At 33.8% G+C, this 69572-nt stretch overlaps 2 protein-coding genes across 7 annotated transcripts; both read left to right on the top strand.

The window, feature by feature from the left end:
- The first annotated feature begins 9136 nt into the window (after positions 1 to 9136).
- Positions 9137 to 13000, top strand: LOC105135116 (uncharacterized). 6 transcript variants are annotated; one of them, XM_011039830.1, is made up of 6 exons: positions 9137 to 9520; positions 9869 to 10206; positions 10341 to 10408; positions 10574 to 10690; positions 12075 to 12163; positions 12807 to 13000. In XM_011039830.1, exons 1-4 carry the CDS (start codon positions 9317 to 9319, stop codon positions 10612 to 10614), a joined length of 651 nt encoding a protein of 216 aa, XP_011038132.1. In that variant the 5' UTR covers positions 9137 to 9316; the 3' UTR covers positions 10615 to 10690; positions 12075 to 12163; positions 12807 to 13000. The 6 variants fall into 6 exon arrangements, 4 of the variants coding, with proteins under 4 accessions (XP_011038132.1, XP_011038133.1, XP_011038134.1 ...); XM_011039831.1 differs by lacking the exon at positions 12075 to 12163; XR_844126.1 differs by having other exon boundaries at positions 10062 to 10690.
- A 10489-nt stretch (positions 13001 to 23489) lies between these two features.
- Positions 23490 to 27306, top strand: VND7 (vascular related NAC-domain protein 7). Its single transcript, XM_011039829.1, has 4 exons — positions 23490 to 23784; positions 25029 to 25208; positions 25761 to 26032; positions 26456 to 27306. The coding sequence occupies exons 2-4, from the start codon at positions 25049 to 25051 to the stop codon at positions 26987 to 26989; spliced, it is 966 nt and encodes a 321-aa protein (XP_011038131.1). The 5' UTR covers positions 23490 to 23784; positions 25029 to 25048; the 3' UTR covers positions 26990 to 27306.
- The last annotated feature ends 42266 nt before the right edge of the window (positions 27307 to 69572 follow it).

The raw sequence follows: 69572 nt of genomic DNA, 5'->3' as shown, positions 1-69572 counted from the left end.
CTTGATTTTTTTTATAAAAATATATATATATATATATATATATTGACGTGGTATATTAAAAATAAATTTTAAAAATTAAAAAATATTATTTTTATATATTTCAAAGCAAAAAATACTAGGTAAAGAATCTCAATTATAATTCTAAACTGGTTATTATTTGAAAGACAAAGACACAGTGCTCCTGATATGTAAACAATGTCCGGGAAAAACATGTTGAAATATTTATCTGCAAGCTTATTCTTGGAGACGAATGTTAATATGAACATCTAGCGGATGGTAAAATAGAAAAACGAGAACCGGTCACAAGGAGAGGTAGGAAACCGAGTGAAATTCAATTGCTTGTCTGCTCCCCGGCCCTGGTTTTTTCACGTCGGCAGCAAGGAATTGAACCGGAGTTCTATGCCGTCCTTTTCTGCCATTCCTTCTGCGTTGCCCATTCAATCTTTCTTTTTTCTCTCATTAAATTCTTTGTTATGAATTTATTTAAGAAACAGATCCACCCAAAAGCATCCCAATTTAATGGAGGTGATATGAGGGAAGTGGTGGCAATTTAAACGGCCAAGAAACACATGAGATCCCTCTACTGTTTAGAGTTTTTCAAATCAAATTTTCTATTTTAATATTGTCTCTGGAATCGCAGTATGATGTTTTAAAAAGTTATTTTAACTTTTAAAAGGTTTCAGGTTAATGTTTTTTTTATATAATTTTAATATATTAATAAAAAATTAATTTAATATATTTTTAAATAAAAATACTTTTAAAAAATTAATTTAATGCATCTTGGTAAAAAAATTTGCAATCTACAATATGCAAGAAAGAAGGAACAAAAGGCAAAATAATGGTGTCGTGTTTAAGATGATAACGAATAAGATGACAATTAATCTCAATATACTTAGTTAGCTCATGAAAAATCGAGTTGTGAGCAATCTGAATAAAACTCTGATTGCCACAATACAAAGGAGTAGGATAAGAAAAGGAAACTCCTATATCAACAAGTAACTAACATAATCAAACAATCTCTTTAGTAGTAGATGTCATAGCACAATATTTTACTTCGATGGATAATTGAGAAACAATAGATTGTTTCTTGCTCTTCCAAGAAATAAAAGAATCACCTAAAAAGATACAGAACCTGGTATTAGACTTACGATATATGGCATCACTACAATAATCAACATCAGAGTATGCACACAACTTCAAGAAAGAGATGGATAAAAGTAAAAGACTTAAAAAAACTATACTTTGAAGATATTGCAAAATATAAAGAATAACTGTCTAGTAAATAGTAGTTGGAGAAGCAACAAACTGATTACCAACATGACCAGCATATACAATATCTAGACAAGTAATGGTGAGATATATCAAGCTTCCAATAATAGTACAGTATAAAGAAGAATTTATCAAAGGTAAACAATCATAAGAAAAGTACCTTACATTAACCTTAATAGGAGTATCTACAATCTTGTTATCAATAAGTTTAGCCTGCTTAAGAATATCTGTAACATATCTTGATTGAGAAAGAAGATAACCTCTAGGTGAGTATACTACCTCAATACCCAGGGAATATCGAAGATAACCCAAATCTTTCATTTCAAATTGTCCAGCCAACTTTTTCTTCAAAACTGAAATACCATCAATGTCATCACTACTAATAATCATGTCATCAACATATAAAGACAGAATAATACAACCTGCATCAGTGCACTTAACAAAAAAAAAACATAATCATGACTATTAGAAACAAAGTCAAGAGACGAGATCATAATAAAGAATTTCTCAAACCAAGCACGGAGTGCTTATTTGAGACCATGTAATGCTTTCTTAAGCTTACAAACATAGTTAGAGTCATGTACTAGGAGAGGGTGTCATATAAACTTCTTCTTGAAGATCTCCATTCAAGAAGATATTTTTAACATTAAGCTGAGAAATATGTCACTAATAAATCGAAGCTACGATAATAAAAGTACAAATAGTAGTCATTTTTACAACAAGGGTAAATGTCTCCTCATAGTCCATATCATACTGTTAAGAGAATTCTTTTGCAACCAGCCTACTTTGTATCACTCAATAGACCCATCATAATTAGTCTTGATCTTATACACCCAACGACAACCAACAACACTCTTAATAGAAGGTACAAGAACTAAATCTTAAGTATTTGTATTATGCAAAGCATAAAGTTCCTCATCTATAACTTATTGTCAAAGCGAATCAAGAATTGTCTCTTTATTTATAGAAAGAGGCTTCAAAGAGACAATGAATAGAAACTAAAAAGAAAGTAAATGATGAAGAATAACAAGAATAAGCAATATCTAGTAATTTTATGGACTTATGAATGCTAATGGATTGACGTAGAGGTAGATCCATAATCTTAGATGAAACTTGAGGGGCTATAGATGAGAATGGAGCTTCAAGCGTGCCAGATAGTAAAGTATCATTACTTGCAGAGTTACGAGTACCAATTGATCAAACATAGGGAGAGATATCACTATCATAATACTCAGAAAATGGATCTATACAAATAAGATCAGGTTTGGTCAGGCTATAAGTAGTGGATGTAATAGCAAAAAAAATATATGCTCAAGAAAGACAACATGATGAGACATATAAAGTTTATGAGTTATTGGATCAAAATAACGATATCCCTTTTTACCTTTACCATAACCTAGAAAGATGCAAATAGTGGATCGAGAGGATAACTTATTGTATTTTACATGAGGACAAAGAACAAAACAAGTACAACGAAAAACTCTAAATGAGGCATAATTAGGGACTACCCATATAACTTTTCAAAAGAAGATAGACCCGAACTATAAGAAGATGAAATTATATTAATCAAACTTACAGCAATAGGAACAACTTCTCCCTCAAACTCATTAAGAACAAAATCAGACAACAAGAGAGAACGAGCAATTTCGACAATGTGGCTATATTTTTTTTCAACAACATCATTTTACTCAAGAATATTTGTACATGAAGTTTGGTGGATAGTTTCATTTAAGGTAAGCAATTGACAAAATTTATTAAAGGTGTATTCCCTACCCAAATCACACCTAAAGCATTTGATCACAATAGAATGTTAAGTTTTGATAAAAACTCAAAAAGCTATATATATCTCAAAGAATTCAAAATGGTGTTTCATTAAATAAACCCAACAATAACAAGTATGATCATCAATAAAAGAGACATAATATCGAGACCCTTCTTTTATGGCAATAAGAGAAGGTCCTCATACATCAGAATGAATCAAGTCAAATGGTGAAAGAGAAACAAAAATATTTCGATTAAAAGGTAAAGTAGAAAATTTTGTTAGTTTATATCGACTATAATTAGAAATATCACAAGTTTTCAAAATTTCTAAAGCTTATGTGGATGCCAAAAATATCAAGAAGAAGAAGAAACATGTCATAGACAAGAATATCATAAATAAAAAATAAAAGATAAAGGACTCAAATGAAAACAAGACAAATCAACAGTAATAATAGTAGTAGCGGGAATTGACACTTTTATCTCATCCAAAATGTGTAGTCCATTCTCCTTGCGACTTGTCCTAATCAGCTTCTGAGATTGCAGTTCTTGTACACAATAAAAAAAAGAAAAGAAAAGAAAAAAAGGACTAACTAATCACCAGAATCACATAATTAACCAATAGAAGTAAGATTTAATTTAAGGTTCGGAATAAGATAAACATTAGAAAGAGACAAGTGAGGTGTGACAATAGAATCAACACCTGCTAAGGGCATGGGAGTGTTATTAGTAGTCATAATAGGAATAGAGAGGGAAGGGAAAAGAGTGGTAAAAGATGAAGAATCTAGAAACATGATGTGAAGCACCAGAATCTAAAACTCATTCAGAATGTGACATGCTTGAGGAACTATAAGGCAACTGACCTATGAAAAAAGAGGATACTACTTGTGGTTACAATAAGAAAAACTTCTAAAATTGCTCAGCCAAAGTACTAGAATTAGTTATAGAGCACGAGGAAGCTACTGTCACGATATTATGGTATGATAGTTTATAACCTTGAGGTGGTCTATGAGCATTAGATTGTGACTGGCAGTCAGGCTTCTGAGCTTGATTATGATGTCTCAACTTAGGATACTGAGCCTTCCAATGACCTTTATACTTTCAGAAACTACACTCATCAAAGACAACCCTTATGTAAGGCTTATGTTGGTGATTGAAGAATTTCTTAGAGGGCACTACTAGTATAAAAGGATTTGAAACAGATAAAATACCCTTTTTAGAATACAATTGAAAACATGTTTATTTAGCTAATGACTCACTAACAACCGAGTCAACAGAAGGCAGTGGAGAGCGATGTAGTATTGAACCTCTAAGTCTTTCAAAATCACTGCGAAGTGTTGTTAAAAACTATACCAATTGTTATTGCTCTCTACGCTCAATATAAGTATCACATGCCTTTAATTCTACCAATTCTGTAAGAGCTAACTAATCCCAAAGATCTATCATGGCATAATAGAACTCTCAAATACTTATATTTTTTTGGTGAAAAGCTTGTATGTCATTCTCTAACTGATATTGTTTTGTAAAATTTGATTGCGTGCATAATCTTTGCAAATGATCCCAAATCTCTTTTGTTGTCTCATACTTTACCATCTACGTACCTATAGAATGCTCAACAGAGTTGTTGATCTAAGTAATGATCTTTGCATTATTTGCTTCTCATGCATCTATCAAAGTTGCATCCCTTTCCGTTATATTTTTAGGTACCATATAGGTTCCACTGACATATCTCCACATCTTTTTATCCTTAAAAAAATTTCTCATTACATAGCTCTAATATGAATAGTTTTTCCTATCTAACCTCACACTCATAGACTAAAGTGAATCATCTATTTCACTAGCTATAATCAACAATTGCAAAGAACTAGAATGTAAAAGCAGTGAAAAATAAAATATCAAATTACGGAAACTGAACAAAGATTATAGAAACTAAACAAATATCTTCTTGAAAATATACGACTCAAATACCATATTGTAAAAACTGAAAGGAAGATGAAATATCAAAACAATTGTAAAAATTGAATGCAAATATCAAATTGTAAAAGCTGAAGACAAAATATCACTCTAAATTTTTTTGTTTTTAAGGATTCGTTAAAACTTTGTTTGGGACTAAGTCTCGTTTTATAAAACCAGCTCTAATACCGTGTTAAAATAATTAAGATCAAATACAAAAAAAAGAGGCTAGAATTTTCAATAATCTCTTTATTATCATTGTTTAGGGTTAACCTAAATACAAAGAAAATATATATAAATTAAATTAAAAATACTATTATATCCTTAATAAATAAAACTACATAAATATTATTTAACATCTCCATGAAACATTAGATTGTGAGAAATTGTTATGGCTACTTGATTGTATACTGAGACCTCTATAATTTCCTTTTACTCCATATGCAAATCACATAGAATCTTTTGAAGCTACAATGCTTGATTCACTATTGTTATTGCTACAATAAATTTAGCTTCAGCAATGAATTATGCGATAATGTCCTACATTTTGGATGACCATAAAAACATTCATGATCCTTGGTTGAAATGAAATCCAGAAGTGCTTTCATGTCATTAATAAATCCTCTTCAATCACTATAAAAGATACCATGTATATTTAAGTTTTGACTCCTCTAAAACTGAAAACCAAAGCTAATAATTTCTTTGATGTATCTTAAAATTAATTTGGTTGTTCTTAAATGAATTTCACTTGGAAAATACATGAAACAAGATAGAAGACTTGTTGCGTAGATTATATCAAGTCTAGTTGTTGTTTGATGCATCAAACAACCATTTAAGCATCTGATTTTTTCTTCATCAACTCTATTAATTCCATCTTCTTTGCTGATTTTTTCCTTTTCATTCATTAGAGTGGTTGTTTGGTTTGCAATTCTTTATATGAAACTTCTTCAGAATTCTCTTTGCATACTTCTTCTAAAAGATGAATATTTCATTCTTGTTTTGCTTGATTTACATTCTTAGAAAATACGTTAGAAGGCCAAGATTAGTCATTTCAAAAGCTTATATCATCTTCTATTTATATTCTTCAATTTGATGTACATTGTTTCCCATCATTATAAGGTCATCAACATAGAGTGATGTTATGAAAATATCATTGTTATTCTTCTTTACATGGAGAATTGCCTCAGATAAGCTTTTCTAGAAAGGTAAAGCTTATCAAATAATTATTAATTCTATTATACTAGGTTTTTGGTGCTTGTTTTAATCCATAAAAAACTTTCTTTAGCAAGTGGACTTCATCTTCTTTTACTTGAATTACAAACCGAACTAGATGTTGAACATAAATCTTCTCCTGCAAAATACCATTTAAATGTTTAACTAGAATACCTTCTAGTTTTAGTGTGTAGCAATAGCATAGTGTCCATTCTTGCAACATGAGCAATAGTTTATAATATATAGTGTTTTTGATTTAATGACCTGGTCACGGGTTTAAGAAATTAATGGGAATTGACATTTTTTTTATAGCTTATTTTCTTTCTAATTTTACTATTCAATATTGGTTTTTTATATAAAAACATAGCTTTGTAATTTTTTTAATTTTTTTATAGAGTTCTGATAACATAGGATGTGATTATAATGGGTTAACCCGAGCTTACTCATCTTTTATTGTCCAAGTTACATATCTATCATGATATCTTGGATTAATTCACACTTGTTTTTTATTCTTTATTTTTATCCAATTTCATATTTTTATATTTAATTAGCTAAAAGTTAAATAATATTGTTTTTTGGCTTTTGAAAAAAGATTTTTTTCTCAAGTTCTATATAGATCATAATTTTTTTTAATTTTTAGTTCTTTACTAGATTGTTTATTGTTTTATTTAATTAAAAAAATAATTTATTTAGGCACCATTTGATTAAAGGAATGTAGTTTCCTTTTGGAAAGTGGGTTCTTTGAAAAGTAAATTTCAAGAAAGTAAATTATTTTTTAATGTTTGGTTATATCATATAAAGTAAGTTGGAAAACACTTTTCAATGTTTGGTTATGTTATGGAAAATGAGCTGTAAAATTGCTTATTAATGTTTTATTTTTTTTTAAGTTTATTAAAATAATAAAAAATAAATCTTACAAATTAAAAAGTTGAATGAGAATGAAATTGAAAAATAGCTATTTTCATATATTATCTCAAATAAAATAAATAATAATTAAAATAATAAAGATCAAATCTAACAGATAAAAAATTAAAAGATGATAAAATTAAAATAATAATAATTACAATTCCATAAATTATTTTAAATAAAATAAGTAACAATCAAAAGAATGAAAAAAAATTTAATAAATAAAAATTTTCAATTTAAAAAATGATAAGAGAAATGTAAATAATAATCATAAAAATAAGGATCAAAGTTAATATAAAAACCAAATTAAATCAAATTTTAAGGGATGAATTTGAAAAAAAAAATTCAAACAAAATATATAGCAATCAAAAGTTTGAAAATCAAATTTGACGTAATCAACAAATAATATGATATTTTTAAATTTTTCACAACTTCTATAAAGTATTTTTCGTTAAAAATAAAAGAAAAACACTTTCCTTAAAATCAAGTCAAATTTTCCTTTAACAAGAAATTATTTGTCATTAACCATAAAGTTTTTTCAATTAATCAAAATTTTTAATAATAAATAAAATTTAAAAGATAAAAAAATTATTAAAAATAACTTTTTAAAAAAACAAACACATTTAAGACTACTCAAAGTGGTAAAATTTTGAACCATCTAGGTGGTAGCCAAGTGGTAAGGATTTGGGATCAAGGGGTTTGCTCCCTCTGTGGTCTCAGGTTCGAGTCCTTGGTTGCTCATATGATGGCCACTGGAGGCTTACATGGTCGTTAACTTCAGGGCCCGTGGGATTAGTCGTGGTGCGCGCAAGCTGGCTCGGACACCCACGTTAATCTAAAAAAAAAAAAATGGTAAATTTTTTTTTTCTTTAAAACATGATTGCCAATTGCAACACCTGATAAGTGCCCGTTTGGTAATATAGCTGCGGGTGAGGTTCACTCGCAGCCACACATAATACCGTTTGGTTGAGAAGAAAAAAATGTTTTATGCTGATAGGACCCACTAAAAACAAAGATTGTGCCGCAGATTTTAAGAAGTAGTATTTTATTGCTTCTTGTGGGGGAGGAACCATAAGAGTGGAGCCATGCTCCACTATCTCACTATTCACTAAAGTGAACAGTTTTTTATTTTGAAAAATTAGTGTGAGCGAATTAATTCACTTCAAGTGAAAAGTGTAGTTTTTTTTTTCTAAAAAAGTACAGTTAATTGATTTTACTCATCCTGTTAACATGAAAGTCAATAATAATTTTTTTTATTTTTTTAAAAATTAGTTTAAGATGAATTAAACTTACTTATACTGGAATCTCAATTTTATTCCTCATACTATTTTACCTAATTTTATTGCACGCTTAAAAAATCATGGAAATTGTAGTTCGTGTCAAATGAATTTTGTATATAATGAAATTATAATTTTTTTTTAAAAAATAAGTTTTACTCGAAACTAGTATTTAATATTATTTAATAAAACTATATAAATTAGAAATATATCGCATGATGACGTAGCATTTGTGGAATTTGATCGCAATTCCAATTATGTTCTTGCCGAGTCTGACCCAATTAAAAAAACTTAGTTTTTATTTTTATTTTAATTATGCTTTATTTGAAAAATTAGAAGGAGATCGTTTGATGACATCACAAAAAATTCAGTTTTTATTATTGCGTACTTAAAAAAACCATGAAAAATATAATTCTTATTAGATAGATTTCGTATGTGATGACATTGCATATAATTTAATGGAATAATAAAAAATATTTGATATTAATATTATTAATTTCATGATATAATAACAATAGTTAAACCTACAATATTTAATTAAAAATTATTAATATTAATATATATATTTTTTAATTATGATATAACCTCAATTTAAAAAGTATTTTTTAATTAAATATATTAAACTATTTTTTATTCAACCTTTATTTCAATTATAATTTTAATTAAATATATATTTTTTAAAATTAACTTTAATTAAAAATATTTTTTATAAAATAATTTTTTCAAAACATAATCCCAATAGTATCAATCACATTAAAACTGCGGTGCATATAACAAAACTACTCTCTTTTAACTTTTTTGATTGTAAAAAATGAAAAAAGGACGCAAAATGAAGAGGAAGCACAGAGAAGACACCCCCGATCCCCATCAAGCTGCTCCTCCTTCGACGAAGAAACCCACTCTACCAGTGAGTTGGCGGCGCCGCCACCGTCGGAGAAGTGATGGGAGTTCGAGGAGTGAGAAGGAGAGGAAAAGAGAAAAAGAAGAGGAGAGAAGGAGAAAAGACAAACATAGAGAGAGGAAGAGAAGAGATTATAAGCCCGGATCATCAGCATCCGGTTCCGAGGAGAGGGAGATTGAGAGAGTTCGGATTAGCCCAGGAGATGTTGAGTGCATTTCATAATGTTGGCGGTGACATGAAGCAGGTAAGTCTGATATTTTCTTTGTAAATTCTCTCTGTTTTTTGAGTTATCGCTTGTGTTTTAATTATGGGGTTAGTTTATATGGTTTATGATGTGAGCTTTTTGTTTATATGGGGTTAATTATATATATAAAAAGCTTTTATCACCGAATTATGTTCTAAGACAGAAAATGTAGCGTTATATGTAAAGTAAATTGTAGGTTGATTATAGTGACTAGTAGCGAAGAATGGTTTTTGTTCTGAAATTATGAGTTAGGGAACTTCTTAATGAAATTTTTTTTAGAAGATATGAAACTCTTCAGTTTGGACTGATTTTGTTTTTTATTTTGGGAAATCTTTGTTTATATTATAGCTTCTCCAAATAATTGATGGTGGACAAGTTGTTGACTTAAAAGGGATATTTGAAAGGTCCTTGATCAAGCATTTGAATAAACTTTTTATTTCGTTAAATATCAAGGAAAATGGGGATAGGGTTTTTTTGCTTCCTCCAAATGTTCGTCCTAGTTTGGATGTTGTTGGACCCCTGATGATTCAAGCTTGTGCAGAGCCCAAAGATCAGCAGCGTGACCATTCTATTCTGTCTAATGATATGGATTCTATAACATCAGACACCGAACATAAACAAGAAACTAATGAAAATAATGTGGCAATGCCATCTTCAAGAAATGATGCTTCTGCTCCTAGGAGAAGGTGATCAACTTTCTATCTCTCACTCTTAGGTCCAAAATTTTGCTGTCTATTTCATTTTTATACTAATGAAAGAGTTCAATGATCCTAATCAAAGCGATTAGTTATTTTTTCATTTCCTTATTTGGCTGGAATAGATTCCCTCTAGTCTTGTTTTGCAGAGGGAGGCTTTTAAGAGGCCTAGGGGTTGCAAGCTGGTATTATGGTATCTGAAAATCCTCTTTAGCAAAAATCTTGAAACTAGTGGCTTTAATGACGGCAAAGGAAAAATGTTTTTGTTGTTTCGAAGTAGTCACAGTTATTTTTCGTGCCTTTCATATGATTTCTCTGTTTGAATGTAAGTTGATGTGCTGTCTGTATGGTGTTTATGATGTAAAATTCCAAAGAAGAAGAGTTGGAGGAAGATACTGAACTATTTATAGGACCTGCCCCACCTGCTATTGTTACCGAAGCTGCATCTGCAAATGAAGCAGAGTGATTTGAATAGGTGCTTGATTTTACCTATATTGCAATCTTTATTGAATTTTAGCTGATTTTCCACTTATGTTCAAAGCCATTCGGTTTACGTGGAGTCAAGTTTGACAACTTACTTTTATTATTCATGGTTGTTTTTTTTTTTTTTACTGTTTTAAACGTTATGTGTATTTATCTTTTAAAGTCTTCATTTTCAGCTGTCTTTCCCATGGCACAAGCATGGGTAAGGTAATTCAGAGAATTGTGGGTTTTGCAGTTTGGATGTACAGTTAACATTTCTGCCTTGCACTTTTGCCAGTCTTTTTTTTTTTTTTTTGTTAGAATCTATCCTAGTGCTTGGATAACAGGTAATGTGTCAAGAGCTGGAAGTTGCATTTAAGTAACTTTTATGGCAGCATTCATGTTTCCTGTCTTGTGAGTTGATGAAGTTTCATCATTGAAACCAAGGACTTTCATTCTCTCATTCACTTTTTATCACGTGGTTTTCATGACCATAAGCACAAGAGATGTGTTCAGTGGATTTGATATCCGATTTGGTTTCACAAAATAGTTGCAACTTGGTTTCATGGGAAATCTTATTGCTAGATCAGAAGGTTAAGAATCTGTTAATGACCTCGAGCCATGCTTGTGAATGTGGTGCTGAACTTTGATCTCATGTACCCAACTCCTTAACAAAGTGGGGATGGCAAGATGTTGTCTATCTTCATGTAATTGTTCCTACTTTCTGCCCAGAGATTAGCTCTATTTGACTGGACTAAACAAATGATACATGTGCTCACCTTGCTACTGGCAAACTCATAGTTGTCATGTACCTTTTTGGCAGAAGAAGGTGATCAGCCTGATATTCTCTTGAAGTTGTAGTTACATGGATTAGTTTTGGCAAATGTGTGTTGGGACAGAGAAAACCTTTGCAAGTGTAAAAGTGTAATGTTGATTCTATATTCACCATGCTTTTGGACTAGTTGTATTGTTTAGAACTAAGTCAATAGAGGAGGAGGAATATTTGTACATATTCTTCTTCATCTTGAGTGCTCCTTGTCTGTTACTTTTAATTGTTTTTTGAGAGGTTCATTATCTAAGAAAGTGAAAGTTTTTTGCAATATCTTTTGAAGTCTAGGGAGTGTTTGATCTTTGGGGAGGCCCTTATCCCTGCCTTGGATATTGTTGATATTGCCTTTTTTTTTCTTCTTGTTCAATTTAACAATCTCTGGGTATGTCTATTTTCAAGAAATAAACCTATAAAAAGTTGATATTAGGTCCTAGGTTATAGTGCTGGTTATGAAAATATTAGAAAAGAAGTTTTCTTCTCTGTGACATAATTTTTGGTATTACCATGAGTTTATGTATGTATTGTTAGTAATTGTTTCACTAATTAACGTTCACATTCACCTGATTAGGTCACCAGAATTATGGATGCTGTGGGCGACCCTCCATATGATGCTGTAGGAGTGACTTCAAACATGCCTGCCGATAACATAAAGAAAAGGTAATGTTCTTGATTATATTTGTATGGAATTCAAAGTGAGATATCCATAAGCTAATATGTTAATATAATGTCCGGTTTTGCATGATATTTGTATGTACATGTTTACTTGCATTACCATCCTAGGTAGTTGACTTGTGATTTTATGTCACTAAACACCTCTGCTCAAATAAACTAGGATGTGAGAGTTACATAATCATGATTTGAAACCCATAATGTGAAAGGCAGACCACAACTTTTGATATGGTTTGTCCTTCTGCTGAGCATTTAGCAGAGAAATAAGTAGGAAATGCTGGAGAAGTTTTTCTGTATATTATAGTATTTTAGCTGATGATTCCGTTTATTTATCAAAGCCAAATGTGTCTTCTAGTGCTTTCCATTCCCCATCTATTTGATGCCATTGTTAGAGATCTAGAGGCATAAATAGTAACTTGAACATTTATATGTTGACTAAGCTGTTCAGGTAGGCATGGTTCCAGTTGAATTTCGTTGGAAAATCTCCAAACAACTGCTAATTTCTAACTTTCATAAGGGAAGTAATGTGTCCCTACTGTAGCTCTGCACTTGACTTGCGTAATTATTCTCTTAATATAGCTTTGAGCTAGACTCAATACATGATTGATGAACCATCTTGGCATCTCCCTAGGTACCGGAAGCTGTCACTTTTGGTGTATCCAGACAAGTGCTCTCATCCTCATGCCCACCAAGCATTTGTCAAGTTGAATAGATCTCTTAAAAGAGCTCTACATTCTGTATGTAGAAACTCCACATTCTAAATTTTTGTAATAAGTAAATGTTGGTGTAGAATTATACATGTGAATAAAGAACTCTTCCACGGCACTTTCCCCCGATCTTTAAAACACAAAAGGCGGATGTTCTCTAGCGTTCAAACAAAGAAAACAGCAGGGAGGGGACTTTACGAGGAAGAAACAAAAACGAAATACTGTTCCAAATCTAAAACCCTAAACAGAAAGGATTTTTATGTATCAGATGATCTGTTCTCATGGGACACATTGTTCCAAGTCAATTAAATAAAAATAAAAATAAAAATATGATATACTCCTCTTTGGGGGTAGCTGGGAGCAAAATATTAGGAGCATAAAGACAAGGAAACAAATTCCTGATAATCAAACAGGAACAAGAAAAGGACAAATGGAATAAACTCGACAAGCAATCATCAAATCAACTATGTCTGACAGATTTTATATTCATGAAGGGAAAAAGGAGTAAAGAGAAACAACTTTGGTTGTAATCGAAGTCTAGTCATTATCATCTCAATCTAAAGCTATAATAAGCCTCTCTAGAAGGTTTGTTTAAGTCATTATCAAGCATAGTTAACCCTTCTATTTCTCTATTGTCCTGTCCTAAAGTTGTATTTTAAAAATATTTATTGTATGTTTTTTTTTAATGGTTTTGATGTTAGAATAAATTTTAAAAAATTTAAAAAATATTACATCAATATATTTTTAAATTTTTTTTTTTAAAAAAAAAAACAGCTATTATAATACCACAACAGGATATGATTACAGGGGTTTGAAATTTTTGTGTGGTGTACTAATGTAGGAGGGACGCAAGCACACAACATAGCCTCCCCTCTAGTCCCACAAACCGCCCCAGAAATACCCCACTTCCTTGGTTTACACTTATTTTATGGTTGCTCAGGCAACCCCACCCCTTGTTAATAAGATTAACCACTAAGATTCTCAATTAGCTTCTAGATTTCTTTTAGCCTACAAAATCTTATTGTTATTTTGTTTTTTTAATATTGGATCATGAAATATTCTATGTAATTAAAAAAAATGTCTAAAAGAATCCGAATCATGAAAATAAAAGTATATATAGGTTCTAAATTTTAATCCCATGCACCTTAATCAAATATAAAATATAAAAATATAATGTCTCTAATTATAAAAATAGAGCTATATATCTCTAATTAAATTGTTCTTCCAAGACTTTATTTTAATATAGGATTACAAGTGTGGTAACAATTGTTTTTTAAAATATTTTTTTTAAATAATATATATTAAATTATTCTTTTAAGATTTCATTTCGATATAGCATTATGAGCGTGGTAATTGTTATTTTTTAAAGTATTTTTTGTTTTAAAAATAATAAATCAAAATAATATATATTTTTATTTTTAAAAAATTATTTTTATAGTAACATATCTAAATAATCTAAAATAAATAAAAAATTAATTTTAAACAAAAAAATTAAAAAACACAATTTATTTAAACCGTTCCAAGCTAGATCCGCGCCATAATATTGGTGTTCGTTTTTCACGCTTTACAATAGGGGGCGGGGGGTCGGTTGTTCATGCTGAAACAATGACAGAACAATCGAGTGGTGTTTGATAAATGCACAAATACCTTATATATATAGCAAGTGGCCTATCTTTTCATGAACCCTAAGCATTGTTCACATTTTACTGATATATTTTTTTTCCATGATAGCAATAATGTTCCCCCCAATATCCTTGTTTCTGGGCAATGAAGAGCTAGCTGCCATGAGTTCTCATTTTCATGCAATTGGTATCAATATTTTACATCCACTGGAAACGGGAATGATCGAAGCTGTCTTTTTCACACTAAAATTGTCTCAAATGGTTCATATACAAGAATTAAATTGGTTATACTAAGTGGTGAGATACATAGAGGAGCTTCTGTTGAGGTCACGTTGGTAGCACACACTCTAGCTAGTGGTACCGGCCGGCCGGCCATGATAGATGCAGGTGAATAACCGGCCACGAGAATGACATATAAAAGTGGCTCGACGAAGTTAACAACATGAGTGCTATCAATAAATTTCAACCTCTCGTTTGACTTACAATGATAATAATGCATATAAAAGTGAATTAATGCCATTGCTGTTTTAATGTCCTGAAAGGATCCATTATGAGTTCTCTGCCGCCTATATCCTATGATTCGCTAGCCATTTGTAACCAGGTGTGTGTTTAAAAACATGGTGGTTTAAAATATTTTTATTTAAAAATATATTAAAATTATATTTAACATTAACATATTAAAAGATCTGAAAAATAAAAATATAAAAAAAACTAATTTTAAACAAAAAAAATCAAATTTTAATGAAACACTATTTTAAACCTTATTTCCAAACATAGCCTTATTCGTAGCTTATGTAAATTCTACCATTTGGTATCAACTTACCAATTGGCTGTTGCTACCAGCATGTGGTTAGTCCTAGGCAACCCTCTTTGTCTAGCTGAAAGTGGGGTGTGGGGTCTCGAGTCTTATCCATAGTTGGTACTTGGAAAGTTAATCAAGTCAATTTAATTTAGCCATTTAAATATTTTGTATAATTCAATTAAAATTTTTATCCGAATCATAATCTAAATTTCTCCTACAAATTTATCGAATTAAATCAGGTTTAAAAACTATTAACTCTTACTTCTTGTTTCATAAAAAAAAACTTACCCATATTGTTATCCCTTTGTTAGCTGTGATGGTTCTATAATTTCACGTTGGACAAAACTATATATTAAAGTTATTTGGCTTCTTCATGTTATTTCCTTCGTGCTTTTTGGTGAAAAAGATAATAAAAATTCTTTTGTTCCCTTTGTTTAGGGAAAAATATGCTATAACTCTATTACCAGAACCGTACGTTACGAGAACAAGACACATGAAAAGTGAAGACAAGAAGTCTGTGTTCCATTGGTGTCATAAAGCATTTCGTTCAAAGTTCAAGTCTTTAATTATGAAGCAGGAGATGGACGCTTGGTTTTAATTTCTTCTCCATGATCTCACTGCGTGATTTCAGGTTTTGACGACGACTGCGTTAATTTCATGCACACCAAGATAGAGTCTAATCATGTCGCGGTTTCTTTCATAACTAGGAGTAATCGTTGTTTCCTCCTCATAAATATTAATATTCTTGGGAGTTAATTATCTAACTCAATTAGTCCCCATAGTTTTATTGAGAATAATTAAATAGTTTATGTAGAATTAAAAATAATTAAATAGTTCATTGATTAGAACTATGCATCCTCAATTTAGACTCCCCGCCCCTAGGAAAAAAAAAAACTATTTCCTAATCGAAATTTTCCAATATTCCACTTCTCTTCTTTTATTCTATTTTTCAAAAAAGAATATATAAAAGATAAACTACAATACCCCTGAGATAACGTGAAAGTACAAGAACCATACAAAATTAAAAATTTGACAAACACCCTCATATCATATCCACAATTCTCTTGAAATAATTTAGAAAAAAACTGAAGAAATATTAAAAATTAGATGAAGAACATTAAAAGAGAAGCTCAAAATAAAATTGATTGAAGTAAAATAGTGAAATCAATATTATTCATGTACTAGAAAATATTGACCATGTCCCATTCTTCTTAATCTTTCTCTCATTTCTTAAGTTCTTAATTTCATTATCATTTTTAAATAATAATTAAGAGAAGTTTTGAATGATCATTGTGATTTCATAATATATATATCTCAAGAGAGTTCTTGTAATTCCTTCAAATAAATAAAATAAAAAAGGAATAAAAAACATAAGGATTATATAAATATATATGAATTTTGTAAAGTTATAATTAACTTATATTCTTGGTCATATTAATGAGCACTTTTATGTTATAAGGGCCCAAACCCTCTTTATATATTCTGATTCCAGCATGATGTGAAAACTGCAGATCAAACCGAATCATTATGTTTATCAACAAGCTCTGATCACCATTATCATTCTAATCTTGCATTCTGAAGCTATACAAAAAGCAACCATCTGCTACTATGATGACTCTTTCAACCCCATGGCTGCCCAATCTCAAGCTTTGTTCACACAGGCCATGCTAGCTAGCTAGGCATCTTTCTCATTGATTTCAGGGCATGCTACGTACCCTAGATGTCCTGTTCTGGACATCATGAATAGTTTCAATCATTGCAATTCACACACTTTATGTTATCTGTTAAGAAAAATATTGACCTTCCGTAATGAAATATATTAGCCAAATTCATAGGGTTTGATCATTTGTAAATCTAAACTTTTCCCGTTCCTCGAATGGATCCACTCAATCAACTAACCCTCTACAAATTCTTGTTCCTGGTAATTACTCCTTAAGAACTCTTGTGTTCATTGAAGTAGTTCTCTCATTTTAATTAGGAATGACAATGGTTTGGATACCCATCCGATTAGCCACCAATTTCATAGCTTATTCGGCAATGCATTTGATTGGATTTACAGTCACAATTGACATACCAAATGTCACGAACACTTTTACTTCTAGATTATATAAAATTAAACCCATGTAACAAATAAAAAATGAAGAAGAAGAAGATTACCCCGTTTAGTTTAGTATTGTGGTCAAGTGTACTTGGAAGTGCAATTGCAGATGTGAAAAGGTACCTTTTGTAGCACTTAATTTCACCGAATTTCACTTCCAATAACATTACCAAAAATTAATTAAAATGAGAGATAATTATCAGTCGCTATGGTTGGGATAAATTGGAAAATTAACATAAAAAATTAAAATAAATGGTGAAATGATATTGAAGCAAAAAGTTGCAGTTAAATAATATATTTTTAGATCCCATGATTGGGAATTGTGGCATTTAATTAAATGTCACGGTTTCTATTAATTTTTCATGAGATATTTTATTTTTTTTCTGATGTTATTTTCTCAGTGATTAAAGATGAGCAAAAATAATTAATTTTACACAATATATGTTTTCATGTCAGATTATATGCTTTTCTTTCTACACTGATAGCAAATAAACAAAAAGAAATTACTTTTGCTGCAAACTGAAATTAAGTAATCAGTGAGGCTGAAAATTGAGTAATTATCTGTCATCTCATGATATAATTATATGTCCTTCATGGAAAATTAATATATGTCATGGTTATGAAAAACGAAATTAATTAAATATTATAGTTGAAAACCATAACATGTAATTGATATTGATATTCAGAACCACAACTTCCAAAAATATGCCAAAACTCTTTGCTTTTGTGGTATTTTGTTATTTATTTTAATTTTATATGTTAATTTTTTTTTTTTTCCCTATGGTTGCATGAAGGATCCATACACTCACAAGTCACAAAGAAAGTAGGTCAATAAAAACAATTTAATTTATTTCTTCTTGGATACCAGCAAGGAAAACAGGACTTGTATATATAAAATTAAAAAGTAGAAAATTGCTGTTGCACGTCAAAGACTGCAATCGGTCACTTTCAGGCAACAGTCAATTATCAGAATCTAGCACTAGATCCTATACAAGCCCTTTTTACACGCCAGCCATAATAAATACTCAGCCTATCCGTGCTCTTATATTAATTAACACAAGAAGCACTTATTTCTCAAATGACAAAAAATAAATAATAATAATAATAATAATAATAATAATAATAATAACACCAATTTAATGGATAGAAGAGAGGCTTTGTTTGTAGGTTTGTATAATAGAAGCACTAATTTTGTTAAGGACTTTTCAAAGAATGAAATGATGAGCAATGAAGCTATCTAACCATCGCTAATCAACGTTCGAAAGAGAAATGTAGCCAGTGAGAAAAGGATAATTCATTATCAAATGTAAAGAAAACCTTATACTAATATAAATAATTGTAAAGAAGGAAAGTCGGTAGATCGCATCACATTGTGATGATTTTATAAGATTGAGTTCATGATATGTATGGTTGATCATGACATCGGGACCCATATCCAATGAAATGTTGCTTAGTATACAAAAAATAAAACAAAGTTTCTATTTAACAATGAGACCCCTTTCCTCTTCTTCTTTTTGCAAAAATCTCTTCTTGGGAACTACTCCTCGCTCTAGAGAGCAGAGTATTGGTGAATTCCTTGTAAATATATCCACACTTTAATCATATAATATATGGTATAAATTTAATTCTAAAAAATATAATTTAACTAGTCAAATTGTTTACTCACTAGATTATTAGTTAGATTTTTATAAATTTCAGGATTATTAAAAAGTTATATTATTATTATTAATTTTAAAATATATGAGATTAGCCGAAACACATGAAAATTATTTACGTTAATAATAATAGTAATAAAAAGATATAAATTTGTAGTTTGAACAAGGAATTAGACAGTGAAAGTGTGTAAAAATGCAGGTAGCTTGTCGTTAGCTAATGACAAGGAATTCAAATGCAGGATCAAAATTTCGTTATTGCAAGTTTTAGTGGCTTAGATATAGCATGGATCTACCTGGAATACTTGACCACTTGTGCTAGCTTTTGTTTTGTCAAGGTGCGTGCGTGTGTGGTGAGAACTTCAACTCGTAGGATCTATAATCTGTCAACGCATGGAAGGCTAGCTTTTTGCATAATGCACCGGCTTACCAAGGAGCTTATGATACGTTTAGATTTTGAGGTAAAGTTTGAGGTCAAAGTAAAAATTAGACAGTGACACTTAGGTAGTGAAAGATGACATAAACTGAACAATAATGACCAAAGCCTTGTTTTTCAACCTCTGGTAAGTGAAAACGAAAGGGAAGTAGGAAAAACAATGTGTCATGAATACCTCATGCTGAAGCAGAAATACGTGTTTGATATTGGGATATAAAATAAAAGGATAATTTCTCATTATTTTTTTATTTATATTTTTTTACATCATAGACATCAAAATTATTTTAAAAAAAAAAACATTTAAGAAGGATGATTTTTTGAGTCCCCCCAGAGAAATATAAATAAGGGAAGGTGTTTTCCTTTTTTGCCCTAAAAGGCATAACTTCAACATGTTTAACCTAAATACCATGACACATATACATGGTTTACGTACATTTTCTTTAAAAAAGAAATTTAATTTGGTCCTTCAAGAAAAATCTATTCACTTTCATCCCTTGAAAGTAGAAAGAAGTATTGCTGGTAATCTCTATCATTCTAAAAATAAAATTCCATGGCCCCGCTCTATGTCTTCAATCTTGGATCCATCATCGCCCCCCTCATTCCTTAATCCCGCCCTAGGATTACAACCTGAGACTTTCAGGTGAAAATTAATCTCAAAACTTAAAACCTCTGAAATATCCTCTTCAAGACATAATTTTACTGAAGTAATCTCTTCAGTTTATCGTTTATGAAAGAAAGAGTAGAGAAGTAGGATCTTTTTTTTCTTTGGCAATAATATATATTTTTTCATTAGCAACATGGTGTATTGAATAAAAACTAATGAAAATCTAAAATACATATATTTTTACAAATGAATAATATTGATTTGAATTAAAGAGGAAAAAATTATATTTTTAATCCAAACTCCATTTCTTATTCATGTATTTCTTTTTTGTTTTTTACAAAAGCATTTTTTTTTTATCAAAGCATTGTTTTTTAGATTAAAAAAAAAACTTTTTATGGTTTTAAGAACAAGTTTTAATTAAAAGAAGAAGAAGAAGCATGAATCAATCATTTTCATGCACCGATATTGAAAAAAAAACAAAAAAAAATATAATAAAATTATATAATAAAAAATAAACATATATGTTATATTTTCATTGAATATTGATGACGAAAGTTTTTTATAAACTTATATAATATCAATATCCTCTTGTATATATATATTTTTTAACACGGTCTCTTTTCTATCTTTTACAATAACATTCTCTCTCCTCACTTACTGTACATGGATCAAAGTGATAAAAATAAAAATTAGAATGAAACTGTAAAATCTAAAAGAACATGGAGTAGTTTTTTTTATCATTTGAATATTGTAAATGCGATTATTTTTTTTTTCAAGTTAAGTTGGATTGTTCATCTTTTGATTTTGTTAAAAATATTCTAAAATTTTATTTAGTAAAACTGATTTTTAATTCAATGTTAAAATATTCTATGCCACATCAACTACATAAAAGCATGCAAATCAAAATTGATTCCAACAGATAAAACTATGAAAACATAACAATAAAGTTATTGATAAAAGGTAGAAAAACCAAGGAAAAGAAGAAGAAAATAAATTAACAGCAAACACTAAAATAAAAAAGAGGGCTTGTATGTTCTACTTTTCTAGTGGGAGGCGTAATGGCCCTAGATGCTCTCCAAAAACCAAACGTAAGAAGTACGTAGTGTATAACAATTTAGGAGACATGGAGTATAGTTAAATCCTAATCCGTACTGTTTGGACACAAAAGCACACCCATTTTTATTTTACAAGTTAATCAATGCTAAAGGGAGAATTATGTGAGGCCCGGAGGCCAGAACAGGGACCTAGGGCAAAGAACCTCCTTGTCATCTTGTCACTTAACTAATTTCCTTAGCTAAACATCTAATCACAATGATAATCAGCCCTTTAACGACCCTTAATTTCTTAGAGACATGGCATGCATACTCATGGTGGATAAGGTGGATGGAAGGCGCCCGACTTGACTTTCCGAATTAATGACCGAAGGCCGTGTAAACAACGACTCCCTCAGTAGAATGCAAAGAGACCTAACTATAATTACTCACCCTTTTGTTTTCTCGTTCTTTATTAAAGCATTGGGACTCAGAAATGAAAGAGTCAATTCTTCACACATGATTTTGGACCATCTAGCTATCTATTCGTGTCAAATTTGTTTGAATAGACTTTTGGATTTTAATTTATTCCCATCCCATCATCAATCGTGTGAAGAAATATTGCATGTTTGTCGGTTCTTGCTTTCGTTGGTAGGCTAAATTCCCACTATAAAGCTGCACTACAACTATTTCTAACTATTTGAATCTTGAAAATCCATATAACGAGCTAAATATTGCATCCATGCTATGTAATATTCTCCAATAGTTTTTTTTTTTCAGTAATTAGCCCATAAACAGTGAGAGCAATTCTAATGGTTTTTTTTCCCTCTTCTCCTCAGCTTGTGACAATTCTGTGGTGCTCTTCTGGCCTACAGGTTGCAGTAGGATTAAACTTGAGTTTATTTGTTTTTATATTTTAAAAAATTTAAATTTTTTATTTTTTCTTTGTTTTTTAATAATTTTAAATCATTTTGGTGTACTTATGTTAAAAATAAAATTTTAAAAATAATAAAAATACTTTAAAAAATAATTATTATTATTGTAATACCAAACTAGTTATATATTTAATTTTCTGTGTACTACTTAGAAGCCTCAAAACATTTAGATTATAAAGAAATAAAACCTTATCTTCTAGGATGTTCACTTCACCTCAAACCATTCATATAATTGGTTAATTAATATTTGTTTATTAGCTATGGTTAATAAGGAAAGAAACCCTTTAGAGTGCTTAGACCTAAGATAGAGTACTTAGACCTAAGATAGAGTCAATTATCCTGGCTAATTAATTAATCTCACAATACCTTGTTTCTGTAAGAAACAGATTAAAAAAAAAAAAACAAATGTTAAACAACACAAAGCTCGAAAAGGACACAGTGGTCTCAGCGGGACTAATACGGCCTGAAAGAAAACAAATTTTGAGGAGAACACAAATGATTAGCTATTCGATATTGACAGCTGACATGGAACACACGTGGCAGAAGAAGAGAGGTGCCAAATGGCAAAGGGCGGCGCACCAAACAGACAGCGGAAGCTGGTGTGTGGGAGCTAGCTAGAGAGAATGACATGATCCAAAAATTAAGACATTATTACTAGGATTGTGTTTGTTTTTATTATTCTAGGATAGTAATGTGTTTAGTCGACGAAAATACAAAGATATAAATATAAAAATAAATAATTTTTTATTAGTTTAAAATATTAGGAAAACACATGTTTTTTCTATTTCATTTATTTATCTCATTTATTTCAGGAAAATAATGTACAAAAACTATACAAAAAACGTTTCTTTCTATTTCATTTGTCTTCGTCTCCTCTATTCAAGAGTTTTTTTTTTTCTTGATTTAATGAGAGCATGATGATAGAAGGTTATCTTTTCCCACTATATAATTATTATTGAGAAATCATATTTTAGAACTTAAACCTTACTACAGTACTCTATATTATAATATATATATGTTATTATTAAGTGGTTTTTGTTTATTTTTGTATTTTAAAAATATTTAAAAAAATTTAAATTTTGTTATTTTTTTCTTTGTTTCAAATTATTTTTATATGTATTTTTAAATTATTTTGATATGTTAATGTTAAAAATAATTTTTAAAAAATATAAAAATATTATTTTAATATATTTTCGAGTAAAAGATATTTTAAAAAACAATCACAACTAAACTTTCAATTCTTAAAAAGGCTATCCAATATAAAAAAAAGGCTAGATTAAACTTGATTGTGTTTACTGTAGAAGCATACATGGTTAATAAAGTTTGTAGGAAAATAAATCTTAGGAAACAAAATTGCGGTGGGGGGTGGCGTGAAAATTTGGTGTCACGCCGTCCAAACAAACCTTTCTCTCATCCTATCTGCCACCCCACGCGCAATCAATAACTTCTTCTGTACCATTTCTATGTCCTGCTACTGCAGATAGTGTGTGTATATATATTAATGTTCATCTCTCGAACAGAAAATAAAGTATAGCTTTCTGTACCATAGAACAGCTAGATTCATCTCTTTTGCATATTAAAAGCTCCATCCCTTTTTCTTTCCAACAACATTCACCCATTGCCAAGACATCCTCTTTGTCTCTCTCACACCCTCTTTTTTCCCTTCTCTTTCTTTGATCCGGTGGGCAGTCGAAGAACGAAGCGAACTCTCATTGCCTCTCTGTGAGTATATCAATAATCGTGTAATGTGAAATTGGTTGTAGTAGCATATACATGCATATATATTTCTTTTGTGTTTGGATATTAGAGTTTCAAATCCAAATGTTTGCCACCAACTTTAAGGGCAGCACAATATGCTAGCTAGAAGTTGCATATGTTGTTAGATGTACTTGTTTTTCCTGATGAATTTAGGTTTTGTGATGCAGAAGCCCAATATAATTAATTTGAGAGTTCTTCCTTGTCACTGAAATTCTTTGTAAATAAGAACTATTTTGTTTGCACATACATTAGGTCACATAATGTGGTTATTAATTAACCCAAGTTGGAGATCAAGAGTTTGAATAAGCAGATGCCAACATGTATAAGTTTATGAAAGGTGATGATCCCTTGAAGTTTAGAGTTAGTTCATCACTATATAAGAAAATAAAAATAAGAAAACATCTAGACATCATGAGGAATAATACTGGTGTTTTGAGGGAGAGGGAAAGGGAGAGAGAGAGAGATCATTTAAGCATGTGTAGCACAGCAGAGAGTATGTGGCTGTGCTGTTGAGTGAGATAGTGTCGTAGCGAGCACACGGGGGTGGTGGGTGTGAAAATGTTTTTCCACCACCAGTAACAGGGAGTGCCCTGCACTCAAAGAAACATAACATGCTTGTGCCAGCAAAGTCAAGCTTTCCGGCCAACTTTTGTGTTCAATATACTTCGCCAAAGTTCATGCAACTAATTAAAGACAACAAATGGTACTTGGCTGGAATAAAATCTATGTTTTGATTGGTGGGTTCCACGAATTGTCTGCCATTTTTATCTGTGAAGATGACTTTATAAATACATAGCCGAAACACATGCAGGACCACTTCTTCGTGGGTCCACGAAGTAGCTAGGCATCATCATAGCTAGCCCTAAGTTAAGAGTTTAGGAATGGATATTTTGGATGTGAAATCATGACGGTAACATTGATTCATTCAAGGGCAAAAGCATGTGTGCACCTTCTCATCACCTTTTACAAACTCTAGCATTTCACTATGTTGAAGTCATACATTTCTTCCAAAGTTTCCCTTGATTTCAGGCCTACGCTAAAAGAGCCTTTAAGCTTGTGTTTTGCTTGTGTCATTCACACAAATTTGCTCATTTCTAGATTGATAAAGAACATAATCAACATGGGTAAATCCTTAAAAGGATGCTTATGAACATGCTATTTAATCTTCCTCCCTCCCTCCCTCTCATTATCTTCATGTTACTGATCAGGAGCTTGAAGAATATTATAAATGGAGATGGAATCCTGTGTCCCACCAGGCTTTAGATTTCATCCAACAGAAGAAGAACTTGTAGGATACTATCTCAAGAGGAAGATTCTCTCACTGAAAATCGATCTAGATGTTATCGTTGACATTGATCTATACAACATGGAGCCATGGGACATCCAAGGTAATGAAAAATCCACGGCTTTTGTATCGTAGCTAAGAACACTATTTGTGGAGCTATATATATATATATATATCATAATCATACAACCAAAACTACTTGCCCAGTTTGAAATTTAACACCAAACAGTTGCAATGTTGCAAACCCTACTGGCTATATAGGCTTTAGACTATTGATTGTAACGACACCAAATAAAAAGACGGTGCACTAATTTTCTCTCTAGTCAATGCTTTCTCTTGTTCAAACAGCCATCCCCATTTGAACTTAAGAAGAAATATTCAAAAGCAGCACTCCTTTTATCAAAATTTGACACATAGACATTGCACATACTTTGTACCAGGAAAAGATTTTTATGACCTAATGAACTAAGAGGGAAGATACAGTAATGGGGATAGACCTAATGAAATATTGACTTTATTAATTAGGTGGAGACCGAGAGTAATGGAAATGGACCTAAAAGGAAATTAATCTATAATTAGCTGCTGGAAATGGGTTCTACTGGATTCCATTAAATGTGTGCTTTGTGCTAACTTAAGTACATATCTTAATTTGCAGCCAAGTGCAAGCTAGGGTATGATGAACAGAATGAGTGGTATTTCTTCAGTCACAAGGATAGGAAGTATCCGACCGGAACACGGACTAATAGAGCCACTGCTGCCGGATTTTGGAAGGCAACAGGAAGGGACAAGGCCGTGCTCACCAAGAACAGACTTATTGGGATGAGGAAGACCTTAGTGTTCTACAAGGGACGTGCACCAAATGGAAGGAAAACTGACTGGATCATGCATGAATATCGTCTCCAAACATCTGAGCATGAACCCCAACAGGCAAGTTCATTCTCTATTCCAATAACAACACTTTTTTATTTTTCCTTTTTCAAAAATATTGCACGTATAAAAGCATTCTTTAAACGTTCTTTCTTGGAGGGAAGATATAGCTGCATAAACCGAACAAGTATTCACACTTTGACATATTAACTATAGCTAGCAATATAAAGTACTTTTGAAAGAAATTAAATATTACATCAATATTACAAAAAGCAAATTATTAAAAAATAACTTTTACCTTCACGAAACACCTAGTTTTTGGGTTGAGTAACTCTTTAGCAAATATTTAACTCTTTCACAAAAAAAGTATTCGCTAAATTTATTTTATCCTCTTGGGGCAATAATATTATTAAGTTATCATGATCATGAACTTACAAATATTACTTGTACGTATAAGCTAATATTTTTGGGTGTGAATTGCAGGAAGAAGGGTGGGTGGTTTGCCGGGCATTCAAGAAACCAATCCCTAATCAAAGACAAGGTTTTGAAGCTTGGAATCATGCTTATTATGTCAATAATATCAATCATGCTAGACCTCCTTCATTCTCAGATACAGTAACTACTACACATATGGTTCATCCGAATCAAAGTGCAAGTTTTCATCAGCCTTTTAGCTCGAGTTCGGACCTCATTTCACACCAAGAATTTTTGGATAATAATAATCGGCTTGTTGAACTCCCACAACTAGATAGCCCTAGTAATCTTTCAACAAGTTTTGCTCCCAAAGAAGGTAACTTCCACCAGACCAATGAAGATTACGATGAAGAAAGGAGCAACAATAGCAGCCAATATATCGACTGGAAAAGTTTGGACACATTACTTGCATCACAAGTGAATGATTCCAGTACTTCATCATTTCCCCTTCAAAATTTTCCTTCTATAACGCAAAACTATGACCTAGCAGCTGGGCAGCAAGACCATGTTAGCCATTTCCTTGACTGCTTTCCTGACATATAACAAAAGCTCTTGCACTTATAATGTTGCGATTTATTTATGTAAGATGATGTATTCATGGTAATAATAGTGCTATAGTAGGAGGTAAGGTTAATGTCTTGGTTTAGAAGTTGCATGCTGATGATGATCATTTATTTAGGTGAATGAATATGTCTGTGCTAAGAGGAGAATTCGCACGCAAAGTGAATCTCCTACAAGTTTAGAGTCATAGGTGAAAGTTTTGATTCACCTTTCTTAATTCTCCCTTTGCTTATGTTGTTCCATAATTGTAAATTGTGGATCATTGCATGCATATATGTACTTATGATCTCGTGTTTTCATAATCTTGTGTTGTGTAATAATGGCTGTTTCTCTAGGCCTTATTCTTCACTCTTGCTTGTTTTGACATTGTATTCTCTACTTATGAATGTTTCTCTAGCCGTCATTTTTCACCTCTAGGACAAAATCATAAAACTTTGAGATTGTTTCTCATAATTCCACTTACATCATCACATTCTTATAAAATCTATTTCAATTCTCTAAAGTATAAAGTAATTTACCAAGGAAATTCACTCTAAAACATGTAGCCAAGTTGCCCTGAGCAGCATCTTGATGAACCCTCCTAACTGAGCCAGTCTCTATTTGCCCTTGCATCTACCATTGTTGTTGTCGCCACACGACGTCGGGCGACGGCTCCACTCCTTTTTTTTGTTTTCTTTTAAATAAAAGGAATTTAATTTTTTATTTGATTGGGGGAAATAAAGATTTTATTGGAGTCGCCATCTAGTAATTTGAGGGAACTAGAAATCCAAAATTAGACACTGGTCCCAGAGATTCGGGTACTGGGTTAGTTATGATTAAGGGAAGGTAGACACCACCCTTAAAACATCCTTTCAGAGAAAGGTTACCTTTACTTGTGTGTTTTTCTTATTTTTGATTCAAATGCTATTATATTTTGAGCTTATTTGTAAATTTTTAACATATTTAACATCGGTCCCTAAAAATAGGAGACGCGTTAAAAATGACATCAGTCCCTAAAATTAGGAGACTTTGTCTAAAATATCGACGTTTATCCCTAAAAAGGAGAGTTACGTCTAATTTACCAAATAAATAATAATGGACATAATCCATATTTGGTATTTAATTTTTTTGACATCGGTCCTTTTCTATAAATAAAAGAGACGTGTCGAGAAAATTTATTTTATAAAATAAAAATTATTTTGATATCATTCACAAATAGATATATCAATTCTTGAAAATTGGATTTTTGACCTATGAACAGTGATATGATAAAATGAGTGTTAAACCCGCGTTGTTATTTATTTTAGTTTTCTTTTGTTTTTTTTTTTTTTTATGCAAGGATTTACAAGTATTTATATATAAAAATATCAAAAAATACAATAAAATATCATAAAAAATTACCTGAGCACCCCTGTATAGGCAAAAGACTGAAATACCCTCGGATTTATCGAAAATTTACGAAAATGCCACTGGACCCGCGGTTACTGTTCACGCGCGGGTACTGTTCACGCCGAAATTTTCCGGCGAGTTTCCGGCAAAAGATAGTCGATTATGGTAGATCTGAGGACGAGGATTCTGATGGTGGTGGTCTCGTTGTCCGTTGATGGCTGAGGAGGGTGAATCGACAACTTGAAGGTCGATTGGTCGATGTCGGTCGCGGCCTTTTTCCGGACAAATTAGCCGGTGAAAAAGTGTTAAAAGGCCGGGGTTCTGCTCAGGGGGAGGCGATGCACAATTCTGCGGTGGTTGCACGGCTTGAGACGGCCGGAAATGGGAGATCCGTGGAGAGAGAGAGAATCGCCGGCGAGAGGAGAGAGAAGCTCTGGGTTTTGATCTGGTGTGGACGAGTGTATGGTGCACTCCTGCGTCTGAAGGCTGTGAACCGCTGGATCTTGGATGAACAGATCTTGCGGCTGTGATTCGTTTGATCTCCAAGTTGATCGGACGGTCAGGATTGAATGGGCTACGATCTGGTGTGGCGCGGTGTACCGAGTGCTCGGTATACCTGCTGATGTGGCGCAACCAGATCGAAGGGCAGATTGTTTGAGCGGCTGAGATGTATTTGGGTTTTAATCTGGTGTGGTAAAGCCTATTGTATCCTAAGAAATCAAAGGCTCAGATCTAAACACTATTAGATCTAACGGTTGAGATATTTTTGATATTTTTTAATTTATTAAAAAAAATTAATATCTTACTAGGGTGCAGAAAAATATAAGAAAAATGAATAGTAACCCAAATAGTAATACGTGAGAATTGAGAATCAGAATTGAGAATTGAATTTTTTAATCTTTTTTTCTTTCCTCTCTTTGCTGTCGTGAATTCATTGGCTATTTATAGCCAATGAATTCAGACAACAATTCACGGATGAATTGTTAGCAATTCACGGATTCAAACTTTCACCGATTACTATTTGTCTTATTATATATAATAATATTAAATAATAATATAATAATACTAAATAATAATAATAATATTTATTTACAGGGGTAAAAATTAAAAATTCAAATCAGTATTATAAAAAGTTTTTCATCTGCTAAAAATTAATTTTAAATTACAAAAAAACTTTTTTATACGGGTATCAACTCGGTGGACCGGTTTTTTTGACCCAAAAATACCAGTTTTGACAAAAATAGTCCGAAACTCATTTTTTATCGCGGTTGGCATGGTTGGACCCGTATTGACCCGGTGGACTCGGTTTTGACCGAAAATGATAGTTTTGACCCGAAACAGCCCGAAACTCATTTTTCACCCCGGTCGACATGGTGGGACCCGTATTGACCCGATGGACTCGGTTTTAATAGAAAATATCGGTTTTGACCCGAAACGTCCTGAAACTTATTTTTCATCCCGGTCGACATCGTTTAACCCGTATTGACCTGGTGGACTCGGTTTTGACAGAAAATGACGGTTGACTCGAGAAAATATATTTTAAACTCTGTTTTTCTTCTTTTTTTTTATTTATTATATTTTTTTTGTCATGAATAATAAGATAAAATAACATTCCTAAAAAATTTTATTTAATCCAAAATTGGGTTACAACAGTTGCCCCCTCTTTACAATGCTTACGGTGCAAAGACATTAAAAAATCATTTTCTTTTGACTTTGCATAGGAAGTATTGTAAAGAAAAATGCTGGAGATGTTGAAAAACACATATATTTTCAGTTGGTCTAATTCTTATGGGCGACCTACCCAAGTGAAAAACATGAAAATGTTTTCAATCTTGATTTAGTGAAATACATGAAAGTGATTTCAATAATGGTTTGGTGAAATACATGAAAGTGATTTCATTGATGGTTTTCCTGAAATACATGAAAGTGATTTCAGATTGTTTTACATGAAAGTAATTTCATCCTTGATTTTGTGAAATATATGGAAGTGATTTCAACGATGGTTTTCTGAAATACATGAAAGTGATTTCATATTGATTTTGTGAAATACATGAAAGTGATTTCAGATTGATTTTGTGAAATACATGGAAGTGATTTCATCAATGGTTTTGTGAAATACATGAAAGTGATTTCAGATTGATTTTGTGAAATACATGGAAGTGATTTCATCAATGGTTTTGTGAAATACATGAAAGTGATTTCAACAATGGTTTTCTGAAATACATGAAAGTGATTTCAGATTGATTTTATGAAATACATGAAAGTGATTTCATCATTGATTTTCTGAAATACATGAAAGTGATTTCAGATTGATTTTATGAAATACATGAAAGTGATTTCATCATTGATTTTCTGAAATACATGAAAGTGATTTCAGATTGATTTTATGAAATACATGAAAGTGCTTTCATCATTGATTTTCTGAAATACATGAAAGTGATTTCAGATTGATTTTGTGAAATACATGGAAGTGATTTCATCAATGGTTGTGTGAAATACATGAAAGTGATTTCAATAATGGTTTTCTGAAATACATAAAAGTGATTTCAGATTGATTTTATGAAATACATGAAAGTAATTTCACTATGATTTTCAAAGTTAATGAAAACTTCTAAAGGAAATCATATTTGTATGACTCAGATCCGATTTGTAAAAATTGATCTCAAAGATGATGAAAGCTTCTCACGAAAGTCTTATATCTACGGTTGAGATCTGATTTGTGAATCAATCTTAGAGATGATGAAAGCTTCTCACGAAAGTCTTATATCTACGGCTGAGATCTGATTTGTAAATCGATCTTAGAGATGATGAAAGCTTCTCACGAAAGTCTTATATCTACGGCTGAGATCTGATTTGCAATCTATTTCAGAGATAATGAAAGCTTCTCATGAAAGTCTTATATCTACGGTTGAGATCTGATTTGTAAATCGATCTTAGAGATGATGAAAGCTTCTCACGAAAGTCTTATATCTACGGTTGAGATCTGATTTGTAAATCGATCTTAGAGATGATGAAAGCTTCTCACGAAAGTCTTATATCTACGGCTGAGATCTGATTTGCAATCAATTTCAGAGATAATGAAAGCTTCTCATGAAAGTCTTACGTCTATGGTTGAGATTTGATCATCTGTTCAGAGTAATAGTAAGAGTAGAATCCTTATAAATTACGCAGTTTTTGGTGACAAACATCATCAACTTCTTGTATTTCAAGCCTTTCAAAGTTCCCAACTCTTGAAGCTTTAATCATGTCTTCCTCTTCTTCCAATGTTAACCCAAATCTTGCTCCTGCAGTAGAGCCTATAGTTTGGCGTACTACTTTTGAAGTGAATGGTCGTTCAGTTACAATAGAAGATACTGTAATAGACAATGAAGATACTGCTATAGCCGTGGCTAGAGACATGGTCCTTCCCCGTGATGAAACCATGCTGACAGCTAGGAGCGATATTGAAGCAGTGAATCAGTCACTTGCTCTCAGTATCAGAGCTACTTCATCTCTGGTGAACGTTGCAGAGCGTCTTCATGCTAGAAGACTTGAGCTGAATACTCAGGTTCTTGATCTCCATCATCTGATTGAGAACTTATGGAATAGACTCCGTGATGAAAGACGTCAGAGAAACGACTTGGAGAGGAGGAACCAAGAGCTGAATACACGTGTCGACTTTTGGAAGGACTATGTTAACACACGACACCTCGAGTTTGAGGAAGAGATGGAGAATATGCGTAAACAATTCGAAGAACTTCGAGGCCTGATTAATGATCAAGATGACAATATCCCTGATCGTCCTCGCACTGTTTAATATTTGTACTTTTAAACCTTTTGTCATGAATAAAAAATCCATCTTTCTTGTCTTCATTTATGAATTTTGCTTTCATGAAATTGCCATATTTGATGTGATTAGAATAACTTTATTTTGTCTGAATCTCGTTGGATCCCGTTGGGAATTTTGTTTCAAGAAATATCTACAAGACAAATATGCAATGTTTGTGAAGTTAGATGATATGAGATGCATCTTACCTTTTTGAAATATAGATCCCCCATTCATCTTGTTTGGCAATCTTGAATGTTAGCAAGCTCTTTTGATTCACGCGTCTTTCAAATCTACTCAAGCTGACCCATGCTGTTGAGTTCTCCAAGATAAACGTTATTTGAGTTTCTCAATAGTCACTGCCTCTTTATCCATTGGATACTTCATTGTGAGCATTAGCTTCTCTCTGGTCTGGCATCATGTTGTTGGTAACATTTCCGTTGTTGAGGATTTTTAACCAATTCATATGGTCAATACATGAGGATAATCCCACTCATTTTTCATGTGTATCTCCCACCAGGGAAGCAAATTTCTTTGTACCATTAGGAATCTGGTGATTGCTTCTCTGTCTCTAGAAGATTTCTTGTGATTGCTTCTCTACCCTTAGAAGAAGTAACTGTCTCTTTTCATTTCCTTATTTGCTCTTGTTGTCGTTAGAATCTCTGATTTTCTAACACTGCCTCTTGGTGTCTCATATATCTGTCTTCTTCACATAGAAAACCATTTTTTTTCAAAAATGATTTTTCAAAAGATCTCTTTTGTTTTTGAAAACTGAAACTCTCAATGTTTGTTTATAACAATGTTCAAGCAACTCTAAGGATTTGTAGTAAATCTCTCAATAAAAGTAATCTCAAATAAAGGTAAGTGATAAGATGACCTTCTGCTTTGGTTTTCAATGTGTTCAAGCAATCTTGAATGTATTTTGAGGGAAAAGGAACAATTGCCCTTTATTTTTAGAAGCAGTCCTTTTATCAGCATGAATAATAATGAGTAATTATTTGCTATATCATGACTCTTTATGAAAAAGTCTCTTATATTCTGGGAACGCTGTTTATTAATTCAGGTTGCTTCCTTGATTAGAAAGGACTTTAAAGGCATGTAATGTATTTATGGCTCAAAGCTGTAAAAGAAAGAGGATTTCATAAGCTCAAAGAAAGTGTTTAAGGGTTTGAAAACTATAGATCACTGTTATCTTATCTTCATCTTTTCTTTTGCTATCTTGACAACAAAATGATACTAAATATTCCAAATTAGGAATTTTTTTTCTATTTGTTAGGAATTCTCTCAATTATTTGGAATTTTTTTATTTGAATTCCTTGTTGTCAGACTTCATAAGCTCAAATGTCTTCAAGATGATTTCCATGATCATTTCTTTCATTTTGCCCCCAGTGTAGGGTGTGATCTTAGTTAAGGTTCTTATGAAAAAACTTTAAATAGACTTGGCTCAAATTGGGACTGCAAAGGATAATTTTAAAAGAAAGTGAAAGGAATATCAAAGATGGCCTTTCTTCATTTCAAGTAGGATCGGTTAAAACCAATAAACTTTGTCCACATCCAGCGTAATGTTTTGGATTTATAAGATACCATATTTTGCGAGTCCATGTCAAGCTAATGTACTACCAACCATTATTCATGCTGATAAAATGTAAGTCCAGGACAGAATTTAAGTGATAGTTGTTCCAATTGCGTGTTTTTGACTTGTATGGTCATTTCTTTTAAGAGAATTGCTTTGAACATTATCCTAAACAAATCATTGATTTATTTCATTGAAATCATAAACAAAATCAATTCTTTTAAAACCTCATTTAAGAAGAATGGGTTCTCTTGTAAAAAAAAACATTTGAAAGATCAGATTGTTGAGCCATTGAGATCATGCATGGGCTTTTTGGTGAGGTATATGCAAAGAGAATTTCCTGGCCAAAACTTCATTTCATTTGATTTTGATTGGATGAAATACATCATACATAATACTTTTTCACAGAATCAGAGTTCACGGGCCTAGGTAAATCATCTCCATCCATCCTAGTTAACAACATAGCCCCTCCGGAGAAAGCTTTCTTCACTACATAGGGGCCTTCATAGTTTGGTGCCCACTTGCTTCGGTCTTCACTTGGTAGTGGTAAGATTTTTTTGAGTACAAGATCCCCTTCTTTGAATTCTCTTGGTCGGACTTTCCAGTCATATGCTTTGGCCATCCTTCTTTGGTATAGCTGGTGATGACAAATTGCAGCCAACCTCTTCTCACTTATCATGTTTAGCTGCTCATATCTCACTTTAACCCATTCAGCTTCTTCTAGTTCAGATTCTATTAGTACTCTCAAAGATGGAATTTCTACTTCCAAAGGCATCACCGCCTCCATCCCAAATACTAGTGAATAAGGTGTGGCTCCAGTAGACGTTCTGACTGCTGTGCGATATGCATGTAGAGCAAATGGAAGCATCTCATGCCAATCCTTGTAATTGACTACCATCTTCTGGATAATCTTCTTGATATTCTTGTTAGCAGCTTCGACAGCACCATTCATCTTTGGTCTGTAGGGAGATGAGTTTGAATGTTTAATTTTCCACTTCATACACAATTCTGTGATCATTTTTCCATTAAAATTATGGGCATTATCGGTTACTATCTTCTCAGGTGAACCATATCGACAGATCAAATCTTTCCCAATAAAACTCTTGACCACCTTTTGAGTTACATGGGCATAAGAGCTGGCCTCCACCCACTTTGTGAAGTAATCAATGGCTACTAAGTTAAATTGATGCTTATTGCTGGCTTTTGGGTTGATTGGCCCAATCACATCTATTCCCCACATTGCAAATGGCCATGGTGATGTCATATTAAATAGAGGAGCTGGAGGTGCATTTATCTTATCACTATACACTTGACATTTATGACATTTCCTGACATAATCGATGCAATCTTTCTCCATGGTCATCCAGAAATACCCCGATCGTTGTAATTGTCTAGCCATCATATGCCCACTTGCATGAGTTGCACAAATTCCTTCATGAATTTCTTGCAATGCTACCTTAGCTTCGATTTCATCTAGACATCTCAGTAAAGTCCCATTGAATGACCTTTTGTATAGAATTTCTCCATCCAGGTAAAATTCCAGAGCTAACCTTCTCAAGGTCTTCATATCTGCTTTGGATGCCCCCAAGGGATACTCTTGATATTGGATAAACTGCTTGATGTCATAAAACCATGGGTTCCCATCTATTTCTCCTTCAACTGAACAACAATGAGCTGGAAAATTTCTAATTTCAATGCAGATTGGTTGTACTCTTACTCCGTAATCAGTTTTGGCCATAGAAGCTAAAGTTGCCAAAGCATCAGCAAACTGGTTTTTGTCTCTTCCCATGTGGGAAAAATCTATCTCATCAAAGCCCTCAGTCAGTTTCGAGAGATATTGTTGATATGGTATCAATTTTTCCTCCTTGGTCTGCCATTCGCCTTTCACCTGACAGATTATTAACATTGAATCCCCATAGACATCAAGCTTCTTTATTTTCATCTCCAAAGCAGCTTCTAATCCAAGGATACAAGCCTCATATTCAGCAGTATTGTTAGTGCATTCAAATTGTAGTTTGACTGAGACGGGATATTGCTTCTTGTCAGGTGAGATTATCACAACGCCTGCTCCATTACTAGAAACATTCACTGCCCCATCAAAATACATGATCCAACAATCATTCTTTTCTTTGTCCTCTTCTACTATCAACACATCCTCATCCGGGAAGTCAAATTTCAAAGGCTCATAGTCATTGATAGCATTATCTGCTAGATGATCAGCAATTACACTTCCTTTTACAGATTTTCTTGTCTTGTATACAATGTCATACTCAGCCAACATCACTTGCCATCTTGCTATTCGGCTTGACAAGTAGGGTTTCTCAAAGATGTATTTAAGAGGATCCATTTTTGAGATCAACCAGGTGGTATAATACAACATATATTGTCGAAGACGCTTCGTACTCCATACAAGAGCACAACATAGCTTCTCAGTCACAGTATATCTGGATTCACAATCTGTAAACTTCTTACTTAGATAATAGATAGCTTGCTCCTTTCTTCCAGACTCATCATGTTGTCCCAACACACAGCCCATTGCTACCTCAGTTACTATCAAATACAAGATCAAAGGTCTTCCAGGCACAGGGGGCACGAGTAAAGGTGGATTCTGTAAGTATTGCTTTATTTTATCAAAAGCCTCTTGACAATCTTTGTCCTATATACCAGGGTTCTTTTTCCGAAGTAATCGAAAAATTGGCTCACATGTTGTTGTTAACTGAGATATGAATCGAGCAATGTAATTCAAACGTCCTAAGAAACCTCTTACTTCTTTCTCGGTCTTAGGAACCGTCATAGCCTGAATTGCTTTCACTTTATCAGGATCGACCTCTATTCCTTTATTGCTTATCACAAATCCTAGCAACTTTCCAGACTTTACCCCAAACGAGCATTTTGAAGGATTCAGCTTCAACTGATACTTTCTTAGTCTTTCAAATAATTTTCTTAGAACCTGAACATGATCTTCTTCATTCTTAGACTTGGCAATCATATCATCCACATACACTTCAATCTCTTTATGCATCATATCATGGAAAAGTGTCACCATTGCCCTTTGATACGTGGCTCCAGCATTCTTCAACCCGAATGGCATCACTTTGTAGCAGAATGTTCCCCATGGTGTGACAAAAGTGGTCTTCTCTTTATCCTCTTCAGCCATTTTAATCTGGTTATAACCGGAAAATCCATCCATAAAGGAGTAAGTTGAACTCCTAGCAGCATTGTCTACCAAGACATCTATGTGAGGCAAAGGAAAATCATCCTTCGGACTGGCTTTGTTTAGATCCCTGAAATCTACACATACTCTGATTTTGTTATCTTTTTTTTGGTACCACCACTATATTAGATACCCATTGAGGGTATTTAATAACTTCTAGAAAACCGGCATCCCACTGCTTCTCTATCTCTGCCTTGACTTTGAGCACAATATCTGGACGAGTTCTTCTTAATTTCTGCTTAACAGGTTTACATCCTTCTATCAAAGGTAATCTGTGTACTACAATATCAATGTCTAAACCAGGCATATCTGTATAAGACCAGGCAAACACATCGATATACTCTTGTAGTAATGAGGTTAAACTGCATCTTTCTTCTATAGTGATCAGAGTTCCAATCTTTAACTCTCTTTTATCTTGCTCGGTGCCTACATTTATCACCTCTAGTTCTTCCTTCGCAGGTTTCCAAGCATGCTCTGACTGTTCTACCCGTCTAACAAACTCTTCATCCCATTCCTCTTCATCCATTGCAATCTCATCCTTATCAAAGTTTGGCCATTCATTTTCAATGCAATGTGTTTGTGGATTTATGGAGGATTCACTTTCAGAATTCCTGAAAGCGGAAGGTGTTTTTTAGTGTGAATGCATATCTTGTAGCCGAACAAAATAAAAGGAATTCAACAAATACTGATGAAAATGCTTGATCTCAATATTATTTTAAAAGTTGGCTCAACAATTATGAAAAGACTTTAGGTTGTCATCTTGAACCAAGATTTCCAACTAGGTATAAAAACACAAAGCAAACTACAATGCAAAGCACATAAAAGCAAATATAAGTAGACACTTAATCATTACTTCTTGAAAACAATTGGGGCTTCTTCAATCTCCCAATTCTGGAATACTTCTTCAACTGAAAGCTTTTGCACAAAGGCATTGGTTGGAGCTTCTTCTAAAGCATGGACAGTTAACTGTGGTAACAATTCATCTTCTTTTATTGTTCTTGGCTCATCATCACAGTTCCAGCCTTTCTCTTTACCTTCCTCTACATTGTTGATATCCATGATAGCAGGTTCTTGTCCCAAGACTTCCATCATGTTCACCCCTCCACTACTTGTAGCATGATTGGGTAAAGGGTTGGAATTCACATTTGGTGCATCTTCAAAAGTTATCCATCCAGCTTTTATCAATTGCAGAAGCTTGTTTTTGAATGCATTGCAGCTTTCAATGTTATGCCCAGCAATGCCAGCATGATACTCACATGTCATATCAGGCTTATACCAATTTGGGTATGGAGGTTGTAGTGGGGTTAAGGGAACAGGGGCCACTTGCCCAATACTCAACAACTTCGAATACATTTCTCCCAAGGGAAGTGGTAATGGTGGCAACTGTTCTTGGGGTCTTTGAAAATTCCTTCTTGGAGGATTAACAATCTGGTTACTTTGTTGGTTATTTGGTTGACTTTGTTGGTTGGTAGGGCAAGGGTTAGGGAAGTTTACATTTGCAACTTGTTGGGTAGGTATTTGGAAGTTATAGTGATGGTAATTTTTCTTATTACCCTTGTACCCTCCTTCCATATTATTCACCTCAGACTCCTTCTTTTTCCCGATAAAGCCTTTCTTCTCAGTAGGCTCTAACATTCTCCCCATTCTTATTGCTTGTTCTATCCTCTCAGCAATAGTAACAGCATCATAAAAGTGCTGAACTGAACTACCCACTAGGTGTTCAAAGTAGGGAGATTTAAAAGTGTTGGTAAACAGAGTGACCATTTCTTTTTCTAACAAAAAGGGTTGCACATGGGATGCTTTTTCACGCCATCTCAAAGCATATTCTCTTACAGTCTCTTTGTTGCCCTTCTCCATGATTAACAAGCTTGACCTGTCCGGGGCTACCTCCATGTTGAATTCGTATTGCTCCACAAAAGCTTTGACCAAATCTTTCCACTTTCTGATCTTAGTATTATCTAGTCTTGTATACCAACTTAGTGCTGATCCAGAAAGACTGTCTTGAAAGAAATGGATAAGAAGTTTCTCATCATTCACCACTTCTGCCATCTTATTACAATAAGATTTAAGATGAGTGACTGGGCATTCAGTTCCCGTATATTTGATAAATTCTGGTACCCTAAATTCTTTAGGTACAGCTACATTTGGGACTAAACACATCTCTGCAGCATGAACAGGATCATATAAGTCTGCCCCTTCGACTGCTCTCAATCTTTCTTCTAGAGCGATCAATTTGTCATAATCAACAGGTTTAGAGTATCTCATCCTATGTGAGTCATCAGCTGTCAAGTTTATGATCGGCACTTGTGCTGGTGGAACATTGGCAGTGAACTGCTGTTCAGATGAAGAAGGATTTGCTCCTAGATTTTGAGAAGTGAACACGAAAGGAGCTACTGGCGTAGATGCAGATGGAGTTGCCACTGCTGGCTGAGTAGAGGTATCCTCTCCAGACTTGGATGCCAGGGCCTGCTCGAGTAGACTTGTAAGTCTTGCGATATCATTTTTCATGCTCTCCAACTCCCTTTGATAGTGAGCCTCTAGATGTGCTCTTTCTTCGTTCTCCATTACCTTTCTTCGAAGTCGAGTGTAATGAATTTTATGGTCTTTTGGGGGACCTATATTTCAGCCTGAATGAATGCAATAAAAATGAATGAAATGTGCAAATGGATGCAAAATGCCATATGGATGATGCATGCTTGTTATTTGTTTCAGGCTTTCTTTTAACTTATGATGAGGAATAGACCAGATCAGATTCTCTTAAGAATAGTTCTCACTGAGGACTCCAAACCTACAGGAACTTGAACTGATTGAGGGAAGAAATTTGTTGCCTTAATTTTGATCTGGTCAAAAATTCCTCAATAAATTTGGTTTTTTTTTTCATCTCACACTTCCTATAAGGATCGGTGGAGATATAATGAGAATATGGAATGCATATGAAAATGTATGTTAATGCATTGACATTTATTTGTGTCTTATATCCTACTTGATAGGATTTAACTCATAAGGTTTGGCTTAGTTTATTCTATCCTTAAAGAAATTATTTGGTTCTTAGATTGCCCGAATTACTTGTGAAGTAATCGGCCTCTTAACCTTATGCAACATGAGTATGGGAGAAAATTCCACAATACCCGTTACATAGGGTGAGTTACAATCCAAGCGAAAGTCCAAATGAGCATCAGTGGACATAAGTCACACTTGCCACTTGAATCTTTCTTTTCTAATCTTAAAAAGGATGAAGCTCGGGTCCAGAGCTTTTATGGGTTCATCGTGAAGTGCGTGAATACACAAATAAATATCATGCATGCATGTGACAATATGAAAAATTGAAAAGAATTACAGTAATAAATAATGTAAATAAAATAAATGCCAAAAATAAATAGCATATAAGAAAAATCATATGAAAAGCAAACACAAGCAGTTGGTTCAACCCTAATTCCCCAGCGGAGTCGCCATTCTGTCGCTACACGACATCGGGCGACGGCTCCACTCCTTTTTTTTTAAATAAAAGGAATTTAGTTTTTTATTTGATTGGGGAGAAATAAAGATTTTATTTGGAGTCGCCATCTAGTAATTTGAGGGAACTAGAAATCCAAAATTAGACACTGGTCCCAGAGATTCGGATACTGGGTTAGTTATGATTAAGGGAAGGTAGACATCATCCTTAAAACATCCTTTCAGAGAAAGGTTACCTTTACTTGTGTGCTTTTCTTATTTTGATTCAAATGCTATTATATTTTGAGCTTATTTGTAAATTTTTAACATATTTAACGTCGGTCCCTAAAAATAGGAGACGCGTTAAAAATGACATCAGTCCCTAAAATTAGGAGACTTTGTCTAAAATGTCGACGTTTATCCCTAAAAAGGAGAGTTACGTCTGATTTATCAAAATAAATAATAATGGACATAATCCATATTTGGTATTTAAATTTTTGACATCGGTCCTTTTCTATAAATAAAAGAGACGTGTCGACAAAATTTATTTTATAAAATAAAAATTATTTTGATATCATTCCCAAATAGATATATCAATTCTTGAAAATTGGGTTTTTGACCCATGAACAGTGATATGATAAAATGGGTGTTAAACCCGCGTTGTTATTTATTTTGGTTTTCTTTTGTTTTTTTTTTTTATGCAAGAATTTACAAGTATTTATATATAAAAATATCAAAAAAATACAATAAAATATCATAAAAAATTACCTGAGCACCCCTGCATAGGCAAAAGACTGAAATACCCTCGGATTTATCAAAAATTTATGAAAATGCCACTGAACCCGCTGTTACTGTTCACGCGCGGTTACTGTTCACGGGCGAAATTTTCCGGCGAGTTTCCGGCAAAAGATAGTCGATTCTGGTAGATCTGAGGACAAGGATTATGATGGTGGTGGTCTCGTTGTCCGTTGATGGCTTAGGAGGGAGAATCGACGACTTGAAGGTCGATTGGTCGATGTCGGTCGCGGCCTTTTTCCGGCCACATTAGCCGGTGAAAAAGTGTGAAACGGCCGGGGTTTTGCTCAGGGAGAGGCGATGCACAATTCTGTGGTGGTTTCACGGCTTGAGACGGCCGGAAATGGGAGATCCGTGGAGAGAGAGAGAATCGCCGGCGAGAGCAGAGAGAAGCTCTGGGTTTTGATCTGGTGTGGACGAGTGTATGGTGCACTCCTGCGTCTGAAGGCTGTGAACCGCTGGATCTTGGATGAACAGATCGTGCGGCTGTGATTCGTTTGATCTCCAAGTTGATCGGACGGTCAGGATTGAATGGGCTACGATCCGGTGTGGTGCGGTGTACCGAGTGCTCGGTATACCGGATGACGTGGCGCAACCAGATCGAAGGGCAGATTATTTGAGCGGCTGAGATTGATTTGGAGTTTAATCTGGTGTGGTAAAGCCTATTGTATCCTAAGAAATCAAAGGCTCAGATCTAAACACTATTAGTTCTAACGGTTGAGATATTTTTGATATTTTTTATTTATTAAAAAAAAAATTAATATCTCAGAAAAATATAAGAAAAATGAATAGTACTCAAACAGTAACCCAAATAGTAATACGTGAATTTGAGAATTGAGAATGCAGAATCAATTTTTTAATCTTTTTTCCCCCTTGCCCCCTTGCTGTCTTGAATTCATTGGCTATTTATAGCCAATGAATTCAGACAACAATTCACGGATGAATTGTTAGCAATTCACGGATTGTTAAAATTTTCAAACTTCCACCGATTACTATTTGTCTTATTATATATAATAATATTAAATAATAATAATAATATTTATTTACAGGGGTAAAAATTAAAAATTCAAATCAGTATTATAAAAAGTTTTTCATCCGCTAAAAATTAATTTTAAATTACAAAAAAAAACTTTTTTATACGGGTATCAACTCGGTGGACCGGGTTTTTTGACCCAAAAATACCAGTTTTGACAAAAATAGTCCGAAACTCATTTTTTATCGCGGTTGGCATGGTGGGACCCGTATTGACCCGGTGGACTCGGTTTTGACCGAAAACGATAGTTTTGACCCGAAACAGCCCGAAACTCATTTTTTATCGCGGTTGGCATGGTGGGACCCGTATTGACCCGGTGGACTCGGTTTTGACCGAAAACGATAGTTTTGACCCGAAACAGCCCGAAACTCATTTTTCACCCCGGTCGACATGGTGGGACCCGTATTGACCCGGTGGACTCGGTTTTGACCGAAAATGACGGTTTTGACCCGAAACAGCTCGAAACTCATTTTTCACCCCGGTCAACATGGTGGGACCCGTATTGACCCGGTGGACTCGGTTTTGACAGAAAATGACGGTTGACTCGAGAAAATATATTTTAAACTCTTTTTTTTCTTTTTTTATTTATTATATTTTTTTTTGTCATGAATAATAAGATAAAATAACATTCCTAAAAAATTTTAGTGAATCCAAAATTGGGTTACAACAGAGAGAAAGGAAGAGCATGATCTTGATCTGGAAACCAAGATGCCTAAATGCATGGCAAATGCCTCCTTTTATAGGCTAAAATTGGGAACTATTGATTTGATGACTAATTGATAAGTGGGTGGCCAACTTTTGACTTGGTGACAATCCTTATCCTCTCTTGTCTTCCCAAAACGTCATTGATAACGTCCAAACGGGAGCCAGTTGCAAACATGAAAGTTGTAGGCAATTATCTCCGCTTTCTTGTGTAAAAACTTCAGCTCATTTGGACTTCTAGAACTCCAGATATGGCCAAAATACCGAACAGTGCTCGGGCTGGAAGGCAGATTCGGGCTTCTTTGTTGTTGCTACAATTTGGACTTGATAATGGCCTTTTTAGATCTTGGGATCCATATGAAAGTTGTAGGCCTATGTCTTACCTTTCCATCCATATAAATTGGACCTAAATCTGAGATCTGTAGCTCCAGATATAACCCAATTACCGAACAGTGTTCCGGTTTGGATTGCACCGACATCTCTTCTCTAAGTTTGACCATCTCTTTATCCATGCAATTTAAGTTCTTCAAGTCATCAATCAATCCTTTCATTTATGTGATAGACCTGCATTAAAAATAGACATTTACCACAAATTATAGGTATCTTATATTATTAGGTACATTATTATAAAACATATTTTAGTTAAGGAGTTATTGATACTTCAAGTGCAAAATGATGATATAAAACCATGATAAAAATGCACTTTTAAGTACTAATCAACAGTCAAAAGGAGATTGAATGTGAAAGAAAGATCTTTTCTAACTGAACATGCTAGTGCTATCATCCAGTTTAAGACCCCTCCCAAATACAAAGATCCTGGTTGTCCTACCATTTCATGCATCATTGGAAGTCATAAGATAGATCAAGCTTTGTTGGATTTAGGAGCAAATGTGAATTTAATACCCTACACTGTTTACGAACAATTAGGTTTAGGAGAAATCAAGCCTACTCGAATCACCCTTCAATTAGCTGATAGGTCAATCAAGATTCCTAGGGGTATCGTTGAGGATGTGTTGGTCCAAGTAGATAAATTCTACTTTCCTGTTGATTTTGTAGTGTTAGACACCGCACCAATTCAAAGTTCTAATGCCCCCATCCCAGTCATCTTAGGGAGACCTTTCCTAGCTACATCCAATGCCTTAATTAACTGTAGGAATGGGGTGATGAAATTGTCTTTTGGGAATATGACTGTGGAGATGAACATATTCAATGTCTCTAAACAAATCAGGGAACATGAGGACATTAGAGAGGTAGATTTCATCCAAACAGTTTGTCAAGAACACTTTGAGAGAGTGTGGATCAAGGATCCATTGGAGAGAACTTTAATTCATGATGAAAGATTTCGTTCTTTGGAATGTGTTGATGAGGAAGTAAGAGAACTCGAGACTTATCTAGAAAGTTGAGCCTTTGATTTCACCCCAAGTGAAAGTTGAGGAATCTCTTGTCCAGCCTGATAAACTAGAAAGGAAGCCTTTACCGAGTGATCTTAAATATGCATTTCTAGGGGAAGATGAATCATATCCTATTGTGATCTCATCAAAACTTAGCATAGAGCAAGAACACAAACTTTTGAGAGTGGTGAGAAAACACAAGAAAGCAATTGGGTGGAAAATTACTGACTTGAAAGGAATTAGCCCTCTTTTATGTACACATAGAATCTATCTTGAAGAAGAGGCTAAATCTGTGAGGCAAATGCAAAGACGATTTAACCCAAACATGAAGGAAGTAGTGAGAGGTGAAGTGCTTAAGCTACTTGATGCAGGTATCATTTACCCTATTGCAAACTCAAAATGGGTTAGTCCAACCCAAGTTGTCCCAAAAAAATCTGGAGTCACGGTAGTGAAGAATGAAAATAATGAGCTGGTATCAACTAGAATCCAAACTGGATGGCGTATGTGCATTGATTATCGTAAATTGAACATGGTGACTAGGAAGGACCATTTTCCGCTTCCATTTTTAGACCAAGTGCTTGAAAGAGTAGCTGGAAGAGCTTTCTATTGTTTTCTTGATGGATACTCAGGTTACAACCAAATTGAGATTTCTTTAGAAGACCAAGAAAAAACCACTTTCACTTGTCCTTTTGGTACCTATGCTTATAGAAGAATGCCTTTTGGTTTGTGTAATGCACCAACCATTTTTCAAAGGTGTATGATGAGTATCTTTAGTGACATGGTGGAAAAGTTTTTGGAAGTTTTCATGGATGATTTTTCAGTTTATGGGGATTCTTATGAGTTGTGTCTAATGAATCTAGAAAAAGTTCTTGAAAGGTGTGAAGAGAGCAATCTTGTACTCAATTGGGAGAAGTGTCATTTTATGGTGACACATGGCATTGTTTTAGGTCACATTGTCTCTTCAAAAGGGATAGAGGTAGATAAGTCAAAAGTGGAAGTCATTCAAAAATTAACTACCCCTAAGACTGTGAAAGATGTGAGATATTTTTTAGGACATGCTGGTTTTTATCGAAGATTCATTCATTCTTTTAGTACCATTGCCAAACCATTGTGTAACTTGTTGTCACAAGATGTCCCATTTGATTGGACATCAAAATGTCAAGAAGCTTTTGAAAAGCTTAAAGGGTTGTTGACAACTGCACCAATCATGCAAGCTCCTGATTGATCTTTACCATTTGAACTGATGTGTGATGCTAGTGATTTTGCGGTTGGGGCTGTTTTAGGGCAAAGAAAAGACAAGAAACCTCATGTCATATATTATGCTAGCAAGACTTTGAATGATGCTCAATTGAATTACACTACAACTGAAAAAGAACTCTTAGCTGTGGTCTTTGCATTAGACAAGTTTAGGTCTTATTTGGTTGGATCTCTTGTTATTGTTTTCACTGATCATGCAGCATTGAAATATTTGCTCACAAAACAAGATGCCAAACCACGTTTGATTCGATGGATCCTCCTACTCCAAGAGTTTAACATTGAAATTCGAGATAAAAAGGGAGTAGAGAATGTAGTAGCTGATCATTTGTCTCGTCTTTCAAGCTATAAGACCATAATTGATGAATCTCCAATAAATGAACTCTTTGCTGATGAAAATTTATTTTGTGCAGGTACTGTCTCTTACATTGGTTCTCCATGGTATGCTGACATAGCAAATTACCTAGCAACAAGTCAGATTCCTTCTCATTGGTCTAAACTTGACAAACAAAAATTCTTGCGCAATGTGCGCACCTTTTTTTGGGATGACCCCTACCTATTTAAATATTGTCCTGACCAAATTATTAGGCGGTGCATCCCTGATCATGAAATTCCAAGGGTCATTAATTTTTGTCATGCATTAGCCTGTGGTGGGCATTTCTCTTCCAAGAAAACCATTGCCAAAATCTTGCAGTGTGGTTTTTATTGGCCTACCATGTTTAAAGATGTTCATGCCTTCTGTGTTGCATGTGACCGATGCCAACGACTAGGTAGCCTCACTAGGCGTAACATGATGCCCCTTAACCCCATCCTTGTTTTGGAAATATTTGATTGTTGGGGGATTGATTTCATGGGACCTTTTCCAAGTTCATTTGGTTACCAATTCATCCTTGTAGCTGTTGATTATGTGTCTAAATGGGTGGAGGCCATTGCATCTCGAACCAATGACCATCGAGTTGTCGTCAAATTCTTGAAAGAAAATATTTTCTCCCGTTTTGGCATGCCTCGGGCTATGATTAGTGATGGGGGAAAACATTTTTGTAACAAGCCCGTTGGGATTTTGATGAGAAAATATGGTGTAATTCACAAGGTCAGTACCCCCTATCACCCACAGACTAGTGGCCAAGCTGAGTTGGCAAATAGGGAGATCAAGAACATTTTAGAGAAAACAGTCAATCCAAACCGTAAAGATTGGTCCCTACGACTAGTTGATGCTTTGTGGGCATATCGAACTGCTTATAAGACCTCTTTAGGAATGTCTCCTTATAGGCTAGTTTATGGAAAGCCTTGTCATCTCCCTGTTGAGATTGAGCACCGTGCATATTGGGCCATTCGGCAATTCAATGATAATGAAAACGAGGTTGGCAAAAATAGAAAGCTTCAATTGGATGAATTAGAGGAGCTAAGAAATGATGCATTTGAAAATGCAAAAATTTCAAAACATAAGATGAAAACTTTGCATGATAAACATATTCTTAGAAAATCCTTTCATGTTGGTCAAAAGGTTCTCTTGTATAATTCACGATTACATCTCTTTCCTGGGAAGTTGAGGACAAAATGGATTGGTCCATTTGTGATTAAATCCATCTCTGAGCATCGTGCATTTGAGGTAGAAAATCCCAAGAATGGAAATATTTTCAAAGTAAATGGTCATCGATTGAAACTTTATCTTGAAAATATTGTGGCTGAAGTTGAGATATTGGATCTTGAAGATCCAATACCATTGTAGTAGCAAAAGTAATGAGTTTTTATTTTTATTTTTATTTTCATTTTCATTTTTTTTTCTTCTTTCTTCCATATCTTATATTTTCTTGTTCATGCATTCGGGACAATGCATTATTTTAAGTTGGGGGGTGTGAGGTTCTTTATTTTCAAAAAAAAAAAAACATCAATGTTTTCTTTTATGTTTTCTTTTAGTTGTGATATGCAGGTTAAAAAAAAAAAATCAAGCAAGAAGTCAGCTCATGCCTAATTCAATCAGACATTCATCCTTGAAAACAGAAGGGGAGTAACAATTTTCTAATCTTTATACTTTTCTTCTCTTTCTCTTTTACATTGAGGATAATGTAAAACTTAATTTTCGATATTTTATTATGTTGAATGCTTGAGATAACCATGCTTGTTAAAAAAAAAAAATACTTGCATTGGTATGTGAATGAGACTTGTTTAGGATCATCATTACCTTTTTGGGTTCATTATTGTGTTGAACATTGCATGCTTTAATTTGGGATAGATAATATCTTTTAAAGCAAGATATAGCATACTTTTTTTTAGATTACTGAAGTACATCTTTCCTTGTAAAAGTTGTGTGAGTTGTGTGAATATGCATGAAAGATGAGTATGATGCTTTACTTGTGATTATCCCTTTTGATCTAGTCCTAAACAAGGTTTAAGTAAATAGAGTAATAATCATTACATAAATAAATAAATAAATAAATGTGTACAAAGTTCTATCTACTCCAATGTTTTGAGTTGCTCAGTAACTAGGGGTATTCATCACAAATGTTTATCTTTACATCAAACGGCAGCTTGAAATATGAGTATGCAAAGCACTTTAAGTTTGTGACTTTGTGAGTAACCGGGTGCATTCATCACAAATGTTTGTATTCGCGTCAAAAGGGAAGTGACTACTTAAAGACAAAAAATAAATCATATCTTCAAAAAAAAAAAAACAAAGAAAGAAAAAAAAAAGAAAAAAAATATATAGATATTTCTCTAGTTTGCTACCTTGTTTGTGTTGGTGAGAAGGGAAGACTACAAGTTGAGTTTTCGTATGAATCAATTATGTTGGTTGCACGATAAATATGACTGAATTTGGAAATTTTGTATAGATGTTTGATTTAGAGAATGTGAGTATGCTTATTTTTCTTTATTTGCTATTGTGTACACTAAGTTAAAGATACCAATGTTTGCATGATAGGTCCTTCAAGTGTGATGAATCGAGCCTAATTATGGTTGTTATTATTATTTATTTTATTTTAAAGGTTTTATGTTTGTTTTGCTTGAGGACTAGCAAAATCTAAGTTGGGGGGTGTGATTGTGCATCAAAAGTGTCATTAAGTTTCTTATTTTACATATGTATTTATTGTTTTTTAGCCTAAACATTGTGGCTGAAGTTGAGACATTGGATATTGAAGATCCAATACCATTGTAGTATCAGAAGTAATAAGTTTTATTTTTATTTTTATTTTTATTTTTATTTTCATTTTTATTTTTTTCTTCTTTCTTCCATCTCTTATATTTTCTTGTTCATGCATTCGGGACAATGCATTATTTTAAGTTGGCGGGTGTGAGGTTCTTTATTTTTTAAAAAAAAAAAAATATCAATGTTTTCTTTTAGTTGTGATATGCAGGTTAAAAAAAAAATCAAGCAAGAAGTCAGCTCATGCCCAATTCAATCAGACATTCATCCTTGAAAACAGAAGGGAGTAACAATTTTCTAATCTTTATATTTTTCTTCTCTTTCTCTTTTACATTGAGGATAATGTAAAACTTAATTTTAGATATTTCATTATGTTGAATGCTTGAGATAACCATGCTTGTTAAAAAAAAAAAAACTTGCATTTGTATGTGAATGAGACTTGTTTAGGATCATCATTACATTTTTGGATTCATTATTATGTTGAACATTGCATGCTTTAATTTGGGATAGATAATATCTTATAAAGCAAGATATATCATACTTTTTTTAAGATTACTGAAGTACATCTTTCCTTGTAAAAGTTGTGTGAGTTGTGTGATTATACATGAAAGATGAGTATGATGCTTTACTTGTGATTATCCCTTTTGATCCAGTTCTAAACAAGGTTTAAGTAAATAGAGTAATAATTATTACACAAATAAATAAATAAATGTGTACAAAGTTCTATCTACTCCAATGTTTTGAGTTGCTCAGTAACTAGGGGTATTCATCACAAATGTTTATCTTTACGTCAAACGGCAGCTTAAAATATGAGTATGCAAAGCACTTTAAGTTTGTGACTTTGTGAGTAACCGGGTGCATTCATCACAAATGTTTGTATTCGCGTCAAAAGGGAAGTGACTACTTAAAGACAAATAATAAATCATATCTTCAAAAAAAAACAAACAAAGAAAGAAAAAAAAATATATAGATATTTCTCTAGTTTGCTACCTTGTTTGTGTTGGTGAGAAGGGAAGATTACAAGTTGAGTTTTCGTATGAATCAATTATATTGGTTGCACGATAAATATGACTGAATATGGAAATTTTGTTTGGATGTTTGATGATTGTGCATCAAAAGTGTCATTAAGTCTCTTATTTTACATATGTATTTATTGTTTTTATTTGGTTGTTTTTATAATAATTGATGTGTTTTTTAGTAATGAAGTTTGTTTTAATGTTTCGATAGGTTTTTGGAGCTTAAATGAATTAATTCACAAAATTCAACGTCGGAATTCAGAACAAAGAATTGAAGGGACATTTAGTTGAAGATTGAAGCAAATCTTGGTTCAAATAAGTGCTCCAAATTTGTCCTAAAAATCAATTCTATTCTAATTCTAGAAAAGAATATCATATGATTTATTTCAAGCCCAAACTTGCCTTATGTTGTGTGCAAACTTCAACCATTAAACACTCAAGGTTTCAATGTCAATCTTAGCCCAAATAATAAGTACATTTGTATACTTATTTGATGCTCAAATTCAGCCCAAATTCAGCCCCAAATCAGCCCTAAATCAACCCCAAATCAACCCAAACACAATCCATGATCTTACATGTCCACACAACAAATAACAATTGATTTATTTTGGGCAATCCATTGATCCAAGAAGGCAAGCACATGGATGGAAAGCTGGAGGGGATATTTTAACATTATTTTGGGTCAAAAAGAAGAAGGAGACACCTCATAAATGAGGAAGAAAAACGTGCACCAAAGTAGTTGTAAAGCTGTCTTGATTTGATTTTTCAGAACACCTTTTGGTGTTTTGCCCATAACTTTTGACTCAGGTGTCCAAATGAGCTGTCTTTAATGATATGGAAAGGTGACAGAATTTCCTATAAATATGTCTCTAATAGACTTCTCTAAAAAAAGCTTCTAAGAGGGTCGAATTTTTGTCCAAAGTTAGAGTCAGATTTGTGTCCGAATTTTTTCTGAAATTGTATTGTGTTCTTCTTTATAGATTTTGGTTCTTTAGTTTGTAAAACTTATTTTTTCAGTTGGATTCAAGTTCTTTCATGTTTATTGAAGTGTTCTTATATATAATCATGGTTGGCTAAACTCTTTCTTGGATCCAAATCAAGGATAATGGTGATTGAGGTGAGTTTTTTAGGATATGAATGAATCTTAATGTTTATCTTCTTATTTTCTTCATGAATGATTTATTATTGTAAAGAAATTTTAGAAATCATTTAGGTAATGTTATAATCTTGAATTTTTATGCACAAACTTTAGTTTTGGTATAGAGATTGCTTGATTCAATGTCTTACTTAATATGAAAGTACTTGTTCATTCTTAAGCAATAATCAATCTTCATCTTTCTAATCTTCATTGTAATATCTTCTGATCTAATATCACCATCGTTGAGATTAGGTTGAGTTATCTTATATATGTTGAAGAAATCACCAATACATCACCATTAAAATTGATTTGGACCAAGACTTACTTTTCTTGTCATTTAAAATCTATTTACATTTTTTTATCTTTGAAAACAAATCCATCAATTATTTTCAACCAAGTTATTGTTAATTTAATTTCTCTTGAGTTTTTTTTTGTTACTTAGCTTAATTTCCAGATCTAGCTCTCTGTGGATATGACCTCGATCTTACCAAGTTAATTGCTACATCGCACACTCGTGCACTTGCGAGTTAAAACAAGCCGATCATAAAAAGCGGTCAAGCACAACCCATTAAACATCCTTGTAGAATTAGTATATTTCCAAAATAAGCTGCCACATCCCTTTAGGAAAAGAATCCTAGCCAAATAGGAAGTCCACAAGTCAAAAGGAAGTAAATAACAAAATCCGTACAGCATCTGGTGACCCGTATTGAGATACCTTCCCGAACTCCGATTGACCTGAAATATTAACCCAAGGTAATACAATATGTCAGGAGACTCCACGTAAACTTTCAGCTCGATCTAACAGTCGGATTGAGAATTATGACTGTTGCCGTAAAATTGGATAGTTGCACATTTTACATCAAAATTCAAATTTGACCTTGCTTGGATCGTATCATTCCCTCTCTCTTCAAGATGATTCGTCCTCGAATCACCAATAAGTTGGATGGACAATTCCTTATCCTCCTTTTGAAGCCTTTGGAGTTTTTTTTTTGCAAACAATCGTCGCCAACAACTTTGGATGAAAGTTGCAGCCATTCTATTTTGTACATCATCATTGCACTCCTTTTTCTTCTCTTTTTTTGAAGCTTCTTGGGCATTGATTGTAGCCGATAACACATCAAGTTCTTGCTTCATCTCCCCTAGAATACGGGATAGAGTCTTTGATTCTTTTTTTGGAACACTAATCTCTTTATCTCTCTCCCTTTGATACCACCTCTCCTTTTGAATCTGCATTTTCTTTTGCCATAGCACCTCATCAAAATACATTAAATCCCTTCGATTTCTACGCTGCGGAAAATCTTCCCGGTAGCCTATGGCCTCATCCTTAAAACCACCATCACAAATATCATCAAATTGAGGCTCAAAATCCTCATAATCAGCCCACCTTGACCTTTCGGCCCTACTGCCATTGTTAGATTTTCGTTCAACCCCAACCTTTCTCACGTCTTGGGTACATGTTCCAGCCACGTTTCCATGTTTTCCCACCTTCTCAAGTCTGTCACACATGTTCCCCATCATGAAATTCATGCTTTTCATCATGGCTTGCATTTGGAACTTAAGTTCTCCCTCGGAATGGGGTGGTGTGTTGTTTTGATCTGACATGATAGTAGTACCTGCAAAACTTGGTTAATGGTAAAAAAAAAATTATCCTCACGCCGCTCGTGTTTCGCTCAAACACTCAATATCCTAACACACTCACACATCTCATCTCACCTTCTTGCAAAACTGAAACCAACACCAAATTGAACCAACTTGGCAGTGCAATCCAAATAGATATATGACTCAAGAAGCAATAACAACTAGAAAACAAGCAAAACGAAACTGCGATGATAGTCTCGTGAGTAGCAAGCGAGTCTATCCGAAATATGAACGAAACTGAAGACGCGAATAAAAACAGAAACAAAAAATATGCAAAATCATTAAACAACACCCAAATATGTTGGATATGATGAAAATAAACTGCAAGAAACGAAATCAACAAAAAGCAAGCGAATTTTGAAACGGTGACGCAAGACAGACTCGTTTACGACAAGTTAAGTCCGAATCTGGAACCTAAAGTAAATAATTTTCAATTGAGTTAAAATTTCAGATATAGTGCGATATCAACCCAAATAGACAGAATATAAGGTTTGAGCAATTTATGACAACGTTTGATATACTGACGTAAAAACGTTATGAATCAGACCTGAATAGACCCGAATTCGAAACCCAAAGCAAATGATATCCAATTGACCCCAAATTTGATATGTAATTCTATTAGGACCCCGGTAATTCGAATATCAAATTTGAGCTAATTCCGAGTTGATTTGATCCAATTGTCCCTTGTTTAGTTTTCTGCGGCAGAATCTAATAAACATCTTTTTGAACAATTTTTCTTTTCTTTTCTCTTTTCTCTCTTTTTTTTTATGTTACTGATATATTTTATAACCAAATGAAATAACAATTTTTTTTTCTTTTTATATGCCGCAAATTCAAGGAGAATAAGAAATTGGATACTAAGGAATTTTTTTGCGGAATTAACAAGAAACGAAAATTTCAGGAGGATATAACCTGATTAATGGAGCCAAGCTCTGATACCAAATGATGCGAACCTCGTGATCACATGGTCACGCAACCCACACGCAAAGATGCCAATTCTCGGAAAGCTAAGTAAATCAGGTTTGATAGGAGTGTGACACAAAGATAACTTGTACCTAGGCACCAGCACTATTGAAAACGGAAACCCCCACCCAACGAATATTGATTCGCGAACGAGAAGTATAAGGATGACGCCACGAAGTCAGTTGTTCTTCGATAAGTCGTTTTCATTTCTTTAGAGAACCAAGGAAGGGAGATTATCCCACCAACACACAATAAGTGCAGTAAAGAAGTTTTATTAATCTGAAAATTGCGTAACCTTTACATGTTTGGGTTATGCCTTTATTTATACTGAATTTGAACTTAAAGAAACCCTAATGGACCTCCCTTAGGTGGACTTATGTTTAGCCCACTTACAATTGACCCAAATAAGTAATAATAACCTAAAAACTAAGAAGAAAATACTAAAAATACTAAAAATCCGAAAATACCATCCTAAATAAGCTAGAATCAGATTTGTCACCCTTAAGAAGTCCTAAACAAAATTGGAAAAATCTGATTTGGAAAATTTGTGTTGCTGCCCCCTTTGATGTCCTTGATTAGCTTGGAATTCCTTGTTTAACTTGGACAAATAAGAAAACAAATTTCCTCCTTTGTTGCTGATTTAATTACTTTCCTTCCTAAGTGAGGAAAAGCAGATTCGCTTGCTACTCACGAGAGTATCATCGCAGTTTCATTTTGCTTGTTTTCTAGTTTTTTCATTGCTTCTTGAGTCATATATATATATATTTGGATAGCGCTGCCTAGTTGGTTCTATTTGGTGTTGGTTTCAGTTTCGCAAGAACCGCAAGAAGGTGAGACGAGAGGTGTGAGCGTGTGAGGATATTAAGAGTGTTTGAGCGAAACACGAGTGACGTGAGGATAAATTTTCTTTTACCACTAACAACTTTTTGCAGGTACTATCATGTCAGATCAAAACAATACACCGCCCCATCCCGAGGGAGAACTTACATTTCAAATGCAAGCCATGACACAAATGATGGAGAGGATGAATTTTGTGATGGGAAATGTGTGCGACAGACTTGATAGGGTGGAGAAACGTGGTAACGAGGCTGGTACGAGCACCCAAAATGTGAAGCTTGGGGTGGAACCGAAAGCAAACAATAGCAGTAGGGCCAACAGGCCAAGGTGGGCTGATTGTGAGGATTTTGAGGAGGCCGTTGGTGATATCGGTGATGGTGTTTTTGATGATGAGGCCATAGACTACCGGAAAGGTTTTCGGCAGCCTAGAAACCGAAGGGATTATGGGAATAGAACTAGGGGCCAATTCGGCCAAAGGGAAAATTTCCGTAGTGTTGGGGGACATGCTGATTTAGATGGTGATTTGGATGCTATCAAACTGAAAATACCTTCTTTTCAAGGTAAAAACGATCCCGAGGCATATTTGGAGTGGGAAAAAAAGGTGGATTGGATTTTTGATTGCCATAACTATTCGGAGGCGAAGAAAGTGAAATTGGTAGTCATCGAATTCATGGATTATGCACTGATTTGGTGGGATCAGAATGTTACTAGTAGAAGACGGAGTGGAGAGAGGCCGGTAGCATCGTGGGAGGAGATGAAAGTGTTGATGAGAAGGCGATTTGTGCCTAACCACTATTATAGAGATTTGTATCTGAAATTGCAGGGTTTGAATCAGGGTTCTAGGTCCGTGGATGAGTATTTCAAGGAAATGGAGATTGCCATGATTCGGGCCAACGTGATTGAGGATCGGGAAGCTACTATGGCTAGGTTTCTAAATGGACTGAATAGGGACATTGCAAATGTTGTAGAATTACAACACTGTGTGGAATTGGAAGACATGATCCATATGGCAACGAAGGTAGAGAGACAAATAAAGAGAAGGGGCAGTACACGTTTTCAGACCAATTCGGCTTCATCTTCCTCAACATGGAGGCTGAATTTGAAAAGAGAGGGGGCTGTCCAACCAAAGCCTTATGCAAAGGCTGAACCACCTAAGGCCAAAAAGGATACTTATACGGATGGGAAAGGTAAATCTGAATCTCAACCTACTCGTGATAGAGATATTAAATCAAGTTAAAAGATTGATGTCTTTTCCCAAGTGCAGGAGTGTCGAAGTAATAAATAACCCGACAAGACCGGGGTCGAACCACAGGGAGGTTAAATGTACAAATTATAAACGACAATAGTACAACAACAATAATAATAACAACAACAACAATAATAATAGTAATAACAATAATAACAACAATGACAATAACAATAATAACTATAATAATAATAATAATAATAGTAGTAGTAGTAGTAATAATAATAATAATACTTACCAAAAAAAAAAAAAAATAATAATAATAAAGAAAGAGAAGAAGAAGAAGATGATGAGAACTTGGAGATGGAAAATTAATGTAAGGATTAAACAATAATAATAACAAATGTCAAGGTTAGAGGTTTCACTAATAGTATGTCAAACAAGTATAGTATAAACTCTTATTATTCAATTGGAAACCACACACAAAGGAGGTTCCAATCAGATTATAGATTGTTAACATGATTACATTAGTCATCTTATTCGATTAATGCTAGTACTTGTAAATCTCGTCAAGCATTCATGATTATAACTTATATTAACAACAAATCAAGTTCTTTCATAGCTCAAGTGTCGGTTATACCATACAGTATGGGCTATGAAAGTGCCAAGCATTTGTTGTACCAAGTGTTATACAACATAAATCAAGATTAATCATTTAACAAGCAAAGTATTAAAGAGTGAAAAAGATAACAAATACAAAACATGTTAGTATCAAACATTAAAGTCCATTTTGAGTTTACACTATACTTATTCTTACACCATTAGTGTAACCTTTTCACCTTGACATAATAAACTTAGCTAGACATAATAAAAGAAAGAAAAATAAATAAACAAAATAGGAACATAAATAAGATAAAAGTTAGCTAAGTAAATGAAAGGAAATGAAAGGCATAAACTTGATATTAATGAAAGCAAAGCATAAACATTACAAAAAATACAAAAAGAGAAAGGAAGAGCATGATCTTGTGGGTCTGGTTACTTTGTCAAAGTCAATGTGAAAGACTGGAGAGAGAGAGAGATCTGGAGAGAGAGAGAGATTAGAGATCAAACTGTCGGAGCTAGATCTACTCCGTCCACCGTTGGATCATCCTCATTTCTTACTATACTGTTCATTCCAGCCTTCTACTTACTATGTTGTTCATTCCAGCCTTCTTGAAACATTGACCGAATGGATCTTCATTCCAATCAACGAGGTGGGAGATATTGATCTCGTAATATTTCTATTGTTCTGCATTTTTAGTTGCAGCAGCGTGAATTGGGTTTTGTTGAAGCTTGATCTTCTTTGTTCACCGTTGGATCGTCACTATTTTTTAGTATGTTGTTCGTCAGAACATACTCTACAGCTTGACTGCACGGATCATCATTCCAATCAATAATCGTGAAGATACTGGCCTCGTAATTCTGTAATTCTCTTCTCCCTTCATGAACAAATCTGAATCTTGTTGTTTCTGAGATTACATTGTTGTTGTTTCTGAGCTTAGGTTACGTCTTAGACTCAGTTTCTCTTCTTAGAATTTGGTATCTCTAGTATTTGTATGCTGCCATAATGTCCTTATGTTCTGCTGTGGATTTTGTTCCAATGGTTACCTCTAACAATGAACAACACAATGAAGTCAAGTCTGGACATATATTAAGATTAGAGCTACAAGATATGTTGAACAGCCATGGGATGAGGATTTCTCAATTTACTAGTGTTAATCAAGCTGATTCTGAAGCTAGCATAGAGAAGAAACACTCTAATTCTCAAGCTTCTAATGTTGTTTCAGAAATGAATCATATGTTGGGTTCTAAAGTTGATGAGTTGAAGGTAGGGTCTCAGAAACAAGACCAGCAAAGCCTCACCCCAAATTGAATTTTTTAAATGCTCTGAAGGGTTCTGATGTTGATAACAATGAGGGTAGCAAGAACCTTGGTATTTCTCTAGTTCGTAATCTGCATTTTGCTCCCCCTGCTATGACTGATGGTCGTGTGACAGTAGCTCCTCCACTTGATGTGTTTGAGGATGGCTGCGAACTTTGGAAATCCACCCTAGTTGGTCATTTTGTGGGTCAGAAATTACCATATCCCGTTGTTAATTCTATTGCCAAAAGAATCTAGGGCTCCTACGGTCTATCAGAAGTTTTATCTTCGGATAATGGTTTCTTCCTATTCACTTTTGATTCTGTTGATCATGCCACTAATGTGCAGGAAAGAGCCCTATGACACATGGCAAGCAGACCTTTGGTGCTTAAACGTTGGCAACCGAACATGCAATTTTTGAAAGGTGATTTGGTCAAAGTTCCGGTATGGGTTAGGCTGTATAATGTTCCTCTTGAGTATTGGACTATTAAGGGGTTGAGTTGTGTAGCGAGTGCTATTGGGGTTCCTCTTCATGCTGATCAGACTACATTGTTGCGTCAAAGGCTTAGCTACGCAAGAGTTTGTGTTGAGATTGATGCTACGAAGATGCTGGTTAAGGAATACGACCTTCGCTGTCCAAATGGGTTATTCATAACAATTTCAGCTGATTACGAATGGATACCATTGAAGTGCAATAATTGTAATGTCTTTGGACACACGACAACGATATGTGCTACTAATAACAGTGAAAATCTTACAATGGAGGCAGAGAGTAAGAGGAAACTAGGAGCTGCGAACTCTAAATCTGCGGATAAACAGCAGAATCAATTTCAATGGCAGGTAGTTGCTAAACGAAATAAGGGTTCTGTGAGTGGTGAGAATGGTCCTTTGGCATCTAAAGTGCGTAACTGTAATGAGAATGGTTGTTCGACATCTGGTACAAATATTTCTGATCGTAATATGAATGAGAAGGCTGCATCAGATGTGAGCAATGCTGATTGTTATGAAGATGAAAATCCTACATCTCCTCTTGTTTTGAAGAGTTCACAAGGAGACATGAAGCAGGAGCAGGGGGGTACATGTACTGCTTCAGATCAAATTTTAGCCATCTCCAATACATCTGATTGTGCGACCGTGAACCAGGTTCTTTTCGTTAATAGTCATGAGCTGAGTGTAGATATTGACGCAATGGGAGGTGATACAGATGGGGAAAGAACTGATAAGGAGTGAACGTCACCAATCCCGACAAGCCCACAAACTCTGAATTCCACCGAAAGGGAAATTGTTAATCAGTTGGCTATTAAGGCTAGAGAATCTCTAGAGAAAAAGAAAAAGGGTTCGAAAAACTCTTCAAAGAAGAATAAGAAATCTGTCTCCTCGCTTGGGGGCACGTCGAGGTAATCTTTGTGTTGCTGTTTGTACTCCTCTCTATTTTCTTATGATTATTGGATGTTGGAATGTAAGAGGTTTGAATGATCCCATAAAGCATTCATAACTCAGAATGGAAAATTCCTACCACTCCCGCTATTGGCTGGCACTCCATGGTAGAAGCTATTCCTTCCAATTCTAAACCAATGATAGGGCAAAATGATGAGATTGTTTGGCTGGATTCACCAAATCACAGATTCTCGATCAAAATAGCTTGGGAACAACTAAGATTTCATCATACGATGGTCGAATGGCATGACATTGTGTGGTTCAAGAATGCTGTTCCAAGACATTCGTTTCTTCTTTGGGTGGCTGTCCAACAGAAACTCACAAGATAGACTTCATCGATTTGGTATACATGGTCCCAATAGATGCTCACTCTGTCTCCGCAACAACGAAGATCACAACCACTTGTTCTTTGAATGCTCCTATACTAAAGCGATCTGGTGGGATGTTTGTGATAGATGCAACATTCCAAGAATGACAAAAGGATGGGATGAATGGATTCGATGGGCCACTGTCACTTGGCATGGCAAAAGTTTCGTCAATTTTTCTCGTAAACTTAGTTTTGCAGCTACAGTGTATCATATCTGGCAAGAAAGGAATGCAAGGACCTTTGCTGGAATATCTAGAACTCAGAATTTGGTCTTTCATCAAATTGAATGTATCATCCGTGATAAGCTGGATTTGATGAGGAACGTTCTACCAACAAATAAAAATAAAAGAATCCAACGAGCCTGGAGGGTTAATAACATGGATTCTTCATTTGATATTTAGTTGGTTGTATTAGTTTCCCTAACGAATCAAGTTAGGTCTTGAGTTTTTAGTTCGGTGGATAGCATGTAGCCATCTATTGTTTTACGTTTTTGTTCTCATTGTAAATCTGGGGTATGCCCCTTATAATCTTTGTATCGTTTTCCTTTAATATATACGTCAACTTACCAAAAAAAAAAAAAGAAGAGCATGATCTTGCTCTGGAGACCAAGATGCCTAAATGCATGGCAAATGCCTCCTTTTATAGGCCAAAATTGGGAACTATTGATTTGATGACTAATTGATGAGTGGGTAGCCAACTCTTGACTTGGTGACAATCTTTATCTTCTCTTGTCTGCCCAAAACATCATTGATAGCGTCAAAATTGGAGCCACTTGAAAACATAAAAGTTGTAGGAATTTGTCTCAGCTTTCTTTTGTAAACATTTCAGCTCATTTGGACTTCTAGAACTCCAGATATGGCCAAAATACTGAACAGTGCTCGGGCTGGAGGACAGCTTCGGGCTTCTTTGTTGTTGCAATAATTTAGACTTGAAAATGACCTTTTTAGATCTTGGGCTCCATATGAAAGTTGTAGGCCTATGTCTTACCTTTCCATCCATATAAAGTAGACCTAAATCTGAGATCTATAGCTCCAAATATGACCCAATTACCGAACAGTGTAGATATGACCCAATTACCGAATAGTGTTCCAGTTTGGATTGCACCGACATCTCTTTTCTAATTTTGGTCATCTATTTGCCCTTGCAATTTAAGTTCTTAAAGGCATCAATAAATCCTTTCATTTATGTGATAGACCTGCATTTAAAATGAACATTTACCACAAATTAAAGGTATATTATATTATTAGATATATTATTATAAAACATGCTTTGGTTAAGGAGTTATTGATACTTCAAGTGCAAAATGATGATATAAAACCATGATAAAAATACACTTTTAAGTACTAATCATACCCCCCAACCAGCTTATTACTAGTCCCTAGTAATCAAAGTGTTAAAATAGAAAAACAATTTGCAAATTCCACAAATCAAGGTATTCATCATTTAACTTCCATTAATCTATCCAGATAAAGAAACTCTTGTTAAATTTATATACCTGCTCAATACCTCTTAACAAGATATTTATAAACCTTTCTTTTCTGCTCAATGTATCAACACATAATTATAGGGCTTTTCTTGGAAGAAAACAAAATTTTTGTTCTAATGTTTAAGGTTAACTTCCTTTGTTCTAATGTTTAAGGTTTACTTCCCTGGGTTGGGATTATTATTTTTGTCTTTTTTTTTCTTTTTTCTTTTTAAATATATATACATATAATTTAAAAACACCATGCATCTTTAACCCATGTAACGAGCTTTAGGCTAATGACTCCCACACCAGTTGGTCTTAGTGCATTAGGTGTTAAGACACCTCTACGAGCTTAATAACTCGGGTCGCAGATATTGATAGGTAGATAGTGCAATGTTTGATTTCCTTAAGCTTTTCTCCTCAACCCATGTAACAAGCGTTGGGCCAATAGCTCCCAAGTTAGTTGACTTTAGGGTATTAGGTGTTAAAGCACCCCTTCGAGCTTAATTGCTTAGGTTAGGGAGGCTACGAAACCAAACTTATCTACATTTTTATTATTATCTTTTTTTTTCTTTTTCTTTTTAATTTTTTTTAATTATATACAATCCCTTTCCCTTAGTTGTTACCTTTAACAAAAGAACATAAATAATGTAATAATCCAATATGCAACCCATAATCATATGTTAAAGTGTGTGTGTGTAAATTAAGGTTTAAGAATACATGTTAAATAAGTATATGAGCAGAATTAAGTGAGAACAATGCGAGAGTTTGTAAACCTGAATATTTCAAGTATTATGATAGACCTTATTAAGAATGGTTACTAAGATGCGTCTCAAGAGTCATAAAAGTTCTCCTTACTCTGCCATCATAGTAACAATAATTTTGCACATGCTTTATGAAATAGAAAATACAGTTTTTTTTTTAGCTACTACCTTTTTCTCCCAACTAAAACAAAACATTGTCCTCAATGTTTAAAGATAGAAAGATAGAGTATAGAAGATATCACCTGAAATAACGAACACTGACAAACCTGAAACACACGAAAACAAATAAAAATAACAACAAAACACAATAATAAAACCAAAAGATACAAAGATTCACAAATGAAGGCTCAAATCCAATCTAAGCTTTTTACGGCTTTCCTTAGTTGACCAATTTATGCGACTCATGGAAGGATCAATTACAGGAATGAAAGATTGTAGTTGGTCAATTAATTGTTCAGCAGCAGTAGCAGAGATTATAATTTGTTGTGCAGAAGATGTTAGAAATTCCTGTTCCACAGCATGATCAAGAAAAGACAACAACTTATCATAATAACCATTAACATTTAACAAATATATGGGTTTATGGTGAATGTGCAGTTGAGCCCAAGAGGAAATATGAAAGATCTCTTCCAATGTACCTAGACCACCTGGTAAAGCAATGAAGGCATCAGCATGGTTAAACATTGCATTCATTCGAGCCGACATTGTGGAGACCTGAAGTTCCTCTCCAATTGTTTTTCCAATGATGTCCCCTTATGCTAAAGCTTCGGGGCGACTCCCAAAACTTGACTACCTCCTAAAAATACAGCTATTGACACACCTCCCATTAACCCAAGACTGCCTCCCCCATACACTAAATGAATCTTTCTCTCAGCTAGCACTTGACCAAGATGATTTGCTGATTCTAAAAACTCCTTTTCTTTCCCAGGACTAGATCCATAAAAAACACAAATATTTCTTATATGATGACCTGAGGAACTTGCCATTTCTACACACTTTTGTAGTTGTTGACTGTATGGGTTGAGTAAAAATGAAAGGAAGGAAGAGAGGGTTTTATAGATGAGAAATTAAAAAGGCAATCATACCACCTATATATCGGCCAGCTGGAGTCTCACACACACTCTCTCTCTCTTTATTTATTTATTTATTTATTTATTTACTTTTGAAAAAGTATGTGTATGTACAGGTAGTTGTGATTGTGGCTCACATCTTCCCTTGGTTTTACTTCCAAGAACGGCTTAAACGCCCTCTATGGGTCGGGGATAGGCTTCCCATCCAGTTTTCTTAAAAACTGGTAAATAGAGTTTTTTTTAGTCAGATTCCCAAGACTAAATCGATTATTTTCTTTATGAAATAGTGGCCATAAATCATGAATTGCACGATGCACATCTCCACTAGAATGCGTCTCAAGAGTCAATAGAAGATTATCTAAAGACTCCTTACTCAGACCATCCTTAATGAATTGTATTTTATCTTCACGGTTTATAGATACCATTCCTAAAGAACGACATTATTACAAGCCCATCTAGCACATTGATGACAGACTTGTAAATCTGGAGCTATAGATCTCAGATTTAGGTCTACTTTATATGGATGGAAATGTAAGATATAGGCCTACAACTTTCATATGGAGCCCAAGATCTAAAAATGCCATTGTCAAGTCCAAATTATTGCAACAACAAAGAAGCCCGAAGTTGTCCTCCAGCCCGAGCACTGTTCAGTATTTTGGCCATATCTAGAGTTCTAGAAGTCCAAATGAGCTGAATTCTTTACACAAGAAAGCTGAGACAATTGCCTACAACTTTCATTTTTTGAGTGGCTCCAATTGTGACGTTATCAATGACGTTTTGGGTAGACAAGAGAACATAAGGATTGTCACCAAGTCAAGAGTTGGCTACCCACTTATCAATTAGGCATCAAATCAATAGTTCCCAATTTTGGCCTATAAAAGGAGGCATTTGCCATGTATTTAGGCATCTTGGTCTTCAGATCAAGATCATGCTCTTCTTTTCTCTCTTTGTATTTTTTTTAATGTTTATGCTTTGCTTTCATTAATATTAAGTTTATGCCTTTCATTTCCTTTCCTTTACTTAGTTAACTTTTATGTTCTTATTTTGTTTATCTATTTTGCTTTCTTTCATTATGTCTAGCTAAGTTAGTTATGTCAAGATGAAAAGATTACACTAATGGTGTAAGAATAAGTATAATGTAAACGTAATATGGACTTTAATGTTTGATACTAACATGTTTTATATTTGTTATCTTGTTCACTCTTTAATACTTTACTTGTTAAATAACTAATCTTAATTTATGTTGTATAACACTTGGTACAACAAATGCTTAGCACTTTCATAGTTCATACTGTATGGTATAACCGACACCTGAGCTATGAAAGGAACTTGATTTGTTGTTAACATAAGTTATAATCATGAATGCTTGATGAGATTTACAAGTATTAGCATTAATTGAATAAGATGACTAATGTAATCATGTTAACAATCTATAATCTGATTGAAACCTCCTTTATGTGTGGTTTCCAATTGAATAATAAGAGTTTATATTATACTTGTTTGACATACCATTAGTGGAATCTCTAACCTTGACATTTGTTATCATCATTGTTTAATCATTACATTAATATTTTTTCTCAAAGTTCTCATCTTCTCCATCTTCTCCTTCTTTTTCTATTATTATTATTATTGTTATTGTTATTATTATTGTTATTATTATTGTTGTTGTTACTGTAATTGTTATTTTTGTTGTATTATTGTTATTTATAATTTGTACAATTAACCTTCTTGTGGTTCAACCCCGGTCTTGCCGAGTTATTTATTACTTCGACACTCCTGCACTTGGGAGAAGACATCAATCTTTTAGTCGTGTCAAGTTTTTGGCGCCGTTGCCGGGGAAGGTAAGTTTTGTATAAATTATAATATTTATTTTATTTTCTCTTTTCTCTTTTCTTGTATATAACTTTGTTTCTTGTCTCTTGTTTCTTCTTCTTTTGTTTTCTTCTTCCTTTTATTCTATTCCTACACGTGCATGAGAGTGTGGTCACGTACATCAAATGGTAGACTTTTATAGGGTATGCTCATCATTTTCAGAAAATATGGCCGAAGAAGATAATCAATCACTTCATAATGAGAATAATGAGAATAATGAGAATAACCGTGTTAGAACACTTAGAGACCAAATGAATCCCACAAGAACAAATGCACCATCATGCATAGTTTTTCCTCCTAATGCATCTCATTTTAATTTTAAGCCAGGCATTATTCAACTTTTACCTTCTTTTCATGGCTTAGAATTGGAAAATCCATACTTGCATTTAAGGGAATTTGAGGAGGTCTACAACACATATAATAATTTAAATTGTAGCATGAACACCATCAGATTAAAGCTTTTTTCTTTTTCATTAAAAGATAAAGTTAAAACATGGCTCCAAAATTTGAGACCACGATCCATTCGTGCTTGGGATGAAATACAATAACAGTTTCTAAAGAAGTTTTTCCCATCTCATAGAGCAAACTCTTTCAAAAGACAAATCACCACTTTCACTCAAAAACCAAGAGAAACATTTTACCAATGTTGGGATAGGTATCGAGACTAGTTTAGTACTTGCCCTCATCATGGTTTTGAAACATGGAGATTGGTTTCACATTTTTATGAAGGGTTAACACCTAAAGATAGGCAAATGGTTGAATTGATGTGCAATGGAACTTTTGAAGATAAAGACCCTGATGAAGCAATGGAGTACTTAGACTTGTTAGCTGAAAATGCTCAAAATTAGGACACCGCGGGTACTTATGAGGCACCGAGTAAAACTCAACCTCATACATCTAGTGGAGATATGTACAACCTTAGGGAAGATCATGACCTTCAAGCCAAGTTTGCATCTTTAGCTAGAAAAGTCGAGGCACTAGAATTGAAAAAGAGTGGTCAATTAAAATCTGTTGAAAACATTGTGTGTCAAATTTGTGAAACAAATGAACACTCAACCAACGATTGTCCAACCTTGCCTTCTTTTAAGGAATGTCTCCATGAACAAGCTCATGCTTTAAATAGTTTCCAAAGGGCCAACCACAACCTATACTCCCAAACATACAACCCTGGTTGGAGAAATCACCCAAATTTCAGTTGGAAGAGTGAGAACAACAATGCACAAACTTCACAACCACTGTTTCAAGGACACCACAATTTCTAAAATTCTCATGGATATGCATCTCCTTATGCTCCACCTTCTAGAAGAAATCTTGAGGAAACATTGCATGCATTCATTGAAAAGCAAGAGATAATCAATACTCAGCTTGCTCAAAACATGACAGATTTTCAAGATACTCTTGCAAAATTAACATCTGCTCTCAGTTTCCAAGAGAAAGGTAAGTTTCCATCTCAACCACAACAAAATCCCAAGGGGCAATACAATGCAAATGCAAGTAATTCCGAAAGCCAACACATGGATCAAGTGAAATCAGTCACTACTCTTCGTAGTGGTAAGGTTATTGAAAAACCCTCTATTGAACCTTATGAGAAAGATGTTGAGTCAATCTCTGAGGGTAAGGAAGGGGTTGAATCTGAAAATTGTAAAGAAACGACTGATTCCCCACTAGCACTTCCATTTCCTCATGCCATGACCAAACAAAGGAAAGTCAATCACAACTCTAAAATTTTTGAAACTTTCAAACAGGTAAGAATCAATATACCTTTGCTGGATGCTATTAAACAGATTCCTTCCTATGCTAAATTTTTGAAAGATCTATGCACTGTGAAGAGGAAACTGAATGTGAAAAAGAAAGCCTTTTTAGCTGAACAAGTAAGTGCTATTCTTCAGAATAATAATGCTTTGAAATATAAAGACCCTGGTTGTCCTACAATTTCTTGCTTTATTGGAGAACATAAAATTGAAAGAGCTTTACTTGATCTTGGAGCTAGTGTGAATTTACTTCCATATTCAGTTTTTCAAAGTCTCAATCTAGGTGAGTTAAAACCAACTCTATATCTCTTTTACTTGCCGATAGATCTGTAAAAGTGCCTAGAGGAATAATTGAAGCTGTGTTAGTACAAGTCTATAAATTCATTTATCCTGTGGATTTTATTGTCTTGGACACAGAACCTGTTGAAGCATGTAATTCATTTCCTGTTATTTTAGGATGTCCGTTTCTTGCAACTTCTAACGCATTGATTAATTGTAGGAATGGACTGATGAAGCTATCATTTGGAAACATGACATTGGAGATGAATATTTTCAACATTTGCAAACAACCTGGAGAAGATAATGATTTACAAGAAGTAGATCATATTGACTAATTAGTTTATGATCAACTTTAATTTACTTTAAGTAAAAATAAGTTGGATGAATCTGAAGATTTGCAAATGATTTATTCTGAGGAAGAAATCACGGATGAAAAAAGCACCGAAAATATTGATGTGAATCTTTTGTCAACAATGATAACAAATTTGACATCTAATATCACATTAATCGATGATTACTTTCCTAACGAATCCTTACTTTCTCTTAGTCCAATGCCTTGGTATGATAAAAATATCAATTTTCTTGCTTTAGAAGATTTGCCAGCTGATTGGAGTACCCAAGACAAAGAAAAGTTTTTGAACGAAGTGAAGAACTTTTATTGTGATGACCCTAACTTATTCAAATATTGCCCTGATCAAATATTTCAAAGATTCATTCCCGACAATGAGGTAAGTAGTGTCATTAAACTTTGTCATTTTGAAGCATGTGAAAGTTATTTCTCCTCAAAAAAGGCAACTATAAAAATCTTTCAAAATGGATTTTATTGGCCCACCATGTTCAAGGACACACATGCATTCTGCAAAACTTGAGAAAATTGTCAAAAAGTTGACACTGGTCAAAAAGTTTTGTTTTATAATTCTCAACTCTATTCATTCCCCAGAGAGATAAGATCAAGATGGAACAATCCTTATGGGACCTGTGATATTGAGAATTCAATGAATGACAATGTTTTTAAGGAAAATGGACATCGTTTGAAAGCCTACTTTGATAATTTTCCTAGTGAAAATGAATCAACTTGTTTGAATGATCTTTTAGAATTCAATGAATGATAATTTGCTTGTTAAAGGACTAATCTTGATTTATGTTGTATAACACTTGGTACAACAAATGCTTAGCACTTTCATAGTTCATACTGTATGGTATAACCGACACCTGAGCTATGAAAGGAACTTGATTTGTTGTTAACATAAGTTATAATCATAAATGCTTGACGAGATTTACAAGTATTAGCATTAATTGAATAAGATGACTAATGTAATCATGTTAACAATATATAATCTGATTGGAACCTCCTTTGTGTGTGGTTTCCAATTCAATAATAAGAGTTTATACTATACTTGTTTGATATACCATTATGTGTGGTTTCCAAGTGAATAATAAGAGTTTATACTATACTTGTTTGACATACCATTAGTGGAATCTCTAACCTTGACATTTGTTATTGTCATTGTTTAATCCTTACATTAATATTTCATCTCCAAGTTCTCATCTTCTTCTTCTTCTTCTCTTTCTTTATTATTATTATAATTATTGTTATTATTATTATTATCATTGTTGTTGTTGTTGTTGTTATTGTAATTGTTATTGTTGTTGTATTATTGTTATTTATAATTTGTACAATTAACCACCCTGTGGTTTGACCCCGGTCTTGCCGGGTTATTTATTACTTCGACACTCTTGCACTTGGGAGAAGACATCAATCTTTTGGTCGTGTCAAATTAAAAAGCATAAACTTGATATTAATAAAAGCAAAACTTAAGCATTACAAAAATATAAATAGAGAAAGCAAAAGCATGATCTTGATTTGGAAACCAAGATACCTAAATGCATGGTAAATGCCTTCTTTTATAGGCTAAAATTAAGAACTATTGATTTGATGACTAATTGATGAATGGGTAGCCAACTCTTGACTTGGTGACAATCCTTATCTTCTCTTCTCTACCCAAAACGTCATTGATAACGTCATAATTGGTACCACTTGAAAACATGAAAGTTCTAGGAAATTGTCTCAAATTTCCAAGAAAAAAAATAGAGGTCATTTGGACTTTTAGAACTCTAGATATGGGCCAAACACTGAACAGTGCTCGGGCTATAGGTGATTAGTACTTAAAAGTGCATTTTTATCATGGTTTTATATCATCATTTTGCACTTGAAGTATCAATAACTCCTTAACTAAAGCATGTTTTATTATAATATATCTAATAATATAAGATACCTTTAATTAGTGGTAAATGTTTATTTTAAATGCAGGCCTATTACATAAATGAAAGGATTGATTGATGACTTTAAGAACTTAAATTGCAAGGGCAAAGAGATGACCAAAATTAGAAAAGAGATGTCGGTGCATTCCAAACCGGAACACTATTCGGTAATTGGGTCATATCTGGAGCTATAGATCTCAGATTTAGGTCTACTTTATACGGATGGAAAGGTAAGACATAGGCCTACAACTTTCATATGGAGCCCAAGATCTAAAAAGGCCATTTTCAAGTCCAAATTATTGCAACCAACAAAGAAGCCCGAAGCTGTCCTCCAGCCAAGCACTATTCAGTATTTTGAACATATCTGGAGTTCTAGAAGTCGAAATGAGCTGAATGTTTTCACAAGAAAGCTGAGACAATTGCCTACAACTTTCATGTTTTCAAGTGGCTCAAATTTTAACGTTATCAATGACGTTTTGGGCAGACAAGAGAAGATAAGAATTGTCCCCAAGTCAAGAGTTGGCGACCCACTCATCAATTAGTCATCAAATCAATAGTTCCCAATTTTGGCCTATAAAAGGAGGCATTTGCCATGTATTTAGGCATCTTGGTGTCCAGATCAAGATCATGCTCATCCTTTCTCTCTTTGTATTTTTTGTAATGTTTATGCTTTGCTTTCATTAATATCAAGTTTATGCCTTTCATTTCCTTTCCTTTACTTAGTTAACTTTTATGTTCTTATTTTGTTTATCTATTTTGCTTTCTTTCATTATGTCTAGCTAAGTTAGTTATGTCAAGGTGAAAAGGTTACACTAATGGTGTAAGAATAAGTATAATGTAAACTTAATATGGACTTTAATGTTTGATACTAACATGTTTTGTATTTGTTATCTTGTTCACTCTTTAATACTT

This window comes from Populus euphratica, unplaced genomic scaffold (assembly GCF_000495115.2).
Source record: "Populus euphratica unplaced genomic scaffold, PopEup_1.0 scaffold55.1, whole genome shotgun sequence".
Classification (NCBI taxonomy): Eukaryota; Viridiplantae; Streptophyta; class Magnoliopsida; order Malpighiales; family Salicaceae; genus Populus; species Populus euphratica.
Note: the sequence above shows the minus strand (reverse complement) of the source record. Positions and strands in the feature narration are given on the sequence as shown.

What these genes read in the sequence shown, in the direction of transcription:
- VND7 (XM_011039829.1), top strand. Translation starts at nt 25,049, where the DNA reads ATGGAGATGGAATCCTGTGTCCCACCAGGCTTTAGATTTCATCCAACA. An exon ending in GGAGCCATGGGACATCCAAG is followed by an intron (nt 25,209 to 25,760) that starts GTAATGAAAAAT and finishes CTTAATTTGCAG; the next exon opens with CCAAGTGCAAGCTAGGGTAT. An exon ending in CTGAGCATGAACCCCAACAG is followed by an intron (nt 26,033 to 26,455) that starts GCAAGTTCATTC and finishes TGTGAATTGCAG; the next exon opens with GAAGAAGGGTGGGTGGTTTG.
- LOC105135116 (XM_011039831.1), top strand. Translation starts at nt 9,317, where the DNA reads ATGGGAGTTCGAGGAGTGAGAAGGAGAGGAAAAGAGAAAAAGAAGAGG. An exon ending in TTGGCGGTGACATGAAGCAG is followed by an intron (nt 9,521 to 9,868) that starts GTAAGTCTGATA and finishes TTTATATTATAG; the next exon opens with CTTCTCCAAATAATTGATGG. An exon ending in GGTTGCAAGCTGGTATTATG is followed by an intron (nt 10,409 to 10,573) that starts GTATCTGAAAAT and finishes ATGGTGTTTATG; the next exon opens with ATGTAAAATTCCAAAGAAGA.